The sequence below is a fragment of the Cornus florida genome, unplaced genomic scaffold, assembly GCF_030987335.1.
Source record: "Cornus florida cultivar Cherokee Brave unplaced genomic scaffold, ASM3098733v1 CherokeeBrave_3.0.0_Hap2_Chr09, whole genome shotgun sequence".
In the NCBI taxonomy this organism is placed as follows: Eukaryota; Viridiplantae; Streptophyta; class Magnoliopsida; order Cornales; family Cornaceae; genus Cornus; species Cornus florida.
The window spans coordinates 54,052,454-54,124,542 of record NW_026775579.1 but is presented as its reverse complement, the minus strand read 5'-3'; the positions used below and the strand labels follow the sequence as shown (position 1 = coordinate 54,124,542).

At 36.8% G+C, this 72,089-nt stretch overlaps 2 protein-coding genes across 2 annotated transcripts; both read left to right on the top strand.

The window, feature by feature from the left end:
- The first annotated feature begins 40,241 nt into the window (after window positions 1-40,241).
- Window positions 40,242-42,955, top strand: LOC132273968 (putative receptor protein kinase ZmPK1). The gene has a single exon (XM_059775097.1). The coding sequence runs from the start codon at window positions 40,293-40,295 to the stop codon at window positions 42,765-42,767; it is 2,475 nt and encodes an 824-aa protein (XP_059631080.1). The 5' UTR covers window positions 40,242-40,292; the 3' UTR covers window positions 42,768-42,955.
- Window positions 42,956-46,288: 3,333 nt separating this feature from the next.
- On the top strand, window positions 46,289-48,971 carry LOC132273967 (putative receptor protein kinase ZmPK1). Its single transcript, XM_059775096.1, has one exon. It carries the CDS (start codon window positions 46,407-46,409, stop codon window positions 48,849-48,851), a length of 2,445 nt encoding a protein of 814 aa, XP_059631079.1. The 5' UTR covers window positions 46,289-46,406; the 3' UTR covers window positions 48,852-48,971.
- The last annotated feature ends 23,118 nt before the right edge of the window (window positions 48,972-72,089 follow it).

Below are 72,089 nucleotides of genomic sequence, written 5' to 3'. Positions count from 1 at the left end.
GGAGATTTGTTGTCATTTCATGAAGTACTTCATTTTAGTTTTGCTATGGGACTAGCAAAATATAAGTTTGGGGGTGTGATAAATGCCGAATATTGCATATTCAAGTGCCTTTATTTGCATTAGTTAAGTCCATTATTTGATCTTTTTATAGAGATTATCTTTAGTTTTGTGTTTTTGTGTATTTTTTGGTTTGTCTCCCAAAAAGAAATAAAATGGAAGTCTTAAAGGCTTTTTGAAGATCAAATCATTCCAGGCTTTAGCACCCTATGATTTTTAAGAGGAATTTGCCAAATTTTGCTCATGGAGACTCTCTACAAAACAAAAGGGCAGAGGATGGACTCAATGACCCAAAACCAAGATCAAGGTGAAAGAGGATCAAAAGCTTGAAGAATTAAAAAAAGTGAAAGAAGTTCAAAGCAGGAGAAAAGAAAATAAATTCTAAGGCATGGACGAGCGCTCGTCCAAAGCCATACGAGCGCTTGTCCGGCATTCATCAACACCCGGCGCTCGCACCATGTCACACGAGCACTCGTCCCTCATACGAGCGCTCCAATTCGAGGCAGAGAGAAAAAATGTAATTACGAGCGCTCGTCCCTTGAATGGACGAGCGCTCGTCTGTGCAGCTCCAGACCAAAGAGAAAAAGGCTAATTATGAGCGCTCGTCCCTTCATTGGACGAGCACTCGTCCACGCACTGCAGACCCAGTTGGCATTTTGAACCTTTCAATTGGATTCCCTCCTTAATTGGGTTGTTGGTCAAATGCTTTGAAGGGACATGGACCTCGATTTTGAGGAGGTTTGGTAGACATTTTATCTATATGAGGAAGGGAGATGATTGTAAAACATTATGAAGTTGTTGGAGGATTATTCTAGAGAGAGAAATATTGGGTTCTTGAGAGTTCTTGTGAGCTTTTGTTATATTCTTGCTGAAGAGGGCGAAAATGGAAAGGATGAGTGCTTCAACCTCTTTCTCCCTTGGTACTATGGGTAACTAACTCCCTTTCTAGGGAAGTGATGAAGCTCTTCCTTGTAAGCATGCTCTAGTGGTTTTTTGATTTGGGGAATGAAGTATGTATATGATAGTTTTTTTTTCCTAAATATGTATATGATAGTTTCATAGTCTAGAGATTTACACAAGTTGTAATGGCTCTTCATTTCAATAAATGATTATGTTGAACTTATTATCTTGTCTTAGATTGTATTTTCTCTTGATTATATTGCTTACATCTTCATTGTGAGAATGGAGATAAGATTATGAAATGGTTTTTAATGGCATGTTGTATGGAAATTATGATAGTCCATAACTTAGGGCCTTCCTTCGATGGATTATTCTTGGTTTTTGACTTCATGTGCTCTCATCATATTTATTGAAGAATTTGTTAGTCCTTAGCTTAGTGAGCATGTCATAAGCTACACCCTAGTCTAGGTAGTTAAAGCATGTAAAACTTTGATGGATTATACTTAATTCATGATTTTATGTAATTCTTAAAGATAATGTAGTAATCATGTATTTCTCCATATCATTGTCACTTATACAATTTGTTCCCCATGTTAATCACAAGCAAGCATGTTTATATGGTTGGTGGTGGATTCATTTCCCTAGCTCTTTCTACATAAGTTTAATTCATCTTAAATTCATTCCATTTACTGTTTTATGCACATTTCAATTCTTAGTTTTAAGTGACAAACAAATCAAACCTTATACACCTCTTTCATCAAACGAAGTGATTTTACAACCTTAAATGCCATAAACTAGCAATCCTTGCGGTTCGACTTACCCTTATGATAGCCCTATTTTACAATGATTTATGCTATTGCAAGTGTTGATTATTATTGGTAAACATATTTTAACCCACCAGTGGTGGAGTGGGTCGTTACAGCGGGTAAGGCTACGGTGGCCCTTGCAGAGCCGCATATATCTCTCACACCACCTGTCAAGCTTTCCCAGGAAATTTATTCTTTTCCGAAACCAGGTACCTATGGTAACGTCCTCTTTAGTTCTCATAGAGGTACTAATAGTGGTGCCTTGATACTTAACTCCGGGGCCACCGACCATATGATATTTGACGCTACCGACTTCTCATAGACCTCCTCACTATGACGTATGAGTATTGCAAATGCCAATGGGGTTATTTCTTCTATTACAAGGGTTGGCACTATGACCTTATCACCTTCTCTCTCATTATCTAATACTTTACTTGTTCCTTCTCTTTCATATAAATTGATCTCTGTCAGTCAAGTTACTACGGGCCTGAACTATGGTGTACTCATTTATCCCACTTTTTGTCTTCTTCAGGATATTCTCACGAAGGAGATTATTGGGCGTGGTACTAAGAGGGGGGGATTGTACTACATGGATGATTCAGCATGGGCCGGGCACATCACATGCATCATCCAAATGGTATAAAGGAGAGACATATTTGGCTACGGCATCGTCGTTTAGGACACCCATCGTTTAGTTATATGAAACATTTATTTCCTGGTTTATTTTCACATGTACCAATCGTTGACTTTAAATGTGATACCTGCATTTTGCTAAAAGTCATAGAGCTACTTATCCCTTGAGCATGAATAAAAGTGATATTCCATTTGCGTTAATTCATTCTGATGTGTGGGGTCCTTCCCTAATTTCTATTACATCTCGTATTCGTTGGTTTGTGATCTTTGTTGATGATTGTACCCGCATGACTTAGATATACTTGCTGAAACATAAAGACGAAGTACTGAGTGTGTTTAAATCCTTCCATGTATTGGTTCAAACTTAATTTTCAGCTAAGATTTAGATTCTTAGATCTGATAATGGGGCGAGTATGTTAACCAATGGTGACATGAATATTTATAAAATCATGGACTTATTCATCAAACCCCTTGCCCACAAACTCCTCAGCAAAATGTTGTTATTGAGAAGAAGAACCGGTATATTCTTAGAACTGGCTGTGCTATTTTATTTAGAGCTCATGTGCCTAACCGGCATTGGGTCGATGCATTTGCCACTTCTGTGCATTTCCTCAATCATATACCTTCCAGAGTATTAAATTTGAAGACCCCATTATTGGTTCTTTCGACATATGTGTCCTTACCCTCAATTTTGATGATTCCTCCCCGGATTTTTGGATGTGTTGCATTTGTGCATCTTCATAAGAACCAACGAACTAAACTTGATCTATATGCCATCTGTTGCCTCTTCTTGGGATACGTCGTACATCAAAAAAGGTACCGCTGTTATGGTCCGACTACTAAATGCACCTATGTGACTATGGATGTTACTTTTATGAAATCTGACACTTTTTTTTCCCCTCTAGTATCCAATTTTTCTCTTTAGGGGGAGATACGAAATGACGAGCTGGATTGGTTGAGATATGACTGGTCGGGCTTTAATGACACAGGGGTGGATGTGTCTTAAGAAGTTGATGATGATATGACTTCAAGAGTGGCACATGCATCGTCTGAAGTTGATGTTGATATAACTTCAAGAGCGGCACCTACACCATCTAAAGCTGGAATAGAATCCCACCACTCCTCAGTACCTGAAGACTTGTCTCTTGAGAGTATTCCCGAGGTAAGCCCTTCAACTACACCTCCAAATACTAATGATATAGATACCTCAGTTGGCTATACTTTACCTTTCAGGCATATTCGTGCCACCAAATAAATATTCTCCGAACATTTGAGGAACGGAGGTCAAAGTATCTAATTACTAACTATGTGTCCATACAGAGGCTATTCGAACCCCTTAAGACATTTGTGTATGAACTTTCCTCGTGTCACGTTCCCACCGGTGTTCAAGAAGCCTTAACATATCCAAAGTGGATTCAAGCTATAAAGGAAGAAACGAAGGCATTGTTGAAGAATGAAACATGGACTCTTGTTCCATTACTCGAGGGAAAAAAGATAGTGGGTTGCAAATGGGTATTTTCCATCAAACACAAGGCAGATGGATCTATCAAACGATATAAAATGAGGCTTATGGCAAAGGGCTATACGTAGACATATGGTGTAAACTATTAGGAAACTTTCTCATTAGTGGCAAAGTTTAACACAGTGAGAGTTTTGTTATCTTTTGCAACATACCTCGATTGGCCGTTGCACCAGTTTGATGTAAAGTATGCCTTCCTCCATGGTAACCTCTGTAAAGCATGCCTTCCTCCATGGTGACCTCGAGGAAGAAGTCTATATGGATGTTCCACAAGGCTACACGACAACTTCAAAGACCTATGTTCTGTGCAAATTATAGCAAGCACTGTATGGATTAAAACAATCACCTTGAGCATGGTTTAGGCGATTTAGCTTGGCAATGAAGAAATATGGCTTCCAACAAAGCAACTCATATCATACACTATTCCTAAAGCATCAACTGGGTAAGGTAACAATGTTGCTAGTCTACGTAGATAACTTGATTAATACAGGGGATGATACAGAAGAAATATCGAGGCTCCAAAAGCAATTGGCAATTGAATTTGAGATAAAGAACCTAAGAGGACTTAAATATTTTTTGGGAATTGAAATTGCTAGATCAAAATAAGGTATATTTCTTTCCTAACGAAAATACGTACTAGATTTACTATCAGAGGTGAGATTGCTAGAGTGTAAGCCTGCAGACACTCTAATTGTTCAAAACCAGAAGCTCAGAGAATATCCAAACCAGGTGATAACGAATAAGGAGAGATACCAGAGATTGGTTGGTAAGCTCATTTATCTCTCACATACTTGCCCAGATATTTCTTATGGTATGAATGTAGTAAGTCAGTTCATGCATCGTCTTAATGAAGATCACATGGGTATCGTGATCTGGATTTTTTAATATCTAAAGTCCTCTCCAGGGAAAAAGGACTTATGTTTTCAAAAAATAATCATCTAAAGGTTGATGGCTATATAGATGCAGATTAGGTAGGGAACATCTCGAACAGAAAGTCCACTTTGGGGTACTTCATGTTTGTTGGCGGGAACCTTGTTACATGGAGAAGTAAGAAGCAAAAAGTAGCGGCTTTATCAAGTGCTGAAGCTGAATTCCGTGGAATGGCCAAGGGTCTCTATGAGCTTCTCTGGCTTAGAAGACTACTAACAAAAATTAGCTTTGCTTCTAGCTCTGAGATGAGTTTGTTCTGTGACAATAAAGCTGCTATTGATATCTCTCATAACCAGTCCAGCATAATCGAATGAAATACGTAAAGGTAGATCGACATTTCATCAAACAAAATCTTGAAACCAAGATAATTTGATTTCCTTTTGTTAAGTCCGAAGACCAGTTGGCAGACATACTTACGAAGGCTGTATCTGGTAAGAACTTCTACAACTTACTTGACAAGTTGCGCATCAAAAATCTATATGCACCAACTTGAAAGGGGGTGTTGGCTTGAGTTGTCATTAGGCTTACAAATTGGAGAGATTATAAGATGTCACTTGATTGTAATCCCTTGATACCTTAACTTTAGGATCAAGTATATTAATCCTTAACTTTAGGATCCAGTATATTAATTTTCCTTGTATAGCTTTCACAATTTAGTATAAAAGCCTTGTATACCATTGTACAAAGATATATAGAAAAAAGAGAAGTTTTCTCTACAATTTCTTCTTTCCCATCTCATATTTTTATAACTTGTTTTCATTACTTCCATTAATAGTGGTAGAACTATTACATCGATTATTCAAGTCAAAGTGAAAGCGAGGAATGTATTTGGTGAATTTAGATAGTGTTTTGGAGGGTAAAAAAAGGCTGGAGATTTTGGGATCATTGAATTATGGATGCTGGTGTTGTTAGGAGAGAGAAACGACCACTGGAGATGAGAAAGAGCTATAGCGCCGGTAGACGCTGAAAGATCTCTACCACCAGGTCCTCGTTCCTACCTTTACACAGTATTTATATAATAAAGAGTTCAAAAAAACATCAGAAACTTCAAACTTGTCAAAACTAAAGGATTCTATTAATGAATTTATCATAGTACTTGGTTTTCTAATTTTCAAAAAACATGCTGAAGAAAAAATTTATTGTCAAATCAACCTAAAGTTACTTTAAGTTGGCCAAACGTTGTTTGGTGAAACACGTTTGCCATCCTTAATTTAGACAATAGTGAAACATGAAATTGTTTAGGAGTTATCAACTCTTTTTATTAATCACTTTATTGCGATAATTTTTTAAATCTCTAAAATGTCGAATCAATATTTTAACAAATCTCTTATTCTAGTGATCGGTAATATAAAAAACTTATAATTGTTGTCATGAGAGACTCTCTTGATGGTCTCACTCTTGCTATAATTATGCGTTAGTCATGTCTATACAATAGTTCATGAATAAGTCCAAGGTAACATATAATAGGTATAAAATTAATTAGTATTTTTCAAGGATAAAATGAATTAAGTTGCATGGGAAACACATTATAAGAAAAAGTACCAATATAATGGGATTTAAAATATCTATCCAAAATCATGAATTAACGATGGCTTATATAATGAAAGTTATTACTTTTTATTGGAATCATTATCATGGAGCATATTCTCCATGTATTCACATTCCTTTCCCTTTCGGTCCATTTTTCGGATGGTTTGCCATTCCCTGATGTTCTTCCGGCCCATTTCCCGGCATATATTGTTCCGGTCTTTTCTAGACGGCTTAGTTTCGGCCTTTTCCCAGTGAGTTCCGGTTTATTTTCCTTAGCAAGAGCTGGTCATTTTCTCCGGCAAGATCTAGTCAAATCGTTTCTTTAGCAAGTTGGGCATTCATGATATTCATTCTCCAACTTGAGGGGGAGTGTTGAAATATATAAATATTTCTATATAATTGTGGAGCAAAATCCTCCACGAATAATGGTGGAGCAAAATCCTCCACGAATAATGGTGATCCGGTCAATTTCATTCCAATTATAAACATTCCATCCTCCACCAATCATGGTACCTTTTTCATATTTTCTTATCTTTACCTTACCAATATGTCGGCTCTTTGTACTCAAGCAAAACAGATTTGAATAATAAAAATGTAGCCCTTAGTGGCTCTTTGTCAATGGATGTAGGCCTTAGTGCCGAACCATGTATATGCCTATGTTTTCACTCTTTCTTTTTCCTATTTCCATTTCTTATTCATGTATCTAATTTTGACATAGTTCGGTATTAAGGCCTACATCCATGGACAAAGAGCCATTAAGGGCTACATTTTTATTTTTTAGATCTGTATATTGCTTGAGTACAAAGAGCCTATATATAGGCACGGTAAAGATAAGAAAATATAAAAGGTGTACAATAGTCAAAGGAGGCACCATGATTGGTGGAGGATTTGACTCCACTAATATATAGAAATGTTTATAATTTGAAGGAAATTGACTGAATCACCATGATTGGTAGAGGATTTTGGTCCACAATTACGTAGAAATATTTGTATATTTTCAACACTCTCCTTCAAGTTAGAGCATGAATATCATGAATGCCCAACTTTCTAAAGAAATGCTTTAAAAGATGATGAGAAGGTGTCTGGAATAAAGTCAGGAAATTGACCAGATCTTGCCATGCCAAGGAAAAGGACTGGAACTAATCCGGGAAAAGGCTGAAACTAAGCCATTGGGAAAAAACCGAAATAACTCCGTGAAAAGCCAGAACTAAGCCGAGAAATGGCCGGAACTAAGCCAAAAAATGGGCCGGAACAATATCGAGAAATGTTGAGGTGCTGAACCATCCAAAAAAATGGACCGGAAGAGAAAGGAATATGAAGACATGGAGAATATGCTACATAATAATAATTCCAATACTCCCCCTTAAATTCTAGATGGGATTACAAGAACAACTTGGCTCAGATACCATGTTAAAATTGGATGCAGAAAAACAAATGCTAATAGAAAAATGGAAGAGAGAAAACACAGACATATAAATAGTTCGGCACTAAGGCGAACATCCATGGACAAAAAGCCACTAAAGGCTACATTTTTATTATTTAGATCTGTTTTGCTTCAGTACAAAGAGCCTATATATAGGCACGTAAAGATGAGAAAATATGAAAGGTGTACAATAGTCAAATAAGACACCGTGATTGGTGGAGGATTTTACTCCACCGTCATATAGGAATGTTTATAATTGGAAGGAAATTGATCGGATCACCATGATTGGTGGAGAATTTTGCTCCACAATTATATAAAAATATTTACATATTTCAACACTTTTGTCCATCTTTTTGAAGGATTGTAGCATAAAAATCACTACAATAAATAAAGGTTTCACTATAATTGAAATATAGTCTCAATGAATTGAACCACCAAATGACTTATGGTTCAGGACTATTTAACAATTTGACAAAGACTAAACTTAGAGAAAAATACTTAAATGCCCCTACATGTTAGCATTAATTCTATGGACAAAAAGGGATGTTACTAACAATTAATAATTCTAGCACAAGTTGGGAGCATCTTTCAACTAAATTAACTATATACATATAGATGTATATATATTATATAGTAGTATGAGTATATATGTTAGCATCACATCAAGCTTCTTGTTAAGGGCATTTTAGAAAGACCATTATATGAGCCTTAATCTAAACAACAACTTGTGGAGGGCATGAAGTCAATTACAAGTTAAAATTTGGACGATAAGGGAAAATGAAGAAGAAAATAATGGAATAGGACTACAAAAAGGAAAATAAGGAAACATGACACCCACATATGAAGACATCATTTTGTTTTTGCAGTATTGTATTTACCTAACTTAAAAGTTTAGGCCTTTCCTTGCTTGTGTCACATGCTTTTAAAGCATTTTTCATAAAGCTCAACTATCCCCAAAAATAAAAGAAAAAAATAAATAAATAAAAAAGGAAGAAGAAGAAGAAGATAATTAAGTAAGCTTTATAAAACATTCTTCTCTGTCATTCCTGAGAAGGCTAGATTAATATTTGTACCTTGGCTACTGTTTGAAAAGACAATAATCGACTAGGAATACTTAATCCTTCAGATGGGGCTACCCACCCATGATTTTAGCATTCATTGTTAAATATAAAAGAGAGACTCTGTATATTGTATTAATGTATGAGATGTATACAAGAGGGATTTATATAAGAGGGGTTATGTGTAATGAATAAGAAAACCCTATATGTATATGGTAATTATATATTTGGTAATCCTATACATAGTCTACAATATATTCTAACAGCCTCCCTCAAAATCAAGGTGGATTAAATGAAACCATCTTGATTTTGGAAATGAGATCTTGAAAGTGGCATGGTGGAAGCGATTTGGTGAAGATTGGTTTTCATCCATAATGAAGATGGAGACACGATTAATAGCTAACGTGGCACTACTACTGGCACCGCTGCTGACTGTGCTTGACATGGCAACTGACGTGGCACTTCTGCTGGCTGTGTCTAGCATGGCAACTATCGTGGCAGGTGACGCATTATTGCTGGCACCGCTATTGATATGTCTTGGAGGTTGACTGTGCGGCCAAATAAAGCTTTTGCTAATTATGGAAGAATGGTCGGAGTATGAATGTGTGATGAATTTGTGAAGATTCACTATGTTGAGGGCACATGATGACCACATATGACACATGGTGGCATGGTGATGGAGCTAATCCGACACATTGAGCATCTCTAAACGAGGCATCTCGTTAAACAATGAGGCTTCCTTATACGGGGCATCCCTAAACGGGGCTTCTCTAAATGAGGAATCTTATTGGGTTTCCGAAGGAAGACTTGGATAACAAGGTTTCCCTGGACGGGACATTTGAAGATCTTTATGAAGATCTTGGAGTGCGAAAACATGTTGGTTGACTGACGCCGCCAAGGATGGGGTTAATGGTGCCATCCCCGACGGCGACTACGATAAACTGGTAGATTGTTTACTAGAGATCAAAAGGCTCTGATACCATGTTAAATATAAAAGAGAAAACTCTGTATATTGTATTGATGTATGATATGTATACAAGAGGGATTTATATAAGAAGGGTTATGCGTAATGAATAAGAAAACCTTATATGTATATGGTAACTATATATTTGGTAATCCTATACATGGTTAGAATATATTCTACAATATAGTAATAATATATTCTATAATATATTCTAACTACCATTGTCATGAACTACATTAATCCTTAAGAACTGCTTGAATCAATTTTTCTTCTTGTGTCACTGTCCCAGTCAGTGTGTCTGTGTAAGTGTCTCTCTTTAGAGATAGGAATCGACGCGGCACGGTCAAAGTATGTGACAGGATCAAAGGTGGATTGAATGAGAAGTAAACAGAGTTGTCTAGCTGCTAAAAAGATGCTATAATGCAGAATCATAGACGCCACACAAGCTACAAATGCCATGGCATAAATCAACATAATACACTCTTCTACTGACTAAATATTGGATGAGAAGTAGAAGAAACCAAACAAGAGAGAAATTTATTTCAACAATGCTAAGAAACACCAAAGGAAATAGATGTCCGAACAACAACTAGATTTGATATGACACACAAAATCAGCATCACAGTGAGAAAATTTAAAGTGAAGAATAAGATCATGGCTATATATATAGATACCTAATAATCATTGCCTGACACACAAAATGAGATAGCTTGAGCAAAATATAAAACCTGATAGGGTTTTTTAACATGATGCCTCAATTGAAAATTTGAATCGAAAAGGACTGCTAAATTAAGATAATGTATTCCAACTCATTTAAAATGAGACAGTTAACCGAAAAACCAATCCATGTTTTTTAGAGCAGTACACCATATAGATACAAATAAAAAATAAAAAAATAATAAAAAAGGTGAATATCTGCCTACCATGCTTGCTAGGCCATTCGTTTTTTCGAAAAATAATTCAGCCTCAATCTTAAAGTCATAAAGGGATGTCATGATCTTAAGCACATATTTCTCCTGTCAATGAGCGGAGCTTTTCTTAACCACAAAAATTCACCAACTTCATTTGAATACGGGGGTACATATTTATCTAAGAACTTCTTATCAGACAGCTTGAATACAGTAATCAAACTAGGCATTTTTAAAAGCAAATTACTCCTTTCCAAAACCTTAATAATTCTTTGTCGCGGTTTAAGCCTATTTTCAACATTTAAAACAACCAAGTCTGGGTTATTAACAACAAATGAGATATCAAGTTTGCCCGTGCTAAGGAAATGTTGTTTTATAGCCATAATTTTCCTCTCTGACACGACAAAAATCTAAGGCGATCTCCTAAAAACTAACAAAATGTCATCTTCTAAAAACCCCAAACTCTTAAAAACCTCCAATTTCAACTCCCAATTCTCTATAGTCATTGTACAAATAGCCCGAATCGCATGAAAAAACATCTTAGACTTCCTGTCAAAGCCCATCTCATCAACCCCTTGACCATTCTCTAATCCTAGTTGGTTTATGTAATAACAATCTTGGGAAGTTATAGACATTTCAAGTTATTTGCAACTAACTAATACCTAAACTCTTCATAAATTCAATATTGGGTATCATAGTTTTTTATGAAAATTTATGATGCAAATCCATCCTTGATGTAGTTTATTCCCCACATTTTTGGTGTCCTAGTTTAGTAGTGTTAGAGTTTGTTTGTTAAACTGCAAAATAAGAAGTGCTAGATAGTGGTTCCTGTTTTTATATTTATGTTTTAGTGGTTTCTATTTTTATGTTTATGCTTCAGCATGTTCCAAGAAAGTAAGGATACCAACTACGTATGTTTTATCTATAAATTAGCATATGCAGTATGTAGAGAAGAGTGTGGTGATTTAGAATCCCTGTTTCTTCAGAAGTAATATATATCAGTTTTAGTTTTTTGGCTTCCAAAAATAGAGCAATGTTTTTTGTTCTCCCTTAATTTTTAACATTTTTGGTATCACAGTGCCGGGTTCTTTCGTGTTGGGCGTGTTGGTGTTTTTGAAGAATTATTACAACAGAAAAATTCAAGGAGAGGTATTTTCTTATCTTGAGTAATTCAACATGTCAACTGGTATGAATACTTTTAATCTCTCACTGATGAGCACTAAAAAGTGCACATTTAAACCCTTTAAGCTTAAACGTTCTAGTACCTTATCCTATCTTATTTTCTCGTTTTAGTCTAATTTTATGTTATTTCCCTTTTTAGGCATTTATCCCCAAAATAAGTTAATCCAGTTGTAGAGCATAAAAGATGCAATCTCAAGCTCAATGGAAGAAATTAGCAAAGTGGAAGCAAGTTGGTGAAAGGAAGCCCCTTCAATCGATCGAACAAATCTCCGATCGATCTCACATTGATCGTTCCAATAATGCCAAGATGGATCGAGCCTTTTGTCCTTATTTTTAGTAAAATCCCTTCTTCGATCGATCCAACAATTCTTCGATCGATCGAACATCTTTGATCTTATCCGCACCTACCACTTTTGTCCTCTTCCCAAAAATATCTCAGCCTTATCTTTATTCCAAAAAGGCACCGCCATGGTTTGATCGATCAAACCAACCTTGAGATCGATTGAACTGCCTTGAGTTGCGTGAAATGTTGATTTTAAGCCAAATTAAATGTGTGCTCATGGTGCAATCATTGGGAGGTCTTAGGGCACGAGGTCTAACCATTGGGTGTGACATTTGAGTTACCTATATAAGGATTTTGGCTATTTTGAGTAAGGAGTTTGGTGAGATTAGAGAGACTTGGCTAAAGTTTAGAGAGAGAATACTCAAATTGGGAAAGTTCTTCATCTCTTCTAAGGTTTCCACCAAAGAGGAAGAAGAAGATTTCTAGCATGGAGATAGCCCTTGATGGTTGGATGACAACATCAATGAGTAGCTAAACATCTTTTTGGGGCTAGAGCTAGCCTTAAGCATGCCTCCTAGACTTTGATGCTTTGAAATTAATTGGGATTAGAGTTGTAATTCTTGTCTTGACCTTTAATATATATATAAATCTTATTTCTACTATGATTTATGTAGTTTAATACTTCCAATTGATCATTTAATTATATTCATATGTCTATGTATGCTAAAATAGATGTTCATGTATTTATCTATAGGTTTTGTGATATTGATGTATGTCTATGTGTGTTGATGCTATGAATCTAGTGATGGTCAAGGGATGATGCTTAAATGGAATACTTTTGTAATTTGTTGGATGGTTCATACTCATTTCCTGATGGATTGTGCCTGTTTCTTAGTTTAATTAGTTTAATTTTCATGTCCCTAGCTTAGTTGTAGTGTAGTTGCTTTACTTTCTTAGATGGGAAGACAATCCATACTTGTTGTTTGATGTTCCATACTTAAGAATGCAAGTAATATATTTCTCTAATTTAATGATGTGTGTTGATTGTAGACTTAAAGGATGGAATAATGTCTCAATTTGATATGTTGTGTTATTCACTAGTTTGTCTAGACAATATATACTCATCTAGTTATCCTTGCTTGTTGATTCAATCAATGACACATACACTAGTATTACAACACATATTTCCCCTCATCCATAAAACATTGAATGTCTAGGAAGGTGATATTTAGTGGTGACCTCTAAGTCCCAAGACCTCTCTCTCATTCTCTACCCTTTACTCAATTTAGTTGTTCTATATTGCATTTAGTTTAATTTGTAATTTAACTCAACTAACAACCCATCTTTTGATCACTCGACCTACTAATCCAACATTGTTTCTGCATAAATACTGCCCTCTTTCCCTTGGGACGATCCCTACTTACTCTAGCTATATTAGTAGTTAGAGGTAGTAGTGGCATTTTTTAAATTTAAACTTGGTCACACTACACACAATTGCGTGTAATTTGGTACATTAGCATGGCACACACCAAGTTTTGGCACCGTTGTTGGGGAATAGAGGCAACGCCGTACTTTAGAAAAAATTAGGAATTAGTACTCTTTTGATTGTCTCTTTATTTTATTTTGGTTACTTATTGTGTTTGTTCTTAATTAGCTAGGTGCATTGAGCCAAGGAAAGTGAAGCAAAGGAAAATTCTAAAGCAAGAAGCAAGCAAAGCTAAGTAAGAGCATAAAAAGCTCAAAAATCTAAAAAAAAATTGCAAAGCAAAGCAAAAATTGAAAAATAATTTGAAATTGTTTAAGGACCCTCTGTAAGCTTTTTTAACTCTATCTCTAGTTAAATCGTCGGCCCGCGTGGAGGCAAATCTTTATTTTCTTAGATAAATCGTGAGCCCACGTGGAGGCAATTTACTTTCTTTGCATATTGTTTAAAGCATGGGAGTATGGGATAGATATATATGGAGGTTATGTTGATTGATTTGTTGCGGAGGCGAAGTGATTGTTATTTGCTATGTGTTTGTTGTTAGTTGTTGCATTGTTTGTGCATGTATGGTCGTAGGTCGTTAAATCATACTCCACTTGATTTTCATCTCGAATCGGTTGTTCGTATTCCTAGGGGAAGGGGTAACTCTCATCACTCCATTTCATCATTAGTGGACATCAATGAGGACCATGTGGAGGACTTTGGTCACATAGACAAATAAGGTATCCTTCACCCCAATGTGCATCATGATAACATCCAAGTACCAATAGGCATGCCAAGGTCTTTCATTCCACAGAAACAACAAGGCTAAGTTCCATTGGGAATGCCTCGGCCAATTTTTGTTCCACTCCCACCTCCCATTGCTCAAGTGAATCATAGTGCTCGTGTAAAGCCACCAATTATGAATCCTCCTCTTGCTTTAAGAGATCAATATGTGCTGAATGAATATAATGCACCTACATGCATTTAATTGCCCCCATTTAGAGCACACCACTATGAAATTAAACCACAAACCATTTAAATGCTTCCCAACTATCATGAACTTCCAAGTGAAAAACCTTATAAGCATTTGGATGAGATTCTTAAAGTATGTTCCACCGTGAAATACACGGACATGCCAGAAGAAGTTTTGAGACTCAAACTTTTTCCTTTCACCCTTAAAGATAAGGCAAAATATTGGTTCAACAATCTTAGTCCTTTTTCGATAACTTCTTGGGCAGAAATGCAACAAGAGTTCTTGAAGAAGTACTATCTAGTTTCAAAGACCAATGTAATGAGAACTTCCATTAGAGAATTCTCTCAAGGGGAAGGGGAATTGTTCACAAGGCATGGGAGAGCCTCAATGACTTGCTTAGGAAATGTCCACATAACGACATTCCTAAATGGCAATTGGTGCAATTTTTCTTTAAAAGTTTGTCGGATAATTTTAAAGAAATGGTAGATGCTTCCATGGGTGGTTCATATCTTGATAGCCATAAGGATGATGTTTGGCGATTATATGAAAGCATGAGTGAGAATTCAATCCATAGATCTTTGTCATCTAAAAATGGTAGAAATCTAAGTGGAAGGAAGAATGTCGGCTTATATCAAGTTAACAATTCCAATGACATAGCCATCGAAGTTAAGTCTTTATCTCAAAGGTTTGATTAATTTTTGATTAACCAAAATTCTGTGAATCAAGTGTCTTCCTCCCCTAACCATTCTCATCATAATTCCAATGAAACTTGCATGACTTGTTCGAGTGTCTTACATTCTACTTCCAATTATCCCCATGGACATGTGCAAAGTGAGCACCATGAGCAAGTGAATGCCGTATTTATTAACTAAGGGAATAATCCTTATGGCACACATTACAATCCCTAGTGGAGAACCATCTAAACTTCTCTTGGAAAAGCCAAAGGGAAAGCTCAAACCTTCCCCAAGGTGGTTTTCAAGGCAAATATGTTCTGTCCCCAATGCAAAGCCAAGGTTCCCAAGGTTTTAGGCATCTTTTCAATCATCACATGGAAATCAATTCTCTAACTCTCATTTTCCTAATCAATCATCTTATTCTCAAGGAAATTCTAGGAGTCCTGCTTTTGAGGAAAAAGTGTTGACCGCTTTGGGTACTTTAGAGGCAAATACCCAATTGTTTCATTCTCATTCTCAATCATTGCAAAGCTAGAAACCCAAGTCGGGCAAATACCTAGCACGTTGAATGCTAGGGAAAAAGGAAAGATGCCTTTGAATCCACCAAAGCAACAATTCATTGTGGAGACCAATTCCTCATCAGAAGGTCACACGATTGAGCATGTCAATGCGGTGTCTACCTTAAGGAGTAGAAGAGTGATTGACAATCAAGTTGAAGTTCATAATGAAGAGAGTGAACCGGTGCAACCAAGAGTTGACACCCGTCCCTTTTCACATCTTATTCCTCCTTCATTGCATGTGCATGAACCATTTGTTGAGAAAGTTTTGAAAAATGATTTGAAAAATTCATGTGTAGAAAGTGATTCTCGAAAGGATTTTGAAAAAGATTTTGAGCCAAAAGCCCCATTTTCAGATGCCTTAATAGGATCCGTTTCTCTTGAAAAACAAAAGATTAATCTTCCTCTCTTGGATACAATTAAACAAATTCTGGCTTACGCCAAGTTCTTGAAAGATCTTTGCACCCAAAAGAGGAAGAACAAAAGCCACCAAAGAAAGTTGTCTTGACTGAGCAAGTGAGCTCAATATTGCAACATAACACTCTCCCAAAATTTAAAGACCCTGGCTCCATTAACTGGGCTCTTCTTGATTTAGGAGCAAGTGTTAACCTTCTTCCATATTCAGTATATGTCAAATTGGGCTTAGGTGATTTAAAACCAACGTCAGTAGTTTTGCAACTAGCTGACCGATCCATCAAAAAGCCCCGGGGTATTATTGAAAATGTGTTGATCAAAATTGACAAGTTCTTTTTCCCGATCGATTTCGTTATCATTGACACGGAATCGGTCGCTAATCCCAAGAGCCAAATTCCAGTTATCCTTGGTTGTCCCTTCTTGGCAACCACTAATGCCAACATAAATTGTAGGACGGGGATAATGAAAATTTCATTTGGGCATATGAAGGTGAAATTGAACATATTCAACCCAACCCCGAATTCAATGGACAAACATGAAGAGGTGTGTGTTATGGAAAAGTGTCTTGACAATGAAATTAAAAAATTTGAGTCTTTGCTTGAGGTTGAAAATTTCAATGATTCGCCTTCCAAAATGTTTTCAAAGAGAAAAGTTCTAAAACCAAGTGTCGAAAAGGTATGGAAGCCCGAAGATTTGTTTGATAAAGGACCATCAATCTCCTTTGAATCAAACCCAACAAGTTCTCTAGGGGTTCAAAAATCATTTCATCCCATCAAGGAGGGGATGTATAACAAGATATTTGATCTGGGCTAAAAGAGCCCAACATCTTGCTAGAGACATTAAACACTAGTGATTCGTAGGGTTTCCAACCCTATTCCTCCCTCATTTCTATTTTACTTTCATTTCTTACATCGTCTAAATATATTTTGGGATCATTGCGATACCCCTCAGATCCGAGACACGGGTTGATCAGGCCCAGGCCCAAACCCGAGGGAATATCAAACAATTAAAGTATTTTAAAATGAACACAGATGACAAAAAGAACAATAAAGATAGAATAAAACTGAAAGAAATAATAATAATAAAATCCTCCATGTGTAACTGAAAATTGAAACTCCAATCCTCCAAAACTTCAAAGTTACAACTTGGGAATCCACTGATGGACCCCTAACTAAAAATTCAACTGAGACTGAAACTGAAAATAGATAATACTAGAAACATCGGGGGAAGTCCTACGTAATTCGATGAAAGTGAGACTGTCCTCGACAAGCACGATCAAGCTCTAAGGCTAGAACCGTCCTGTACCTGAAAAGAATAATAAAGGAGTGGGTCAGACCCACGAGCAAGTTCTAATCTAACTACAATCCATACAGTGACCCGATACGCAGATACACCGTAGACACCTTACAATATCTATCTAGTCCATACGTATAAATATATCCACACTAAGGGACATTCACTAGTCTATAATAGGGGTCTCAACCTGAATAGAAGGCAACATGCGAATACGCACCCAAAGGTGGGCATGAGTACCTAAACCTAACAGGGTACACCTTAACCTATTATAACCAGCTACGCATCCACTGCATATACGCACCCTAACCAACGAGTCTGAGACTCAAGCTCAACTCGTGGTACCATAAACATATATATAAAGTCCGTCCAAATCTAGGGTAAGTAGTTCAACTATTTTTAAACTGACATACAATAAACCAACTAGTTAGTCACTCAACTTATTCAGTTGATACGACTTAACTACCATCCGTGAATCCAGGAAATCATCCAACTTGGTTACAGCTGATCTGACTTAGTCACAATTAGGATTCGATATATTCCAATCCATTCCATTAATCCATTAGGTTAGGTTTATGTGTTTTGAGCTAAACCGTCCCTAGTATGTCACCGTCCCATACCGGTACATACAATCCTCCATATCCAGGTAAATTACAACATATATAACAGTTCAATAATTTACAGACCCAAAAACCACCATCCAAATAATTGCAGAAAAATATTTAGAACTTCAGCAATTTAAATCCAAGCATTTAACCATATAGTTGCAGGAAACGATTTAATAATTCAGCAACTAGCCTCCTAAGCATGCATAGATCAAAATTAATAATTAAATGACCTTATCATGCACTTGAATGCATTCTAAAACAAGTTTTATAAACACATTATATTCCATCAAATTGCTGAAATTTAATTCAACAATTAATTCAACTTCCATTTGTTAACAACATAGGAAGTGCCTTAATTTTTACACTGTTTGTCCCGACAATTTAGAATTAAACTGTAATCAATTTAGGGTCTTAATAACACTCAAAATTCATTCCTTAATCCCTCTGTAAAGTTCCAAATTCACTTAAATAGTCTCCATGCTCCAACAGTGAACATAGTACGTAGAAAATTAAAAAAAAAAAAACTTAAAATAAATCAAAAATAAAAAGGGAGCCTGCTCCAAAATTTGGAGCAGGCTATTTTTCCAGCTTAGAGCCGGCTCTAGGACCCCCTAGAGCCGGCTCTACTTGTTGTGGGAGCCGGCTCCCACATCCATGAAGCCGGCTCTCACCTCCTTTGAGAGCCTCTGTCCCCGTTGCTTCTTTTCAGTCCGTCCGCTCCTTCTCTGATCAATTCCTACCACTCTGTTGGTCTCTAAAAACTAATCTTAGGACTCTTAATTTAGTCTAGAAGCATTCCCCAAGATTGTTTACAATAACTTTGAAAACAATTACAGAATTTAATCAAGCCATTTAAACTAGTATTGTTGAAGAATAACACTGAAACTAAATTGCGACATCAGTTTTATCCCAACCCCTCTGTTCTTCCTCCAATTTAAATTTGAAGTCTTAAATTACATCTAGTATCCAATCAGACCTTGGTTGATTTCAGTAAGATTCAAAATAAAAATTAGAACAGTGAGACATTATGCCAAAACAGAGTCAAGAAAACATACGTGCTATAATTGTTTTGTAAATAAATTTTTCACAGATAAAACGATCAAGTAAAACATATATAAAACATGCATGGTTCAGTTTAAGGCCAATTAATCTCCTAGAGATTGTCTAGGTGCACAGAACACAAGCCAAAGGGAAGGAGGAAGATAAGAACTTGCCTGTACAGTTCTATAACCAAAACCGTGTCGCCGTTGTTCTAAGCTTTCCGACGACCACTGCAATATCGTTTAGCCTCCTATGACTTCTGTTCCTCCCTTCTCCTAAGCCAAATCTTGAAGCCCCGGTTGGAAACCTCACAAACTTGCTCTGCTCTCTCAAAGCCTCACTGTGTAACTTTCTGTATCTATGTTACGTGAGTAGGGTTTTTCCAACCCTTAATATAGATTACAACTATGTATATATAGGCGTAAAAACCTAAACCCTAATCCTTGTTTAATTAAAGCCAGAACCCTAATGTAAAACTCTAGTCAATCGGCCCATATAGCAATCTAGGTTATCATAGTACGGCTTACCTATACGTGATTTGAACCCAAAGCTAACTGTAACTTAAACCATAATTAAATTAAAAATTCAATTAAATAATTAAATACACTTAACTAATTAATTCCAATTAAATAACCCAATTAAATAATTAAAAACACTTAAACAATAAATGCCAATTAAATAATAAAAGATAACTTAATTCAATTTAAAACACATGACACATAGGAAAACAATTAAATCAAAACAATAAAGAAAAATAATTAAACCAAATAAGCACGCAAAAATACAATAAAAACAATAAATAAATGCCGAGACTATCCTTTTAAAATTAGGGGTATTACAATCATAAACATCGTTTGGGGCTTTGATAGAGAATGCTTGCACTTTCATTTTCAAATTAGCCATTCAGTGCCTGTTTGATCGATCATAAAAAGAAGTTCGATCGATCGAACATCGTTTCTGCATACTTCCATCTCTCTATTCCATCGTGCAAAAATTTCCTACATGTTGCACCTCTCTGTGTATCGTACGAATTTTCCTCTTAGATCGATCTAAGCATTATTCGATCAATCCAACTTTCCCTTGGATCGATCTCAGTTCTATACTTAAAAAAAATTTGAAACTTTGAAAAATGCCTCTCTGCGTATCATTCAAAGATCCCGGCAGGTTTTTACCTATTGGATCGATCGAGGTTCAATCGATTAATGTTTGATCGATCTATATTCTCCTGTTTGACTAACTTTTTCAATTTCAAATTTCAAAAATCCAAAAATATTTTTCAAAAACAAAAACATTTTCTAAAAATAATAAAAAAAAAATCCAAAAACATTTTAAATATTTTTCAAACATACAAAAATATTTTCAATTTTCTAAAAAATTCAAAAATTCAAAAATATTTTGTCATCTTATAGGTTCGATCGATCCATTCATCTTCACAATCGATCTATTTTCGATCGATCGAATCACTCCTGAGATTGATCGAACATGTCAGGATCAGTTTTTCAAAATGACCCAAGGGTCATTTAGATCGATTTCTATATCGATTTAAGGCTCTCTCTCTCTCTCGGAGACCATTTCTTCTTATTTCCCATTTCCGGTGAATCTCCGGCGAGTTTTCAAAGCTTCAAAACTTCCATCTTTGCACTCGATCTCCCTAGGTCCACTTCTCTCCTTCATTTTTGGTAAGTTTTGGGTTTTATTTTCATTTTTGAGCTTCAATCTAGTGTTTTCCATGTTTCTATGTTTACATCTAGAGCTACCATGTTGATTTGTTACCATGTGTGAAGCTTCGAAGCATATGTATATATTTTTGTATATATTTTGTTTCCGAATTTGATTCTGGGGGTCACGTGCCGACTTAAGTGACTATTCTTGCTTTGTTGAGGTGTATAGGGGTTCACGAGACTGTTCGGATGCCCCCGTGTTGTCCACGTCACGGATCAGTGACTGTTCATGTTTTTCCACCTGTTCGATCAATCGAACCCAAGCTCAGATTAATCTGGGCGAAATCGATCTCAAACATGTCATGATTGATCCAACTTGGATTGATCCCATTTTTTTTTTCATGATCGATCGAACTTTACTGCTTTGCATATTGATGCACCTGCCCCCTTATTTATGTTCATGCTATTATAATTATACCCAATGCTTGTGTTTTCCACATTGGTTACATTCCATATTTCTCATGTCTAGCATGTTTCACATGCTTGATCATTCAATGCTTATACTTGGTTGCATTATCACTTTCATAAATAGGTTCATGTATATACCTTCTGAGTTGTCTATCTTCATCTGACAAGCATGTTTCTATCTATTGTGATTTTAATTCTATATCTCAAATATTTTTTCCTGTTACTGATTTTATTTGCAAGTGTTTCTTTCTTTTTGCAGACCATGGCTAGGTACAAGACCACGGCGAACCGAACATATGACAGTTGAGTCCGGCAGCAGGTAGAGGAGCCAGCTCCTATTCAGGAGGCCGAGCGTTCCTCCTCTTCTGCAGCTGCCTCTTCATCTTCATCAGCTCAGGAGGCTGAGCACATGCCACCTCATGTACCTATTCCAGCACCACTGGCATAGCCTGGCATGGCCCATGGCCAGGTTGAGCCCAGATTTCTATGACTTTTAGTGTCGCACGAGTCAGTGATCGATGAGACTTTCTCTGCCCAGTCGGCTACGACCAAGTAGGCCTACGATGAGATCTATCGGCAAAACATCTCTCCTATCTTGGCCCCGGTATCCAATCCAGTTTACCCGAGGCTCGTTCAGTTGTTCTACCAGAACCTCTGGCCGGCTCTGAGTAACCTGGCAAATTTGCGGACCACTATAGATGGCTATCCCATCCGCATTATAGTTGAGACTCTTGCTATGGCCTCTCAGTGCCCACACATCTGCCCTCCTGGCTTTGATTATCCAGTTCTCCGGCGGCCACCCTATTCAGCCATGGCTACAGCACTTAATGCCCTACTAGCGGCGGTGACACATTTGCCATCAGGACCTACCTGCTCAATGACCTATGGTTCTTTGATTCGGTATTATACTGAAATGTTTTTATGGCAGGGCATAAGATTCAGAGGCAGGCAGACTTTCTAGCAGCCCTCTATACTTTCTATACTGGTCATTGGTTCTCAGTCCCTACCTTCTATTGGACTGTCATGATGAAGTTCTATGACTCCTTTGTCAGCAAGAAAAAGCCCAAGCGGGCTAAGTTCCTTCCCTTTGTGCACTTGATCACTCAGATCCTCTGGAACCAGCATTATCCTTTTCACGCAGAGGAGTATCCTGAGATAGGGGCTTGCCACTACGATAAGAAGGACTGGAACAAGAGCTACAATGCTCTTATTCGGAGATTAAAGGAGGAGGTAGTCCTAGCGGCAGAGGAGGCAAAGGCAGAGGCGGCAGCAGCAGTAGCAACACCGGCGGTTGAGGGTGCTTTCATGAATATTGACCTGGAGCAGGAGCCTCCAAGAGAGTCACCACATCACCCTCCGGCAGGGTCACCATTTCATTCTCAAGAGCATAGTCAGGCCGAGCATCAATTCTCTGATCTTGCCATTCCTGACGCTCCAGCTCAAACACCCAGCCTAGGGGAGTGTATTCAGGTATTAGATGATGCGGTTCTCTCTCTACGAGTAGGTGTGACCTCTCTCCATACGGATGTGCTGACTGCACTGTAGAGCCTTTCCAGAGATATCCGATGTTCATGCCCTACCAGACCGACTTCATCTACCTAACCTCCCTCTCTTTTTATCATTTATTTATATTTGTGATCTTTGCCTGCTACTTTGACCCTTTGATACTGTTATTATATTTTTGCGGCCAGTTTGTTGGCCTAGATATTGAGATGTACCATATACTATTTTTATTTTCTTTATTTTACACATGGTATTTTTGGATGTCAAATTATTATATTGATTTATCTATTTGTGATTGACTCCATTATTAGGTGCATCCTAGTAACTTCAGTGAAAGAGTGCAGCCCATCCTTTTTTAGAACCACCCTGCTCCCTCTCTCTCTATTTTCATTTACTATCCTACTTACACTTGCATGTCCATTGTCCACTATTATTATCCCATTTGTTATCTGATGAGCTTTTATCCCAGTGCCATCTTTTCAGGACCATAATTAATCCCAAGTTTGGGGGGGTTGTACCACCTACTTCGGATACTTATGTCCCGCCCATTCTTTACCAAAGCTGCACTGGTATACTATTTCATTTGGCTCTCTTTACACATTGAGGATACTGTCCCATTTAAGTTTGGAGGGGTAGTGTATGTTCTTTCAATTCAACATTTTGAGCATGACTTGTGTATTTGAGGGATTTTCTATGATTGGTCCATGACTAGCTATGATTTTGATCTTTTGAGGATTATAATGTTTAAAATTTAAAAATTATTTTACTTGAGAGTCAAATACTCTTTGTATGCCTTGTGGATGCAATTTAAGAGTAAATTTTTCGAAAGATTTATATCTTGCTTACATTTGTGGTCCACATCATCCTGATTTTGTGATTGTTTTGAGATTCACTCTAGAATTCTTCACTAGCACAAGTGCACACTAGCATTCATTTGTGGGGTACATGCTTTGTTGATTATTGATTTGGTTATATCCCAATTGAGTTAGTAGTGCATTGAAAGCTTTTATCTTAACAAAAGTGGATAACAAACCCTTTTCACTAAGTAGCCGGGATTCTAGCCTCATCAAGCACTGAATTTCTCGCGCCGAAAGGTATAGGGCCCAAACTCTAGGTTAATAATAACTTGAAAAAAAAAAGAAAAAAAGAGTTGCAAAAGCAATAAAAAAGTGAGGACTTATCCCAAAAGGTGAGAAATGGGAAATGATTAGATGGAGGTTGTTTTGATTTGTAGCCTAGTTAATTTGAGCTTGTAAGTCCTTAGGGGTGTTTAAACACCTAGTGCCTTAAAACCGTCTAGTTTGGGAGTTATTTACCTAACGCTCAACCTCATGGATCGCTAGAAAGCTTAATAGATCAACACATTGCACTATGCTTCCATCTTTGATCCTTAGGGATAGAAAAAAAAAAATCGAGTGAAAAGAATAAGCACACCTAGATGAATAAAGCTTTAATAAAAGGTTCACTGTTTGTTTTGGATGATCGGTACTAGATTTGTGTGCTAGTTTGAGGGTAAGGATGTGATCATTTCTTTAATTGGCTTAGAAAGCAATATATTTGATATCGATTCACTCAACAAGGATTCTAGAGTTGTTTTGATTTATATGATCATTTTGTTGATGTGTGGAGGACCATACTTGTTTGCTTGATGTTGAGATTTTGGGAGATTGCTTGGAAATGGTTGAAAAATTGCATACTTGAGGTAGCTTTCTCCCAATACTTGTTTGCAATATTGGTGCCTCTTTTGTGAGAATGAGCTTAATGTTTGTGGGTATCATTTTTGGAAACCCTCACGAGACTTCACTCATCCACTAGGGGTAACCTATGGGTTTAAAAGGCTTGTTGCATGCGCTAAATGTAATCGTGTTTCCTACGAAAATGGCGTTATCCATTTATTATTTTCTAGATTCATAGTCGTATAGTTATTCATTTCATTCCTTTACTTTGTAATTCATTGCTAGGGACTAATAATATTTAAGTTTGGGGGTGTGATGAGCACTGAAAAGTGCGCATTTAAATCCCTTTAACTTGAACGTTATACTACCTTATCCTATCTTATTTTTCCGTTTTAGTCTAATTTCATGTTATTTCCCTTTTTAGGTACTTATCCCTAAAATAAGTTAATCCGGCTGAATTAGAGCACAAAAGAAGCAATCTCAAGCTCAATGGAAGAAAGGAGCAAAGTGGAAGCAAGTTGGTGAAAAGAAACCTCTTCGATCGATTGAATAGATCTTTGATTAATCTCACATTGATCATTCCAATAATGCCAAGATGGATCGAGCCTTTTGTCCTTATCCTCAGCAAAATGCCTTCTTCGATCGATCCAATAATTCTTCGATCGATCAAACATCTTTGATCTTATCCGCACTTATCATTTTTGTCTTCTTCCCAAAAATATCACAGCCTTGTCTTTATTCCAAAAAGGCGCCGCCATGGTTCAATCAATCGAACCAACCATGAGATCAATCGAACTGTCTCGAGTTGAGTGAAAAGTTGATTTGAAGCCAAATTAAATGTGTGCTCATGGTGCAATCATTGGGAGGTCCTAGTGCATGAGGTTTAACCATTGGGTGTGACATTTGAGCTACCTATATAAAGATTTTGGCTATTTTGAGTAAGGAGGTTGGTGAGATTAGAGAGACTTGGCTAAAGTTTAGAGAGAGAATACTCAAATTGGGAAAGTTCTTCATCTCTTCTAGGGTTTCCACTAAGGAGGAAGAAGAAGATTTCTAGCATGGAGATAGCCCTTGAGGGTTAGATAACAATATCAATGAGTGGCTAAACATCTTCTTGGGGCTAGAGCTAGCCCTAAACATGCCTCCTAGACTTTGATGTTTTGTAATTAATGGGGATTAGTGTTGTAATTCTTGTCTTGATCTTTGATATATATATATATAAATCTTGTTTCAACCATGACTTATGTAGGTTAATACTTCCAATTGATCATTTCATTCTATTCATATGTCTATGTATGCTAGAATAAATGTTCATGTATTTATCTCTAGGTTTTGTGATATTGATGCATGTCTATGTGTGTTGATGCTATGAATCTAGTGATGGACAAGGCACTGTAACACAGTGATATAGAGGAGAGAGGGAAGAAAGATTCGAGTTTTGTTAAGATGTAGAGAGTTCTTGAAAGAGAGAGAGATGACACCCTTGCAGATACATATAGTCATTTCTTGAAGAAACACAGTGAGATATATATATATATACGATTTCAATCAAAGCAAAGTGTGTAGAGATGAGTACTTACTTGTAAAGTGGGGAGCTTCATAGATTTGCAGTGACTCGATGTACTCTCTCTATCATTCTCTCTCTCTGCTTCTTTGAAAGTGTTTGAATGATGAATACTGTGTCCTAAACCTGAATGCTCTGAGAAGTTTAAGGCCTTAAACCTAAATCCACACCAGTAATTAAATGTTCGATTGAATGAAAGGCTTAGCCCAATAATTAGGTATTAGAGCCCTAGTCTACTTGTTACAATTGGGATCAGAGCCAGACCCAATCCTTGATCAGGTGCCACATGAAGCGCTAGGGTTGCCCGACTGTAACGAGGCATTGTGAGTTCGGTTGGGAGAATGTTACAAGGGGAGACTTGTCCCAAATCAGATTTAGATGGAAAGTGAAATAGATATAAATGGGTGAGTATGCAACAGTACTCAATAGTTTAAACTTTTGGATAAATGGGTAAGCGCCCACCTGTTACACTTGACCACCAGATAATGCCCTATTTTTGTTTATATCAATTGAATCATAAGATTTTGGAGAAGATTTACCATTCAAGGTTACATTTGGGACGCCTTTAATTTTCAATTCTCAAGACTATGATCTATTGTCAAGTTTTTAACATATACATGAAATCTTGGAGGACTTGTGACCAATAAAATGTCATCTATTAAATTAAAACTCAAAAAATTATTATGTATATTTTTTTTCTTTAGCAAGAAAAATACACACCACTCACAGTCACACACCTACTTTACTCCTTTGAGAATTCGAATCTTCACCAATCACTTTGAAAGATAAATGAGATACCGTTAGATTACTATTATTATGCATGAATTGCGTAGAATTTTATAATAGACAGATTTCAAGGGATAAATATGGCCATTTGGTTCAATTTTGGGGAGGGTATGGACAGACTTGGTTTGTAACTCTAAAAATCATTCTCAAGAATTTGGAGAACAGAAAATTGTTCTCAGATAATAATATTTTATAGTTCTTTGAAGACAGAAATTTTTATAACTGTGAAAACTGAACCAAGCAGAGATTTTTATACTGTTTTCTGTTTTTAGTTTTGTAATAACAGAAAACTGTTTTCATAATTACAAACTAAGCAGACCCTATGTTTTTCAAAATTTTCCCATGTAAAGTTTGTTCCACAGATCTCACATTATGTAATTTTACATAAATTAACACTTTTTTATTATTTTTGTTGCGGGTGAAATCCACGCGGTTCGATACGACACCGTTTTCCTGCAAAGAAAAGAGTAGAATATCGATGAATCTTGACGACACCGGTGTGGTCCCTGCCAAGAACTCTCCGATGATCAAGTCAGTCACTGGAGGTCTAAAAGAAAGGCAGGGATTTAATAATAGTTTTTTGACGTACATTTATTGACTGGTAGGATCTCATTCTTATAGTTGCTCTCCCTTAGTTCATTTATGGGATCAGAGGATATCCGTTTGTTACCAGATTTGTCAGGGATATAATTTAACCCTTTTAACTTCCTTAAATTGTGCCAAGGTTATCCTTACCCTGTTGTACCAAGTCATCTTTCATTATCCTTGATAATGAAATATTATCATTCTTATCCGATAGAAATATCATCGTTCGAAAGTCGAAGAGGTCTAGCGGCTGGTCAACACTTAGTTGCCTCTATCGTTAGGTCAAGGTAGGTTAGGTTTATTTTTCCCTACCAGTTGTCTCCCATTCCCAAGCTTGCTTGTCTAGCTTTGGGAATGTGAAATTTTTTTTTTTTTTTTGCCCTGGGGGGAATAGTGCCCACAGGTTACTGTTCACATAAATAGTAAAAAAATTATTTATTTATTTATTTGCCCTGGGCATTGTTCCCACTGGGTTACTGTTCACATGAACAGTAATTTTTTTTTTTTTTTGCCCTGGACACTATTCCCTCGGGAATAGTGCCCGCGGGGTTACTGTTCATGTGAACAGTAATTTATTTATTTATTATTATTTTTATTATTTTTAATTTTTACCCTTAAGAACTCTTTCCTTGGGTACTATCCCTTGGGTAATGTTCCTATGGGTACTCTGCCCTTGGGTAATCTTCCCTTGGGTATTATTCCCTTGGGTAATGTTGCCTTGGGTAATCTTTCCTTAGGTAATCTTCTCTTGGGTAATATTTCCTTGGGTAATGTTCCCGTGGGTACCCTTCCATTGGGTACTCTTCCCTTGGGTAATGTTCTCATGGGTACCCTTCCCTTAGATACTCTTTCCTTGGGTAATCTTCCCTTGGGTACTGTTCCCGTGGGTACTCTTCCCTTGGGTAATCTTCCCTTGGGTACTATTCTGTTGGGTAATGTTCCCTTGGGTACTCTTCCCAATGGTGGAATTAATATAGATACCAAATCAAGGTTCTGTTTTGGAAGGGTATGGATTCAAACCCATGGTCAATGACTCTTAGTAATGTAAAACTGGATTTTTCTTTTGAAAATCTAATATACTAGTTGTAAACTTCATGGGTTTCAGTCAGCCCATCCCTTTGGAAAGGAAATAAATTTTACGAGCTGCACTCAACTCGTCACTCCTTTAATAAGGGAATGAGCTTCACTCAGCTCATCCCTTTAGTAAGAGAATTAAATTATACGAGCTTCACTCAGCTCGTCCCTTTAGTAAGGGAATTAGGTTTTATGAGTTTCACTCAACTCGTCCCTTTAGTAAGAGAATTAGGTTTTACGAGCTTCACTCAGCTCGTCCCTTTAGTAAGGGAATTAGATTTTTGTCAAGTGTCGGGAATGCCAAGTTCTACTGAGCTAAGCATGCTTGATGATCACTTTCTTGCCCCTTTTAATAAGGGAAGTAAATTTGCTCGAGCGTTATGAGCTCACCCTTTAATAAGGGAGTAGTTAACCCTTCGTCTCTTTACTGAAGAAAGAAGATGAAGTTGACCCTTCATTCCTTTATAGGGGAAAGATGTGTAGTTTGAAGGAGGGTATCCCCTTTAGTACGAGAGGTAGTCATCTCATCTCTTTAGTAAATGAAGGAAGCTTTAATCATCTCACTCTTCTGTATAGAACAAGTAGTCGGCTTCTTGTCCCTTTAATGAGGGAAGAATGTGTTGTTGGCCCTTGGTCTCTTTATTGAGAAAACCTTTAATAAAGTGTAGTCAGCCTCTCATCCTTATCTGAGTCCTCCTCACGATATGTCTTATCGCTTTGGCTGAAGAATGATCTCTTATAGCTGGTATCCTTTTCATCCCTAGTGAGAGGGGCTGACCTCTTCTTGTCCTCTCATTCCTTTCCCTTCCGCGCATTCATGACGTCTTCAGCGTTTATGTGTTTTTGCGCTCTGATCAACAACTCTGCCATGCTGGTGGGAGGTTTTTTAGATAAGGCGAACAAGAATCTGGAGGTTTGGAGTCCTCCTATAAAGCGGTCAAAGCCACCTTGTCGTCCACCTCTTCTACCTGCAGCATCTCTGTGTTGAATCGGGTGATGTATTCCCGGATCGACTCTCTCTTCTGTTGTTTCATGGTAAGCAGGTAGGTGGTCGGCCTCCTATGCCTCTGACCTGCAATGAAGTGGCTCATAAATTGCTTACTCAGTTCTTCGAAGGTGTTGATGGTTCCTGGCTTCAGCTTGTTAAACCAAACTCTTGCCGATCCCTTAAGTGTAGTGGGAAAAGCTCGGCATATGATTTCATCTGGTACGGCGTGTAAATGCATAAGAGCTTGAAAGGTCCCCAGGTGATCGAGGGGATCTTTGGTCCCATCGAAGCTTTCGAACGAGGGCATCCTAAACTTGCTAGGCAGGGGGCATTTCATAACGGCGGGGCTGAATGGTAAGTTTGTCCTCTACACCAGGTCATCTATAGCGGTATGACCTTTCCCTTTCATAGCCTACATTACATCTTCCATTTTCGCCTTGAGATCCTCGATCTGTAGTTCAAAATAGGTAATTTTCTTTGTCTTTTCCTTAACACAGAAGGTTGTGCCTTTTTGAGACTGGGGATTCCACGGAGGCGGGGAAGTAGGTTCTCTGTGTTGGTTTCCGACTTGGCTTTGTTCTGGCCCAAACTTGTGAGAAGGATTGTTTTCTCGGTCCTCCTCGTGTTGTCCCCCATCATTCAGATTGGAAGGATATGGGTCGGATAATTCTTGTAGAGGTGGTGGTCCCGCTGGGATAAGATGTTGTAGGATCTCTGCATTTTGTAGGATTAACTGGTCCATACCCTGATTCAGAGTTTGGACTTATAGTTCTAACGCTGTAAACCGTTCCTGGTCATTCGGGATATCTGAGTGTTTACCTGACCCTTCTCTTTGACTGGATCCCTACAACGATGTTTCTGTTCCACTTACTATACTGGATTGCAAGTGCATACACCCAACCGAGCAATTGATTTAAGGGAATCGTCGTTTCCCACAGACGGCACCAACTGTTGTGGGTGAAATCCACGCGGTCCTACACGACATCGTTTTCCTGCAAAGAAGAAAGTAGAATATCGATGAATCTTGACCGCACCGGTATGGTGCCTGCTAAGAGCTCTCCGACGATCAAGTCAGTTACTGAAGGTCTAAAAGAAAGGCAAGGATTTAATAATAGTTTTTTGTCGTACTTTTATTAACCGGTAGGATCTCATTCTTATAGTCATTCTCCCTCAATTCATTTGCGAGATTAGAGGAGATCCGCTTGTACGAGATCAGAGGAGATTCGCTTGTTGCTAGATCCCCTTTTGACTTCCTCAAATTGTGCCAAGGTTATCCTTATCCTGTTGTACCACGTCATCTTTCATTATCCTTGATAATGAAATATTATCATTCTTATCCGATAGAAATATCATCGTTCGAAAGTCGAAGAGGTCTATTTTCCCTATCAATTTTCATTAACTTTTAATTTTAGATGATGTTATAATTGTGAGTCAAATGATAAATACACCTTTTTTATTTTTAATTAAATGACGTAAATGTCTCTAATATTTAATTTTCATTAATGAATTAAGGAAATATAGTGCAAAGCATTTCTTAGCAAAGTGTTGCTACTGAAAAAAACACCAAATCAATATTTATTGAAAAAAAAAGGCCAAATGTTATAATCCTAAGAAGAAATATATCAATTTCATTGGTTAAAATGTAATGACCCGGTCATTTTCCTTCTTTTCCTTTTTCTCAGATTTTTACGGATAAATTTGTTCCGTTGATTTTTCCTTTCTGAGTACGGTTACTCATCACTTAGTGTCATCTTGAGCCCTCCGAAATGGTTTCCGAGACTCTTTTCCTTGGATTGACAACTTCATTAAAAGACCGCGTCATTTTCACATTTTTCGTTTTTCGACACTATGCACTTTTCGTCATTTTCCCCGTTTGTCACTTTATTGGTATAACCTCACTTTTCGTGTTTGGAGTTGAGTCTTGACTTCATGAACCTTCATCTTAAGTGGTTCATACGAAATACGTATCTTTACTTTTATAGAAAAGTGCTCTGGTTGCTCCTGGTGTCCATAGGGGCATGGATGCAAAGTTCTTCAGAAATATTTTTGTTTCTTGGGGTGCTTTTCATAACTATCTTTTGAAGATATTTTATTTCGAGGGTTTTTAAGAAAATATCTTTTGGATAATATTTTTATTCTGGGCAATTTTGCAGTTATCCCTTTTTGTATGGGCCATTGTGCAATTAACGAAAGTTATTGCAAAATACCTCGTTTTGAGCTTGGATCCTCGTACGAGATTCATTTTAACATTTCGTCGAGTCGTGTACCTTAGAATTGTCTTGCGGTCGAACCTTACAGTTTTCGGATTTTCGGGTTTTCGGCCCTAGTTAGCGCCAAACTTGTTTGGGGCATATCTCTCTGCTCGGGACTCAATTTTTGACGTCGTTTCTTACGTTGTTCATCTTTTCTTATTTTGATTCTTTTTCATTCATGGAGTTTTACCGTTTGAGCGCGTCTGCTCAAATTCCACTTTTTCGGACCCGGCAGGACCCGTTCGGGGCACTTTTTGAGATTTTCTATAAGTAGGGGGTTTGAAAAATTAAAACATAATTTTCCTCTTCTTCTCCACACGTTCTAGACCAGATTCCACTGCCCTTCCATGGCTGCCACCCCTCTTTTCCAAAATTAACCTTCTTCCCTTAGGTAAAGTGTCGTAGTGTCTTAGCATTGAAGGCCTTGACGACGTGCACCTTTCCCCTTTATTAGAGCCCGTTTTTGGCCAATTTTTGAGTTCAGGTTTGAGGTCCAGTTAGGATTTTGGTAAGTCCTCTTTGGAGTTTAATGTTCATGGCATTGTCCTCGACAAAACCCCGAAGTATCGTCGGATTCGGAGCGTTTTCGTTTTGGTGGGGATTTGTGATTTCATCTCAAATTGAGGTAGGGATATTTTAGATTTAAATATGTGTTGTATTGATGGTTTTATAAGCATATACAACTTGTAAACATGCCTTTGTATTAATTTTAGAATTTAATTTAATTATTTTCTATGTTTAAGATTTAATTCTCATGGTTGTATGTAGATTGGAATTAAATTGTAGCATGCTATTAAATTAAGCCTTGATATGTTTGTTAACATATATTAAATTGGGAGAATTTGAATAAGTAATGCAACTTTTAATTAATCTTTCACTTGAATGAAAAATTAATTCACATGGTTGTAACTAGCATGGAATCAATTTGTAATGTGATATTAAATTAGGCTTTAGTATGTTTTTTAACATATAGGAATTTGAGGACATTTGGAATTGTTTTAAAATCTAGAGAAAATTAATTAAATAGATTAATTAATTTTACTCTAAGTGTTCTAATCACTTAATTGGATTTTTGACTTGATATTATTGACAAGCTTGGCATGTTCTATCATATATATTAAATTGAGAATATTTGAATGAGTTTTGAGAAATTTATTTAATTATTTTCTTGGCATTGATCTTAATTTACCTTGTTGTAACTAAGGTAGAATTGGTTTGTAACTTATAATTAATTTAGGCCTTGCTATGACCTTTGACATATATTATATTTAGGATTCTTGGAGTTGCTTTGTAATCTTGAGAATTTAATTATTTAATTTAATTAAATTCCATTTGTATGCTTTCATTGAGGTAATTAAGTATTGATGTTATATTCTTGCTTAATTTATAATTTGCAACTTGCTGTATGATTACAAGATGGTATTCCATGAGTAGAAGTTATGATTTAACTTGTTGCATACATATTATACTTGTATGACATTTAATATGTCATTGTAGCTTGAAGGCCTAGAGCATATCTTGTGTGTATTCCATGACTTAGTTGTGCATGGTAATTGACAATGTGCATTGTGTATATGTGATATACTTGTTGCACAACTTGATGATTTTTAGAAAGCTTATATGGATATTGTAATATGTTAAAGTTAGAGTATGTCTCTAGTAAAGGGGATGAGAGTTCCCTCTACAACATATAGTGCGCACTAGGTAGTTCCTTGCGGGCTAGTAACCCGAGATCACTTGTTTGGTCATTTAGACCATATGTCCTTTGTCTTTCCGCCATTTGTTGATTTGGCATTCAATTCCTATTTGTAATTGTAGATTACTTTTAACTTGTGCTTGGATGCATGGTACTTCATTTCTTGCTTAGTATACTTGGATTTGTATACTTGTATATCTTATATATCAAAAATGATTAGTATACTTGGATTTGTATACTTGTATGCCATGCATGTTAACATTGCTTAGTAGACTTAGAAATATAAACTTGAATTTATATGTTGCATTTCCATTTCAATATTACTTAGTGTACTTAGTGTGTACCCTTGTATATTGATGATCTACTTTCTAGATAACCTAGTATTCTTATATCTTCTATACTTGTGTTAAGTGCATTTCAATCTTGATTGTATACTTGCGTATGTATACTTGTATATTGAATGATTTGTTGCGTGTACCGCATGCTCCTATGTAGTTTAAATTGCATGAATTAAGTGGTTTATGCTATGAATACTTTAGGTAGGTTAGGATGCTCCTTGAGTCTCACCTTTGACATAGACGTTAGGTGGCATGACCATTTGACCTAAATTATAATAACTTAATAGGTTTGTAAAACGTTAGGTCTTTGCATGCTCATCTCCTACGAGTAGCTTTATGTTACTCACCCAAGTAGTGGAGACATTTTTCAGGTACCGGGATCAAGATTCGGGATTCATATCATGCTTGGATGATTTGTAAACTTGAAGTTTTCATTTCTTGTAAATGTTGGCTTGAAATGCCATTTATAACTTTATATGTCAAAATGTATAAATTTGATTCTATTTTTGTAATGTGTACATAAATACACTCTTTACAATGTATTTGACATGTATGAGATGAGGTCATAAGCCAATGACGTCTAATTTATATTCTATGTAACTTTTAACTCCATGAAATATTATGAAAATATTGAAAAATGCTAAGTCATTGTCTCACCATGGTTGCATCGGGTATGAAAATTCCATTTTTATTCTTCCATAGGGTCTTATTAATCATGTTTGAAGTGTGGCCAAGGGTCAAACGGTAATTTGACTCCATTTTATATTTTTGGATTTCAAATTTTCTATTTCAAGTCTATTTTTCTCATATTTGGCCGACAGGGGGTCGGATTTTGAGCCGGGGCTTCTTGTGAGTGGCGGACCATTCCCGCGCACTTAGAATCATTTATTACACTTGCGTGCACATTCGTTTCAACCTAGAAATGCATTTAGGGCCAAATGCATACTTGGTGCAAAGTTGCATTTTTTGAGTTTTTGACCTTATACTGATCTATGGGCATTTTGAGCATTTCACAGTGTGTTTTGCTCATTTTCTCACGTGTTGCCGAATAGAAAACTTGATTTCGGGAGGAGTTTCTTTTTCGTGTTTTTCTAGAAATATTCATTTGATAGCCCATTTTTGCTCTCAGTTGTGGACTGATCCTGAACAAAATCTTGTAGCAGCTTTTTGGACCCTCTTGACCTATGCTGATCTAGGGGGCATTTTAGGGATTTTACAGCGTGTTTTTTTTGTTTCCTTCCACTTTACCGGGTAGAAAACGTAATTTTAAGGGGGGGTTTTTCTTTGTGTTTTTCTAGAAAATTACGTTTAAGGATCCGTTTTTAGCCTCAGTTCTGGAAAAAAAAAATCAAAAGATGTTTTCTGTCAAAACACTATTCCTGCCCAGATTTCTAACCCGGAAAAGTTGGTTTTTTTTTTTGAAACTTTGAGACTTCATATCTTCATCATTCGGACTCCAAATCAAGTGATTTTTGAGTTTAAATTTATTAGTTTTTGCTTGTCTATCCAATGGTATGCATGGTTGCATCCAATTCTATCTGAAAAGACCATTTTACCCCTTGTAGAATACTCTTGCCGCACTGATTTTAAACCCAAAAGTTAATTTTTTTGAAACTTTGACATTTCATATCTTCTTCATCCGGATTCCGAATCAAGTGATTCTTGTATTTAGATTCATTAATTTTTCCTTGTCTATCTAATAGTATACTCAGTTGCATCTAGTTTTGTCTGAAAAGACCATTTTACCCCTTGTAAAGTACCCTTGCCGCACTGATTGCAAACTCAAAAGTTTGATTTTATGAAACTTTGGAGTTTCATATTTTTTTCATCCGGACTCCAAATCAAGTGATTCTTGGGTCTAACTTAATTTTTTTTTTTTTTTCCTATCTTTCCAGTGGTGTGCTCAGTAGCACCTGATTTTATATTTTCAGAAATGATCATTTTGCCCTTGGGGCTAAATTTGTCCGGTTTTCTTTTAATTTGTTTCCACTGCTTTCTTTAAGTCCCGTGACTTCCCATGAAGTCACAGATGTGTCTTAGGAATGATTTACATTCCCAAAGACATTCCTTCCATGTGAAAAGACTATTTTGCCCTTGGGGGCCTATTCGGTCTTTTTCTGATCATTCGTTTCCGCATTGTTCTCATTGAGATCCGTGGCCTCATGGAAGGTCACTCTGGCTTCTTAGAAATGCATTGCATCTCCAGGGTCTTGTTTTCTGTTTCCGCTTCCGCATTTGGATCCGCTATTGGGTCAATTTTCGGTTCTTCACAAGACGCACTGGCTTGAAAAATCAGGGCCGTCATATAAAAATTCATACGATTCACACTCTTTTGCCCTTATATGATACTAAATCATCAACTTTTTTAGAAAAAAAAAATGAGAAAGTTCAATTAAGTTATCGCGCTAGACCCATTAGTTAATAAATATATTAGTTATTTGACTACTCTTGAAAAATTTTAAAGTTAAGGAAGATTAGTTATGCAGTTTTAGAAATCCAAATATTAAACCAACCACGTAAGACAAGATAAGAGGAGAAAATAAGGAAAAGATGTGATTAAGTACTCCAAGTGAATATATTAAATATTATTACTCTAATGTTAAAGGTTGTGGTATTTTTGTTTGAACTTCTTTTTCTACTCCTGGTAATGAGAATTCAAGGGTTAAACTCGTGCAAAGGAAGAGATTTTACAATTTTTTATTTAGAATATATAATTGTTCAAGGCCATACTGAATATTCTTATAATGTATATAATATGGTAATGAGAATTCAAGGGTTAAACTCGTGCACAGGAAGAGATTTTACAATTTTTTATTTAGAATATATAATTGTTCAAGGCCATACTGAATATTCTTATAATGTATATTATATACATTATAAGAATATTCAGTATGGCCTTGAACAATTATATATTCTAAATAAAAAATTGTAAAATCCACAAATAACACACAAATTTTCTTTAGAACTTACACCTTTCTATTTTGTAAGGTTGAGTAAATACTACTCAATTGCAATTTCAATGATAATTACCATTGTCACGTTCCATTCTAGATTATTACAAAATATGAAAATTTTGGTTTGAGCCATTTTCTCGTACTTTCCTTCATCTCTATCTGTAGTTCTTGAATGGTTTTCTCAATCTTATGGCGAGGAGAAATAAGCTCCTATGAAGCTTGCTTTTGCCTCATTCACTTGGGGTCTTCACTTTCACATCATCCACTCACCTTTCACAAGTCACAACTCGAAGTTAAAAAACTCAACTTCTCCGCTTCCTATCTTCTTCCTCTCCCACCCTACATGTCCCCTCTGACAATAATTTTAGAAACAGGGCAACCAAATCCACTTAATTCATGCAGTAATATAGCCACATTCCCTTATAGAGTAATAATGTTACTATGAGACCTCCTCACGAAGGTTAGGAATAAAGTGGGTGTAAGAATTACTTCTCAAAACACAAAAATAAAAATAAAAATAAATAAATATAGAGTAATACTATTACGAGATCTCCTCATGAGATTTTTCACAAACTCTCCCTTTTTGTTTTTTATTTTTTATTTTTTTGTCATGTTTAAATTTTGAAGAACGAATATAACTATTTGAAAGAGGACTAAAAAATGATTTTATAGTTAAAAATTCATTTACAGTAAATTACATAATACAAATCGGTCAAAGTTAATAATACAATTTATAAAAAAAAAAAAAAATTGAAAATTTTTTACCAACTTGTATAATTTACTGTTAATAAATTTTAAATGAAATTTTATCAATATAATTCTCATTTAGTCCACTTCTAAATAGTCGTGTTGCAGTCCCAAATTTGTACACCACAAAATATATATATATATAACTCATGAAAAATCTCATACGAAAAACCTCATGATAATATTACTAAAAAATATATATATATTTCTTGCATCCCAACCTGGCTTGTTTGTTTCTTTTGTGGGGCCCTCGATAGTTATGAGTTTCATGTGTGAGATTTCATTACCCACAGACTTTTTGCAAACAGCTAATATAGTCCTATTTCAAAATATCTTTTGTAAAAAGACATTAATAAAGACTGGCACATTGAATCTGACACCCAGTATGCTCACCTACAATTTTTGACTCTTCATGATAAGAATCCGGAGAATCACGCCTCTTCAAAACATCGTTCACACGGTCACACCAGTCACATATTTTTGACTCTATATAAATAAGGTGGCTGAGTTCCGGTTATTATGTTCCCTCCTCCCTTATATACATATTCCAGTAAAATGGCACCTGCATTGTACGTGATTAAAATTTAATTTAAAATTTATATTTAACAAAGTAATTAAATAATTATTTTCTGAAATGATAATTAAAATAAAATTTTAAAATAATCACAGTGATGTATTAATTAAGATAAATAGATTACATAATTAAATAATGATAACAATTTATAAAATCTTTACAATAATATAATTATTGATTTTTTTTTTTTATCTATGTAATAATAAATAGGTAATTTGAGTTTTATAGAAATTCTTCTAAATACCTTATATTAATTGAAAAAAAATTGAAACTCATAATTAATAGGTAATTTGTGTTAGAATTTTATAAAAACTTTTTTTTATAATTCTTTTTATATATATTAATAAATATTTTTTATATTAATAAATAAATACTGAAACTCTTTGTACTTTTAATAATAATATAGATATATATGCATATCATTATAATTAGGGGTGCACACTTTTTGGATTGGACCAGTTTGAGAATATTTTGGAACAAAATTGTTCTTAGTGATTCCATAAAAATTAGAACCGAATCAAACCGTGAAACTAATGGTACCAAATTGAACCAAATCCTGATAAAACTGTTTGGTTCAGTTCAATTCCACGGTTCTAAGATTTTTTTATAATTCAATCTAATATATGTATATAATTAAAAATTTATATTATATGTAAAATATTTTTCTATTATAATATATATCTTTAGGGAGGCGATATCCATACTCTACTTTTCAACATTTGAATTATAATCTTCAATGAAATGACAATTTTATCATTAACTTTATAAGTAAATAATTATTACTTTTTAAATGACATAACTATTCTTTCAAATTTTGTCTCCTTATCTTTAATCTTTAATGTTTTAAGTATCTTTTGACGACACAAATAAAATAAAATAAAAATTGAATAATTTTTTTTTAAGGGACCAAAAATAAAATAAAATATTATTATGCTAAATAAATTGTCTCTTTTGATCAAATAAAAAAAATAAAAAGTAACCATTTAAAAAAAATTATCTCTTTTGACATGAAAAATAAAATCCCAAAAAAAATATATTTATTGAAGAAATTATCTTTGTTGTCAAGATCCCAGAAAATAGTAATAATAAAAAAAATGTACTAAAGGAAGATGATTAATATATATATATATATATATATATATTGAATAAATTATCTCTTTTGATAACACCCAACAAAAAAGAGGTTATTTTTTTGAATAAATTATTTCTTTTGACCGGACACATAAAAAATTACCAAAAAATAAAGTTATGTCTTTTGACATAATTAAAAAATAATAATTTTGTTGAATAAATATCTCTTTCGATTGTACCAAAAAAAAAAAAAAAAAAAAAAAAAAAAGGGTTCCTATGGAATAAATTATCCCTTTTGACTACTAAAAATAAAATTATTAATATGGAATAAATTACTTTCTTTGGGAGGACTTCCCAAAAAAACAAAAAGAAATGGTAAAAAAAAAAAAAATAGTAGTAAAGAAGGTAAAGAAGGTAAAAATAAAATAATAATAAAGTTATATAAAGGGTAATTATGACATTATAAATTAAGGAATTGTACATTAATGAATTGAAGGACTTTCTTATCATTTCTTTTAAAAAAAAATGATAAATGGAGTGCAATTAGAGAGTCGTATTTTTATTATATATTAATTATGAAATATAGTTGAGTTGTTCAAAGACTAATCTTATTATTCTATTATTTATATAAAACAAAATATATAAATATATATAAAATAATAAAACGATTCGGTTTGGTTTGGTCTTATAAAAACTCTAATTGTAACCTCTGTTCTATATTTTTGGAACGGGAACAAAATTTAACCATGAAAAAACTAAACAAAACTTATAGGTCCGGTTCGATTTATCAGATTAAAATTGTGACTTTATGTAATTTTCATCAACATTAATATTGCTATGTTACTCTTCATCTAAGGGTTCAAACTTACGCACTACCAATATTTTATAAAATGTTGGAAATGATAGAATTTAATAGAAATTTACTCCCTCAAAAAAAAAAAAAATTAATAAATAAATAAATTAACGACTTGGTCAACTGTACATATATGTCTAACAAGGTACAAGCCATATTAATGAGCAGAGTAGACTCTTCCACGTCCACGTGTATTGTCCGTATCTATTATATATATATGTTAACACATCCGCCTTCAACAGTTAATCATAACTTACATACAACACTGAGCAGCTAAAGCCATTATGTGTGCTCCATTTTTATTCATAGTCATTTCTCTGCTCCTATCTTCACCATTTTCATCTTCAACACTTCTTAGACTAACCAAAGGCTTATCCCTCTCCGTTGAAAAACCAAATAACGTTTTAATTTCAGCGAACGGCGTTTTCTCTTCGGGGTTCTATCAGGTGGGCAAGAACGCATATTGCTTCGCAATATGGTATAGTCAATCATTAGATGATGGAAATCACACAGTGGTTTGGATGGCCAATCGAGACACACCGGTTAATGGAAGACGCTCAAAGCTCTCCCTGCTAAAAACTGGTAATATTATCTTGACAGATGTTGATCAGCGTATTTGGGCCACCGAAACCACGACGACTTCTTTGGTGCAGCTGGAACTTTATGATACTGGTAATCTTGTTCTTCATACTTTGGAGGGTAAAATCCTTTGGCAAAGCTTTAATTCACCAACGGATACTCTTCTTCCTCTACAACCACTCACCCAAAACACAATGCTTGTTTCATCAAGAAGCCAAAGCAATTACTCTTCCGGTTTCTACAAGCTCTATTTCGATGATGACAATGTGCTCCGCCTCCAATTTGATGATCTTGAAAAATCCAGCTTTTATTGGCCTAGCCCGTGGGCGCAACCATGGGATCTTGGAAGGATCACGTACAACAACAGTAGAATTGCAGTACTGGATCCCTCCGGCCATTTCAAGTCATCTGATAATTTTAAGTTCTCGGCTGCAGATTTGGGCACAGGGCCTAAAAGAAGATTGACTGTTGATGTTGATGGCAACCTTAGATTGTATAGTCTAAATAAGGGAGCTTGGGTTGTTACATGGCAAGCAATGTCCAACCCATGCAGTGTTCATGGCATTTGTGGGCCCAACAGTGTGTGCAATTATCATCGTCAAGGAGGTAGGAGATGCAATTGCATACCGGGATTCAAGATGAAAAATCACACAGATTGGTCTTATGGTTGTGAACCATATTTCAATGTCTTGTGCGACGAGGAGGCTGTTTTCAAGAAACATCCTCATCTTGATTTCTATAGCCAGGAAATTGGGTACTCCCGAAATGTAACCTTCGAGAGTTGTAAAGAGATGTGTTCCCAGTCTTGCAATTGCATAGGGTTTCAATACAAATTTGAAATCAAGAGTGGTTACTATCTTTGTTACGCCAAGGCTCTGTTGCTCGATGGCACGGAGGGAATTGAACATACCATGTACATAAAATTGCCCAAATCTAAACTCTCCTCCTTTGATAAGCCCACTCGAGAATTCCGATTAGATTGCTCGCAACAAGTTACAACACCCCTTTACAGAAATTACAAGAAGAAGCAAGAAAACAGCATGGTGAAATTCATGCTTTGGTTCGCCTGTGGATGTGGAGGAGTTGAGATCATTGGCTTCTTGTTTGTGCTGTATGTCTTGTATAAGGACCGTCAAGGCTCTCGTGCAACTGAGAAAGGTTACCTTCAAGTAGGAACTGGATTCAGAAAATACACATATGCTGAGCTTAAGAAGGCCACGCGCAATTTCAGCATAGAGATTGGGAGAGGAGGCAGTGGTGTTGTATATAAAGGTACTTTGTCTGACAATAGAGTTGCAGCAATCAAGCGTCTTACGGAAGCCAATCAGGGCGAAGAAGAATTCTTAGCAGAAGTAAGCACCATTGGGAGGCTTAATCACATGAACCTGACAGAGACTTGGGGTTATTGTGTGGAGGGAAAGCACAGGCTTTTGGTGTATGAGTACATGGAGCATAGTTCTTTAGCAGAGAACATAACTTCCAACACACTTGATTGGAAGAAGAGGTTTGAAATTGCTTTGGGTACTGCAAAAGGCCTAGCTTATTTACATGAAGAATGCTTGGAGTGGGTTTTACACTGTGATGTAAAGCCTCACAACATACTCTTGGACTCCAATTACCAACCCAAAGTGGCCGATTTTGGGATGTCTAAACTCTTCAACAGAGGTGGGATTGGTAATTCTAGCTTCTCTAGGATGAGAGGAACTAGAGGTTACATGGCTCCGGAATGGGTTTACAATCTTCCCATCACATCCAAAGTTGATGTCTATAGCTATGGCGTTGTCATGTTGGAGATGATAACGGGAAGAAGCCCGACTGCTACTGTCCATGCCGTGGATGATAATGAGGGGATGGAGCAGAGAAGGTTGGTCACATGGGTGAGAAAGAAGATGCATGAAACTACAGGAAATGGATCATGGATCGAAGAAATCATAGACACTGCCATGGATGGTGAATATGACAAAAATAAGATGGAACTCCTGGTTAGAGTGGCTTTGCAATGTGCAGAGGAAGACAAAAATGCAAGACCCACCATGAGTAAGGTAGTTGAAATGCTTTTGGCTCATGAAAATGATGAGTTTGAAAAGTCATCCATTCCTTGTATTATAGATGCATGTGATAGTTTGATATTTGAGTACGATGTTGAGGAATGTGATTTGGAGGAATGTGCAGAGGAATGAGTAGATCGAAGAATTCTTAGGAAAATAAATGCAACTTATCTTACTCTAAATCCTACGATCCCACTGCCCCACCTTCTCCAAATAATTTTAGGTTATTTCTTGTTGTAATGTGCTTTACATTTGTATTTCTAAACTTTAAATCATCAATTTGAAATCTATTCTACTCCAAATTATTGACATTACAGAAATTCCATTGACAATGGGAGAGAAAATGGGAACCATATAAACCTATCTCAAGAATTGTTGAGATGGTACCATTCATTCTTGATATGCTTGAGCTTATGAACTCCCTTCTCCCTTTCATCAACTGGATATCTTGTTGCATCTCCACAACTTCATTTTCTATCTCATTTATGGAGAATTATGTGGTTTCTTAAAAAATGTTAAAGGGCATTAGACAGGGGGACCCAATATACCCTATCTATTTGTATTAGCCAGTGTCTCTTTTACATTATTAACCCAATACAACCCTATTGCAATTTCAGTGATAATTACCATTGTCACGTTCCATTCTATATTATTACAAAATTTGAAAATAATTGTTTGAGCCATTTTCTGGTACTTTACTTCCTCTCTATCTGTAGTTCTTGAATGGTTTTCTCAATCTGCTGGCAAGGAGAAATAAGCTCCTATAAGCTTGCATTTGCCTCATTCAATAAAAATGATTAAGCATGCTTGTAGCTAGAAAGAAATGTGGGAATATTTATACAACAAAAAGTTTAGAAAAACATCTAAATTTCAACTTTTATCAAATTTGAGAAAAAAAAATATTTTAATGCTCCTTCATTCCATCATTAAATATATGTGGCAGCCCGACATACCATGTTATTAATATGCCACTGCAATGAAAATATAACAAACAAACTAGTTTATTGAGGAAAATTTTGAGCAATGTGGACTCATTTCTCTTAATGGTTAATTTTCATTGGCCGAGCATACAAATATCCTAGGCGAATATGAGATCCAAAATTTTAAAACACCGTAGTAATACAAATTTTTGGGTCCTAGTAATACAAATTTTTTTGCCCAAATTGGAGGCCTTAGTCGACCGTCTGGGTGACGGTTGCCTCGGCCCAAGGCTGACCCTATGAGCATATCAATGACATGACACGCTCGGCTCATTCAATATATTCTCGACACTAAATTGATTTCATTTTTCATTTAAATTAATTAATTAATTATTATTATTTTTATGCAATAGTCTGAGTGTATATGATAGCATCAAATCATGTTTCTAGACAAGGACATTTTAGGAAGACCACTATATGAGACCTAACCTAAACAACTAGTTGGGGGCATAGAGTCAATTACACGTTAAAAATTGGTTGATAAGGAAGAATCTCTTGGGGTCTCCACTCTTCACATCATCCACTCACCTTTCACAAGTAACAAATCAAGTTCAAAAACTCAACTTCTCCACTTCCTAACATCTTCTCCCACCCTACATGTCCCCTGTGACAATAATACACCAAAGGAGCGTAATTCTTTGACTAGTCAATAATGGACCTTCTATAGTTCTGACCCATGATTTTAGGTGCCGCTGTTAAATTCTTTGGATGCAAAGAGATAATGACAATGACCAATTCCATTCCCGTGATTGATTAGACCAATTAGAAAGTTAGAATATGGTAAGTTTTAAATTAATTTTTTTTTAAATATCCATATAATATACCAATAATATTATCCGATTGACATATTCTTAAACTGAATAGAGACAGTTGGTCGATACTAAAAAAGACTCATGCCAAAGATGACTCGTCCTCGTCAACTATAGTATTGCGTGGATGTATATCCTCTTGAATTATGTGTTGATGGCTGCTTTGGATTTTTTTGATAAATTAAATGTTCTCTTGATACGTGGTACAATTTTCGTCTCTGGTATTAGTCAACCAAATTCAATCATCATACAAAAAAACTTTGGCTATTGAGTTTACACTGACTCATCTTTTTGGCTTTGGCTGGTTCAATTCATGATACTCAAAGTCAAAGAATTTTTATTTATTTATTTATTTATTTTTTCAACATCTAAGTTCCAACATTCTGAGAATTCTCACGAATTTTTGTTTTCCTGTTATGTCTTTCTTTTTACCATGTCATGTTGATAATTTTTGCTAAAATCTTTAGCATGGTGGTATCCTCCACCTTCTTAAAGGAAATATTGGGAGTTCAAGTTCTACTAAGAATGTGGGTTGATCGTTGAAGTAAAATTTTTCGTTTAGACTTTCAATTAATTTGTTTTCCTGTTATGTCTTCCTTTCTATTATGTCATGTTTATAATATTTGCTAAAATCTTTAGCATGGTGGTATCCTCCACCTTCTTAAAGAAAATATTGAGAGTTCAAGTTCTACTAAAGATGTGTGCTGATCGTTAAGGTAAAATTTTTCGTTTAGACTTCCAATTAACCAGCTCTATTTTTATAAAAATATAAAAGACACACAATTTCTATCTTATCACCAATAATTACAACCTAGTCACGTCCTCTCTACCTCACATGATTAACCCCTCAAGATTGAAGGTTTGATAACCTACATAAGAACAAAATGAGTGTATAAATTATTTGTCAAGACACAAAAATAAAAAATAAAAATAAAAATAGAGTAATATTACTCTTAGATCTCTCAAGATTGAAGGTTTGAATAACCTACATAAGAACAAAATGAGTATATAAATTATTTGTCAAGACACAAAAATAAAAAATAAAAATAAAAATAAAATAATACTACTCTTAGATCTCCCATATCAAAATATCTTTTATAAATAGAGTAATCATAATAATACTAATACGAGTCTTATTGGAAGATTGTGACCATCAATTTGAGCGAGAGTCCACTCAATGAATGGTCAACTACTACTTTTGACCGCCGCTAAAGACCGGTGCATTAAATCTGACACCCAGTAGGCCCACTCAATGAATGGCCACCTACGATTTTTGACCGGCACTAGAGACCCGGTGCATTGAATCTGACACCCAGTAGGCCCACTCAGTGAATGGTCACCAACTATTTTTGACTCTTCAAATGTCTTCTGAATTTGAATCATCGTTCACATTGGTCACATACTTTTGAGTTTGAATTTAGCAGTCACACGTTTTTTAAGTTTGAACTTGCAATCCTTTGTTACTCTGTAAATAAGGTGGCTGAGTTATAGTTACTAATATAAAATGGTACCGTAGTAAAATTTAATTTAAAATTAATATTCAATAAAGTAATTCAGACATTATTATATTTTTAAAGTGTTTTGTCCAAAAAACTCAATAACAAACTCTTTTGAAGACTTAAACGAACATACAACCATTAAAATGGTAACTTTATGCAATTTTCATCAACAGTAGTATTGCTTTGTTACTTTCATCAAAGGGTTCAACAAACTTACGCACTACCAATATTTATAAATTGATGGAAATGATAGAATTTAATAGAATGACCCCAATTTACTCCCATAAAAAAAAATAATAAATAAAAATAAATAAAAAGGGACTTGGTCAACAATACATAGATGTCTAAAAAGATACAAGGCATGTTAATGAGCAGTGTAAACTCTTCCACGTCCATGTGAGTAATTGTCGGTATCGATTTTATATATTAACACATCCGCCTTCAACGAGCTAATCATAACTTGCATACAACGAGCTAGTCATTATGCGTGCTCCATTTTTATTCATTGTCATTTCTCTGCTCCTATCTTCACCATTTTCATCTTCAACACTTCTTTCAATAACCAAAGGCTCATCCCTGTTTGTGGAGAAACCAAATAAGGTTCTAATTTCACCAAACGGTGTGTTCTCCTCTGGATTTTATCCGGTGGGCAACAACACGTATTGCTTTGCAATATGGTACAGTCAATCGTTGAATGATAGAAGTCACACGGTGGTTTGGATGGCCAATCGAGACCGACCAGTTAACGGAAGACACTCAAAGCTCTCTCTGCTAAAAACTGGTAATATAATCTTGACAGATGCTTATCGTCTTATTGTTTGGGCCACCGACACCACGACGACTTCTTTGGCGCAGCTGGAACTTTATGATACTGGTAATCTTGTTCTACATACTTTGGAGGGTGAAATTCTTTGGCAAAGCTTTAATTCACCAACGGATACTCTTCTCCCTCTACAACCACTCACAAAAAACACAATGCTTGTTTCATCAAGAAGCCAAAACAATTACTCTTCCGGTTTCTACAAGTTCTATTTCGATGGTGACAATGTGCTCCGCCTCCGATTTGATGGTCTTAAAGTCTCCAGCATGTATTGGCCTACCCCGTGGTTGCAACCATGGGAAAATGGAAGGTCCACGTACAACAACAGTAGAATTGCAATACTTGATCCCTCTGGCCATTTCAAGTCATCTGATAATTTTAAGTTCTCGGCTGCAGATATGGGCACAGGGCCTAAGAGAAGATTGACTCTTGATGTTGATGGCAACCTTAGATTGTATAGTCTAAATGAGAAATTGAGTGCTTGGGTTGTTACATGGCAAGCCAAGTCCAACCCGTGCACCATTCATGGCATTTGTGGACCCAACAGTCTGTGCAATTATCATCGTAAAGGAGGTAGGAGATGCAATTGCATACCGGGATTCAAGATGAAAAATCACACAGATTGGTCTTATGGTTGTGAACCATATTTCAATCTCTTGTGCGACGAGGAGGCTGGTTTCATCAAACTTCCTCATCTTGATTGCTATGGCCAGGATATTGCGTACTTCCCAAATCAAACCTTCGAGAGGTGTAAAGAGAAGTGTTCCAAGGATTGCAATTGCAAAGGGTTTCAATTCAAATATGACAGACCTAATGGTTACTATCTTTGTTACACCAAGGCTCTGTTGCTCGGTAGCTCGGAGGGAATTGAAGAAACAATGTACATAAAATTGCCCAAATCTAATCTCTCCTCCTATGATAAGCCCACTCAAGAATTACGATTAGATTGCTCGCAACAAGTTACAACACCCCTTTACAGAAATTACAAGAAGAAGAAAGAAAACAGCAAGGTGAAGTTCATGCTTTGGTTCGCCTGTGGATGTGGAGGAGTTGAGATCATTGGTTTCTTGTTTGTGCTGTATGTCTTGTATAGAGACCGTCAACGCTCTCGTGCAACTGAGAAAGGTTACCTTCAAGTAGGATCTGGATTCAGAAAATACACATATGCTGAGCTTAAGAAGGCGACGCTCAATTTCAGCATAGAGATTGGGAGAGGAGGCAGTGGTGTTGTATATGAAGGTACTTTGTCTGACAATAGAGTTGCAGCAATCAAGCGTCTTACGGAAGCCAATCAGGGCGAAGAGGAATTCTTAGCAGAAGTAAGCACCATTGGGAGGCTTAATCACATGAACCTAATAGAGACATGGGGTTATTGTGTTGAGGGAAAGCACAGGCTTTTGGTGTATGAGTACATGGAGCATGGTTCTTTAGCAGAAAACATAACTTCCAACACACTTGATTGGAAGAAGAGGTTTGAAATTGCTTTGGGTACTGCAAAAGGCCTAGCTTATTTACATGAAGAATGCTTGGAGTGGGTTTTACACTGTGATGTAAAGCCTCAGAACATACTCTTGGACTCCAATTACCAACCCAAAGTAGCAGATTTTGGGCTGTCTAAACTCTTCAACAGAGGTAACATTGGCAATTCTAGCTTCTCTAGGATGAGAGGAACTAGAGGTTACATGGCTCCGGAATGGGTTTTTAATCTTCCCATCACATCCAAAGTTGATGTCTATAGCTATGGTGTTGTCATGTTGGAGATGATAACCGGAAGAAGCCCGACTGGTACTGTCCATGCCATGGATGATAATGGGGGGATGGAGCAGAGAAGGTTGGTCACATGGGTGACAGAGAAGATGCATGAAACTACAGGAAATGGATCATGGATCGAAGAAATCGTAGACACTGCCATGGATGGTGAATATGACAAAAATAAGATGGAACTTCTTGTTAGAGTGGCTTTGCAATGTGCTGAGGAAGACAAAAATGCAAGACCCACCATGAGTAAGGTAGTTGAAATGCTTTTGGGTCATGAAAATGATGAGTTTGAAAAGTCATCCATTCCTTGTATTATAGATAGAGCTACTAATGAATCGAGCTGTTCATGAACAACTCGGGCTTGACTCGTTAAGGGTTTAACTTGGGCTCGTTCATTTAGTAAATGAACCGAGCTCGAGCTCATTTTTCAAGCTCATTTAATTAATAAGCCGAACTTGAACAACGTTAAACTCGGCTCGTTGGCCATATATATATTTTCATTTATATTTAAAAGGTTGGCCCATATAATATATATGTTTGGCCCACTTACATTCTTTCGTTAATTAGGCCCAAAAATTTATAATCATTGGCCCATACCCCATCCAAATAAGATTCAATCTCATTCATTATATTAAAATCCATCTCAACCATTGGTTTTGATAATCTTTAAGAGATAATAATAAAACCCTAAAATAAGAGGACTGCCGCACATAAGGCACATCGTCTTTAGCTTCGTTGCATATCGTCTTTCAGATCCATGATTACGCCAACATAACTCCACAAGCAATACAACTTGCCCACTTTCTCTCTCTTAAACGGATCAACTCCATTGCATAATCCACCGGCACATCTCAAAAAATCACACAACTCTCTCCCTCTCTCTCTTTTCTTAAACGGATGTGATGGTGAAGCTATGGTGGAATATATCTAGAGAGTCGAAATCCTTGTAAGGTCTAATTTTGTCTAGAAAAGTTGTTGGTTTTTTTTTTTTTTTGGCGATTGAGATGTTATCTCATAAAAGAGGGGATCTGATTTCTAAATCTGTACGTAACCGAGCTCGAGCTTCTTGAAACTATACCGAGCTCGAGCATGGATAAGTCAAGATTGCCCAAGCCCGAGCCCGAGCTCGAACACCACTCATGAAGAACCGAGCCCGAACAACCTAAAGCTCAATTCGGTTCATTTGCAGCCCTAATTATAGATGCATGTGGTAGTTTGAAATTTGAGTACGTTGTTGAGGAATGAGTAGAGGACCAAGATGCAAGGTCCACCATAAGTAATTAAGGTAGGAGAGGTACTTTTGGTAATGGCTTTTAAAAGAGTTGGTGTTGGTATGTATTTGGATCATATATGGTAGTTCAAAAAATCGAGTATATTAACTATTTATATATATATATATATATATATATTGGTTTCCAAGATATTATCTTCTTAATCGTAGCAACAAAGCTAGATGGAAGAATTCTTAGGAAAACAAATGCAACTTATCTTGCCCTAAATCCTAAAATCCCTCTACCCCACCTTCCCCAAATAATTTTAATTTATTTCTTACTATAATGTGCTTTACAAAAATATTTCTAAAGTTTTAACCATAAAATGTCTTTTACGAGGAGCTAAACACCACGTGGAAATGCATTCACGAAGGGTAAATAATCACTTTTTTTTACAAGAAATATTGATCCTCGTAGGAGACTAAAATATTAGCCATGGAAGATACTTTTGTCTATGCAGTGAACTTATTTACGATATGCATGTACCCTCATTAATAATTAATTTACGAGGTACTTGGCTAGTCGTTAATACATCTTAATATTTACAAGACACCATGCATGTTGTAAAAAAGAAAAAAAAATTATAACAAATATTTTTATTTACGAGTTTCAAGATCCCCATAGATAACACATTTAAAAAAAAAAAAAAGAAAAGAAAGAAGCACCCATAAATACTACATAATTATCTACACAACCTACAATTGATAAGAATTTCAACTAAACACACTATAAAATAATAACAATTCTTAGTTAATACCAATAAATAAAACAATCCATTCAAATATAACATTAGACATATCAAAAGATTAAACATTTTCACAATAAAAAAATTCGATCATTGTTTAATATGCCAAAATAGAAAAGAAAATCCCTTTTGTCAAAAACACCATGGATTCTATCAATTTCCTAGCACTTGATCTACATTATGCACTTGTCAAAAGTACCACCACATTATACATGGTACAAAATCTGAGCAAGTAGTTGCATCCTCCTAGCACTTGAGTTTTAGTCTGCACTTGTCAAAAATACTACCTCATTGTCCATGGTAAAAATTCAAGCAAGTAGCTGCATCACACGAGTCTCAATTTCTGTTTGCTAATAATCTTAAGAACTTTAAGTGAAAAACAAACAAACAAAAATAAAAATAAAACAAGAAACAAAAAACTTAAATATTATGTGATATAAATATTGAAGATTCATAATAGTATCCTCAACTAGAGATAAAATTAAAATTTAACTTAAGATACAAGAAAATCATGTTAAAAGATGAATTAGGTAGAAAATTGAATTCAAGACTACTTGGTTCCAGTGGTCAACTATTTGGTCCATATCCAAGTACAACCTAGATAATAGTACATAAGTCCCTTTGGAACATAAGGTCAAGAGGAGTGGCACATCTAGGTAAGATCACATTGATTTTACTAGATTGTATATTGTAATTAGTAGTTTTCACAAGGGCAATGTGCTCATTTCATTGTAATAGTAATTGTAACATAATAAACAACATGAGTGAGGGAAGAAACTTCTAAGTTCTCTTACACAAATTTCCAAATTAGTGTCTCAATCTTCTTCTCTAGAACCTAATCTTTACAGAATTAAAACTGAGGGGGAGAGATTTCCTAGTTATACAAAACTATTAAGAAAATTATAAAACTAAGAGTATGACACTTTCGGTCCAGCATGGAAAAACACTTTTTTTTTTTCTTTCCATGATAGCACCATCAATCCAAACAACACAATTACTACTTGTGTATGATTTGGTTGCTTGAGTATCTTACCTATAAAAAATAAATAAACAAAATAAAACATATACCAAAGGAATGAACAAAGCCTGTGGGGAAAATACTAAATTTTCCAATTATATCCTTAGCAAGTAAAAGGAAAGTAAGGTAGAAACCCGAAAAAAAAAAGAACAAATAATATTAACAACAAAGCAGTAGGTGCATTTTCTTACTCTAAAGCTACCCATTGCAATAGTTGAACAAAATCAATACTTGATAACTAACTATCCCTCATTTCTACTTCCATCATTTACATAAATCATATGATTGATCAGTTAGGTCACGTAAGTAGATTTCTCAAAGTTTAACTCATTCATTTGATTAAAGTAATTGTCTATTGGATTTTACTCATTTACAAACCTGTATTTATAGTACATATGAACACAATAAAAAAATCCCAATTGTAATTTTTTTTTTTTTTTTTTTTTTTTTCCCGAGGATGAAGAAATAGAACCTAAAAATCCCAATTACATTTTCTAGCAAAGAAGAATATTGTATAGAAATTAGTTGTAAAGATGGAAAGATAAAATAACGTGAAGTTACTATGGCGGAAAGCAGCAAACTTCTAGAATAAAAAGGCAGAACTCATGTTGTTCTTAGATAGTGAAGTATAGGATTGCATTTTTATATATGTATTATATATAAATGTCACCAAACCCGTAATTAGTCTAGGGCAAAGTGTTTACTCTATTATTTTTGGCCCAATGGAAAAACGACATGTGGTGAGTTCTAATGAGCTTGCCACACTACTTTGATGCTTTAAAATGTCCAAAAGAGAAAGCGTGATATTGAATTGCTAAAGTTTGATCTTGTGTCATCCACTAATAAAGAGGAAGCATGTGGCGAGTTCCAATGGAACTTACCACGCTGGATCGCAACTCTAATAAGTTATTATTAGAGTATTAAAGCTATTTAATTTTATACAGCAATCAAAGACAAGTGGGCCAGTACAATCCTACCATATAGAGTTTTCTATCCTAAAAGAAAAGAGGTGAGTCCTATTAGGACTTCCCATCTTTAAAGTGATGGCCTACAAATTCCTATTTGGAATGAATATAACCACACCTGGTGAGTTCCACTGAGCTTACCATAGTTCTGACCATGGTATATCAATTCTTTTTAAGAGTGATTATCATGGTTTCAATAAAATAGAAACTTACCAAGTTTGGTAAAATTAAGGTTGATTCAGCCAGATAAAGAAGAACGTGGGGTTAATAGTCTCCTTATTTTTAAGAGACTTCAACAACGGTTTAGCTAAGTCAGACAACTTTACTAAAAGAAATGAGACATGGAATTTAATTAGTTTATATATATATATATATTTATTAGACTTAACCCACGATGAAGTAACCACTGTGAAAAAGGAATCCATGACGCCATGAGTTCTAAAATCCAGATGAGGCAAGGTTGAAGGGAAGTTGCTAAAATTAAGGAAGTGTACTTCAACCACGACCCACGATGTCAAATTAATAGGAGAATAGAAGCTAACCACGATGTCGTGAAGGTCAGCCTAAAATGAAGGAGGTGTAGCCCATGGAAGGAAAGGGTGTGGGATGATTTTTATCAACGGCCGAACCTTTCTTTTGGTTCAGAATGACCGAATTTTTCCTTTGGTTCAGAATGGCCAAAGCTTTTTTTTTTTCCTTCAGAACGGCCGAACCTTTCCTTCAGAATGGCTGAACCTTTCCTTTGGCTCAGAAGGGCTAAACCTTTCCTTTGCTTCAGAACGGCCGAACCTTTCCTTTAGTTCAGAAGGGCCAAACCTTTTCTTCAGAATGGCTGAACCTTTCCTTTGGTTTAAAAAGGCCGAACCTTTCCTTCAGAACGGCCGAACCTTTCCTTTCCTTCAGAAGGGCCGAACCTTTCCTTCAGAAGGGATGAACCTTTCCTTCAGAACTATCGACCCTTCCTCACGAATTTGCACATTTGACTCTCTTTGTAAGGTTTCAGGGGGCCAAAGATCGTATATTCCTAAGTAAAAGGAAGATTAACCAAAGGTGGTAAGACCAAAGTTGACCAAGCAAGGTAATTGGGCTGCATTTTCTCCTAAATTATAGGAGGCTTCAACAGTTAATTTGGTTAAGTCAACTACGTGGCTAAGAGATGTGATCTACAGAAGAAAAGGAAGTGGGTTGGATAAATATATATATGTGTACAAATATATATATATATATATATATATATATATATATATATATTCTGGAAAACTACCCACGATGAAGAAGCTGCTAAAATCCAGGAGTTCATGGCGCCATGAATTCCAAAGCTTAGAAGGAAAGTCTTAAAATGGGAAATTACCAAAGTTCAAGGGACGTGGGTAATTATATATTTCTGGTGTGTGTGTGTGTGTGTGTGTGTGTATATATATATATATATATATATATACTGTTTACACCATAAATATTTTCTGGCTGGAAAGGTTTGTCGTGGCCAATCCCATTGGAAAGGTGATATGCAAAAGTGCAATCATGAGGTAACATGTAGTTTCATCAAATGAAGCCATTTGGTACAAGATCTACAGTTGGAAAGACGTGGACTTTACAAGGGGACACGTGGCAAACATCTGGAAAGCCATGTGTACCTTTAACTTAGTCATCAAGAATGATAACTCCCCCACTCCTATAATGTCACCTAGTTTGTAGGAGTCACTCCAAGAATAAGGCAACCACTTGCTTTATTTAGGTTAAGAGGTTGCTAAAAATTAGCAAAGTGGGCTAAAAACATCATGCATTTACCAAAGAAAGATGAGAAAAATGTGGGACGCGTGGTATGATCTGGACCTTCCAGATAGAATTTCTCAACTACTGGAACTGTTGTCTTTCCATTTAGGCATTACAAAATGTGGGATAAAGCCTACAAACATGTATTTAACCGCCAAAGTCCACTATCTATCAATTATAAATCATGGGAGAACATGTTCTTACATGTGTTAACACTATGAGAACACTAAGGAAGACATAGGACACATGGTAAGATCCGGACCTTCCAAGTGGAAGTTCTTAACTGCTGCTGTAACTGCTGGAACTGCTGCCTTTTCATCTGGGCAGTTACAAAGTGTGGGATAAGACCTACAAACATGCATTCAACTGCCAAAATCCACTATCTATCAGTTATAAGTCATGAGAGAATATGGTTTTACACTTGGCAACATTTAGAGAAGGTTGAAAGATCATGGGACACATGGCAGTTTGAGATTTGGCTACGTGGAAGCTGCTGAAGCTTCCACATCAAGCTGCTACATGCATGGGAAGCTCTATAAATAGAGCACTTATGCTTCACTTGCAAACCCTGTCAACACACACAACCAACAGCACTTCAATTACTTTACATTCATGTATCTTTACATTCATGTAATGCACTTTCAATATGTTTAATTTAAGTCTTGCACTTATTATTCCTACTTTTCAGCACTTTACTTTCAAGTCTAGCACTTTCAATATAGCTTTCCCTTCCACTAGCCATAGTTCAGTGTCCTTTTCCAAGGTAAAAAGAACCTTTGAAGGTGGTAATTCTAGTTTTCCATTCAATCGCCTGATCCCTACAATCTCCTACTGGATAGTTGTTCGGATATCCACTTTAGAATGACTGCAGTTCCTGGCACGCCCAACATTCACCCCTACTTTCCATTCACCTGGAAAGCGGAAACCACTCTTTTTTGTGAGCCGAACATATTGGCACGCCCGGCGAGACATTTTAGACAGACTGTTCAATGACCGATGGAAGAAGGTAAGGCAAGCCTGTCCAAGACCCTGCCGAACTAGAAGAGATGTAAGTCAGTGAACTTCCAGTGAAAAGTTCATGATTTGCACCTGATGAAAATGATATGGTGGAAAAATTTGCTCAAATAATGGCAAATGGACCCATCATGGACAACATCCGCATGATGGCAATGCAACAAGATAAGTTTGTGCAAGACCAAGCTAGAGTCGCTGAAGACTTAGCCAGAGTTACGCAAGACCAATCTAAGGCTAGTCAAGACCATGCAAAAGCCGCTCTTGCTAACGAGCGAAAGTTAGAAGAAATGGTAAACCGAATCTCTCAAAGGTTCGAGTCTATGTTGGAACGGACCCTTGGAAACTTTAACCAAGGTTTGGCCCCTCGGCCAAACAATTCTAAAGGGTCTCAACAGTCGGCCTTCCAAGTTAGCAGGCGGGCCACATTTGTTGAAGGAAGTTCCTCTCAGCAACATGCAGGGCCGTTCCCTCCAACTCAGTAGCAGGTATAATCCTTTCCAATGGCACAGACTTACATTCCAGCCGCACCTGTGACTGCTCCAGTGACACAGATGACTGTTCCACAAGCTGTGCCCATGCCAACCATCCAGCAAGCCTGTGACATTTTCACAATAGACTTGACATGATAAGCCTAGCCAACCATGGCCATACCACATCCTTCAAGCACAACAGAATATTCCACCTGTAAACATTTAGCCAGCTGCACCTGCTCCAGCAAGGCCACCTATGCTCATTCCTATGGCGGTTGGGGGGTAACCTTTTCCAAGGGAGCCACTTCTTGACCAAGGAGGAAGGAACCGTGGCAGGAATAACTATACAGATGCCAACCCCTTACTTATGGCGGGTGGGGGGTATCAAGTGGCCAATCAACCTCAAGGTTGGCCAGACAACAACCTTCCACAGCCTATGGCGCTTGATAGAGACCAATTTGCAGAATTCTTTCAACAGGAATTTGGCTTAACTCGAAGGGGTGGAAGACCAACTTACAGAAAGCCCTATCCAGAGTTTACTGATGAAGTTGAATTTCTAAGGAATTTCAGAATTCCAGAGTTTGTAACGTTTAATAGAGAGGGCGAACAGTCTACCTTGGAACATATCAGTCAGTTCACTGTCTAATGTGGAGAAGCAGTAGCCAATCCATGGCTGAAAATACACTTGTTTCCAAACACACTGACTGGATATGCTTTCAGGTGGTATTCCAACTTGCCAGCCAACTCCATCTAAAGTTGGCAGCAATTTGAGGACTCATTCTCTACTCAGTTTTATAGAGCTGAGCCCGAAGTGTCCATAGCAGACCTTTCCAGACTTCATCAACTACTTGGAGAGTCGGTGATGAGCTTCCTTTCCAGATTCAGGCGGGCCAAGTTCAAATGTAATTTGTCTTTGCCGCTAGAAGAGTATGTAAAGATGGCTGTGAACGGCCTAGAATTTGAACTTCGCAAGAAGTTTGAAGGTATACAATTTCATAACTTATTTGACTTAGCCGGTAGAGTAGCTAAGTATGAAGAGCTCCTTCGTGAGGAGCAAGATCGGAAGAGCTCTTCCAAGGGCACTTACTATCGTGATCCTAATTATGAGGTGTATACCACTAAAACTGAAGGGGAGTTTGAAGTAAATGTAGCCGAGCTCAACATAAAGAGGGCTTATACTTGTGAGGCCTTGACAAAACCAAAGTCAGCCACGGCCAACTTACAGGCCACCTCCGGTTCCAAGTGGAAGGGGGCAGACCCTTCCAGAAGTTACTCTTTTGACATCTCTAAAGCCGAGCAAATTTTTGATTTGCTCATGGCTGACAAGCAACTGATTTTCACAAAAGGCTACAAGATGCCATCGGCTTCAGAAATGGCCGAGAAAGAGTATTGCAAATTTCACAATTCATGGAGGCATTCCACTAATAATTGTGTGATTTTTCATAACATGGTGCAAGAGGCGATTGAAGATGGCAGGTTGAAGTTTTCAGAAAAAATAGAAGTCATGGGTGTTGATGAAAATCCTTTCCCCAAGGTTGTTACCACAAATGTTACTTCCCTTGCCGCAGAACACCCTAAGAAGAAGGTGGACTTGGCAAATTCAAGAGCTAGTGGAAAAATTGAAAGTCTTAAAGCTGCAGCATCCTTGGAGAAAATGGTGGCTGAGTTGGAAAAGCAACTCCGTGAGGCTCAAATAGCCTTAATCCAGCAAGGTTGTTGCCCCAAGTGTAAAATTCAGAATGAAGGCTATCATAGAGATGTTTCAAAGACGAAGCTATCTAATGATGACCGAGGCCAAAAAAGGAAGGTCCATGACTGGTTGACTTTCCAAAAGGTGGAAAACACAGATACTGTAACCATTCCAGAGAAAAAAGCCGGGTCTATCCATAAAGAAGGGCAGTAGAAAGGAGATCAGAATTCCTTCCAAGGAGTCTGGAAAGGAATATAATTTCCTATCAAATTTGATGTATGGTGGTCAACTTAAATTTCTTCCACCCGAACAAAGAATCACAAGGCTATATGTGATTCCATATTAGCTTCCTTTAAGCCCTTGTCTCCATATACAAATATATTTATTGTAAATTTTTCCTTTCCATCTTCCCTTCTTGAAATCTGTCAATCTTCTATATACTAAAAATTGATCTGATAAATTTTAGATGAAGAAGAAAAAGTACTCGATGAGAGTGAGGAAGATGAAGGTGGAAAGAAAACTACTGTAATGCCTAGCAAAATTGAAGGGGTAGCCGAAAGTGGTGATGTAAGCATTAAAAGTATTTCTTCAAGTGATGATGAAGAAGAAGAAAAACTCGAAGAAGAAAATATAGAACTACCAAAAGAAGGAGAAGATGCTTTATACAAAGCAAAGGGAAAAGAAAAGGCTTCTTAGGTATTTTCAATGTGGCTAGACCTAATTTTCATATTCTGGACCTCACGTATATTTCCTTTTGCAAGGACTAGCTATTGTCAAGAAGGAATTTCAACCCTAGTTCTCCTCTTCTGATGAAGATTCCTTTGATGAAGAAGTCGGTATTTCTAAAGGGCAAACTACTACTCAGCATTCTAGCAAAGCCCTTAAAATGCGTAGCCCTTCTGGAAAGATTGTTGGAAAAGCAAAAAGGAAAATCATGCCTGATCTAAAAAAAACAAAAGAATTTAAATAGCCGAGAGACTCTCCAAAACACAAAAAATCAAAGCCATCCAAAGAAATTGTTTTGGTAAGTCTCTGTTTTTGTTCCCTTCTAGTTTCATCACTCTAAAATGTTTATAACTCCCTTTAAACTTGACTAACAGGGCTCTTCTATGGGACTCAACTTCATGAATATCCATCTGGACTAACAAATTGCACAAGGAGAGGATCTGGCCCTTCAAGCTTCGATTATAGAAAGTTTGACCAGCAAAAATGAGAAAAGTTTGCCCATTCCAACTCCCACTATTGGAACATCCATTCCTTTCGGTACTGGTGGAACTTCTACAGGCCCTGCTCCTTCCATCCCAGAGGCAAGTCTTTACACTTTTAAACTTCGCCTCCTTTCTTTCTTTCTATCTAATAAAAACTTGTTCTCACTTCAGGCAACTCTTTCATTATCTACATTAACCTCCTTCATGGTGTAAAGAAAAACCCTTCTAGCTTTGGCCGATCTTTACAAAGTGATCAAGGCCACCAAGTCTTCCAGTGCTTCTACCTCAAGTGCCAGTGTCCTCATGCTTCCAAGGCCTTCAGATGATGCTATCATGGTAGCCAAAGAAAAACTATTGTCATATTTTGCTCATGATGTAGATGATGTTATATTTTTCCATCAGAGTCTGGCCAGCACTATAATGACCCTCAAAAAACATTCTGAATTTCCTAAGCACGTCCAAGCTTCTTTGACCAAACTATAACACCAACTCCAATTCATTGTTGCCCATGTGAGCTCTAGTTCTTCCACAATTTCTGAGTATGAAAAGAAGGCTAGGCTCAAAGATAAAGCTCTTGAGGATTTCCAACTCTCATTAGAGACCTACCTAGAAATCAAAGAGCAAGCTAAGAAGCTTATGGCCAAGAAAGAAGAATTGAATGAAGAGCTGGCTAAGATTCAAAGGGAATTGGAACAGGTGGAACATGAAGAATTTGAATTAGACCAAACAGCTAGTGCCTTTGTCAATGTATCTGAGCCTTTAAGGAAAGAATGGGAAAAGTGGGTCAATAAATTTCCACAATTTAAGGATGCTAAAGTTAAGGCATTGGCTACTCTTAAAGAATCAAGGAAGCTTTGGTTGGAAATTGGAGGTAGTCTTGCCTCTATTTGATCTCATGTGGTTCTTTTATGTGGTTGCTTTTGGAAAACTTATGGGTTAATGGATTGAAATAAGTAGATAACTTTTGAAATCACTTATATGCCCAGCTCTTAGGGTTAGCGGCTATTTTGGAATTTGTAATGAAATCAAGTATCTAATGGAATGATGTTTTATTTCTCAATTCTTTTACATGTCCCTCTTGTACAATTTATATGAAAAGTTTCTAAGTCATTGAAACTGGAAAACTCCTTCACATATATCAACAATAAGGAGTAGCCATAAAATGAATTTCCATAACAAAGGAAGCCACAATGGAAATGCACGTATATATAAGCAAGATGAACAATTTCCAATATGAACAGAACTTGGACCATGTAGTGTAGCCTCTTTCTTAATGAAATGTTCCATACTTAGGAAATTAGCTGATCTTGAAAATATAGCTAAGTCTGTTTCATGGCTCTAGCCAATGTACCTTTTCAAGTACTTAGCCTCTCCTTCTTGAAATGAATTCTTTATCCATTTTGACTTAGCTATCAGAATAGCCAAAGTATGGCCATTATGCTTCCTTTCCAACTTTTTGGTCTACTTAGAAAAGAAGGTACCAACCACATTATGTGGCCGGTTGAAAGACTTTGGCTTTTTAATCTTCATAGATGGAAGGGTTATACTCTTTTAAGTATACACCATTTATAGGATGCTTGTGGGATCCTCCATCTAGGTTTAACAATCTATAAGCTCCTTTTCCAAGGATCGTTCCACTAAGTAAGGACCATTCCAATTAGGGGTCCACTTTTCATATTCCTTGTCTTTGACTCCTGGTGGAAATCTGACTTGCCATACTAGGCCTCCTTCAACAAATGTCTTTGCCTTAACCTTCTTGTTGTATGCCCGCATGACTTTCTTCTTTTGAGCAATAATATGGTCTAAGGCATTAAGACGAACTTCATCAAGGTCTTCTAATTCCACCAACATGGCATGATTGTAATCTACTAGAGTTAGCTTATTTTGGAAAGCCACCCTTGTAAACCTAATAGTCATCTCCATTGGCAGGACGGCATCATGTCCATATATAGGTATATATGGTGTGACACCAGTACTTAATCTTTTTAAATTTCTGTAAGCCCAAAGAGCCTCAGAAAGTAGGTGATGCTACTCCCTTGGATGATTCTCAATCATCTTTTCATGGATGTTAAGAATTACTTTGTTTGAAGCTTCAGCCTGTCCATTTGATTGGGCAAAATATGGAGTGGAACTGATCATTTAGACACCACACTCAGCACAATAATCAAGAACTTTGTTTCCAACAAAGGAAAGGCCTCTGTCAGTGGTGATAGTCTATGGAATTCTAAACCTATGAATAATGTGTTTCTTGATAAAATTAATCACTGTTGACTGCTCACAGGTCTTTAATGGAATAACCTCCACCCACTTTGTAAAGTAATCTATTGCCACCACATTATGAGTATGGCCATCTGCAGATGGTGGTGTTAACTTTCCAATAAAGTCCAATGCCCACCCTCTGAATGGCCATATTTTCACTACCGGCTGCATGTTAATAGCTGGAACATTTTGGACCGAGCCATGTTCTTGACATGCAATGCAAGTTTTTGCAAACTCTATGCAATCCTTCAATATGCCTTTCCAATAATAACTATACCTTCTAAGAAGCCACCTCATCTTGATTCCAGCTTGATGCGCTCCGCATATCCCAAGGTGTGATTATGCCATCATTCTCATGGACTCATTCTTACCAAGGCATCTTAGCAAAAGTCCATCTTCTTTACTCCTTTTGTAGAGATCTCTATCAATTAAAATATAATAAGGTGCTAAAAGCTGAACTCTTTTGTCCACATTGGCACTAGGCACCTGTAAGAAATGATAATTGGTGTTCTCCAATCATTCAAGTCTAACCCATCTATATCAACATTGAAAATCTCCCATGTCTTCTTGGTAGGTTTGATTCTTTCTGGCTCGTCAGCTTGGAAATGACTTACCATCTCATGTCGTGACTCTATAGAAGGGAGAGTCCTTCTTTTGATCATGATCAAGGTCTCTTCTACACCCAGTAGGACTTTCACTCGAGAAGCTAGTTGTGCTAGATCATCAGCCTCCGTGTTCAAATGTCTTGGCAATATTTGAGTTGGAAATCATTAAACTGGCAAAGTAATTCCAAGGCCAAAGAGTGGAAAGGCCTCAAATGCCAGTTGAGACATCTATATTCTTCAGAAAGTTGGCTAAGTATCAAGTTGGAATCTCCAATAATCTGGACCTTATCCACCTTTAGCTCTAACAGGATTTCCAACCCAATAATTAGTGCCTCGTACTCAGCTTGGTTGTTTGTACACTTGAAATCCAAGAAGAAAGAAAATGTGGTTTTTCTTCCCATTGGTAAAATGATGACTATTCCAGCTCCTCCTCCATCATGAGTGCTTGACCCATCAAACGTAAGAGTCCAAGGTGTATAGTCAAGATAGAGATTATTTACCTCGTCATAAACTTCTGAATTTATCTTGGTAGAAGGATGATCTGCTAGAAATTCTGCCACCGCCCTTCCTTTGACCGTCCTTTATGGAATATATTTGAAAAAAAAACTCTATTAAAGCCAATGACCACTTTCCAATATGTCCAGTGCTTAAAGGCCTTGAGAGTATATACTTAATCAAATCTGTTTGAGAAATGATATACACGGCTACTGGCAACATATAAGTTCTCAACTTCATAGCCGCATAATATAAGGAAAGACACAACTTTTCAATGGAAGTATACCTATATTCCACTGAAGTGAGCACCCTACTTAGATAATAGATGGCTTGTTCCTTTCTTCATTCATTGTTCTGGCTAGAAGGGTTCCAATTGATTTATCAGCGGCCGATAAGTATAATCTTAAAAGCCGCTTCCTGATTGGAGGGATCATCACTGGAGGGTTGGCCAGGTAGCTTTTCAAACCTTCAAAGGCTTATTGGTGCTATTCTGTCCACTTGAATTCTTCAGCACCTTTCAATTTCAGCAATGGGGAGAAAGCATGAGTCTTTCCAGCATGGTTGGCAATGAACCTCCTTAAATATCCAACCTGGCCAAGAAATCTTTGTAGTTCTTTCTTAGTGGCCAGTGGCTTTGCTTCAATAATTGCCTTTACTTTATTTTGATCTATCTCAATACCTTTTTGTCGACCAAGAAACCCAGGAAGTTTCCAGCTGAAACCCCAAAAGCGCACTTCAAGGGATTCATCTTCAACTTATGCTGCCTCATTCTTTCAAAACCTATCTTCAAGTTATAGAGATGTTGAATCTTGGCCGAGGATTTGATGACTACATCATCAGTGTAGACTTCTAAGAAACGGCCGATCATATCATGGAAAATGGCATTCATGGCCCTTTGATATGTTGCTCTGGCATTCTTCAACCCAAATGGCATAACAACCCATTCAAAGGTTCTAATAGATCCTGGACATTTGAAAGCCGTCTAAGTAATATCTTCTTCTACAATATAAATCTCGTTGTACCCAAAATGTCTATCTATGAGTGAAAGAATTTCATTCTTGGCTGCAGAATCTACCAATTGGTCAGCAACAGGCATGGGGTATTCATCTTTTGGAGTTGCAAGATTTATATTTCGGAAATCCACACAAACCCTTAACTCGTTATTCTTCTTAATAACTGGAACTATGTTGGAAATCCAGTCAACATACCTATTGGTTCTTATAAAACCAATCTTGTGTAGCCTTTCTATCTCTTCCTTGACCTTTAGAACCACTTCTTGGGACATCCTTTTTGGAGGCTGCTTGAAAGGCTTGAAACCTTCCTTGATTGGCAGCTTATGCTCTACCAGCTCTATGGAAAGTCCTAGAATTTCCTCATACGTCCATGTAAAGCAATCTTTATATTCTTCAAGTAAGGAAATCAGTTCTTCTCTAAAGGTTGGTTCCAGAAGCTAACTGATGTTGGTAGGCTGAAGGTTTTGCTCCGTTCCAAGATTGATTTCTAAAAGTGGATCTTACAGTTCGGCCCTAAGATCATCAAGCTTTATTGGTGCTGCCTTCAAATTTGTCAGCTGGATAGCATCCAACTTATCTTCAGTATCTTCCATAATCTCCAAAACATTGGTAGAAAATGAGGTACTGGCAGCTGCAGTCCTTTCTAGCCTTAGTTCAACTAGATATGCTTTTAACCTAGCAAGGCAACAATTAACCGCTTGGCCAATTATTCTATCTTCTTTAGGTTTCTCTTCCATAAAACCTTTTGTTTAAAATGTAGTGTTGAATACCGGCCTTGGGTAGAATTATTGGCCTTGGTGTTTCTTGGAAAAGCTCCCTTACGTCCTCTTCTGTGAGAGTTCTCCTCATGGTGGCCTTCCTTAGACTACCCTTGCAATCATTTCCAATAAATCTTATTGGAACGAATTCTTCACTATATAGCTCGGCATCTGCATGGTAGATGATCGGTTGGTCAATTAAACATCAACCTTCGCAATAGCATGAATCATTGTAAAATAGGGCTATTGGTCGGGTAAGTCGAACCACTGGGACTACGCTAGTCTAAAGCAACCTAAATGTCTAGAATCATTCTTAGGATGATGAGGTGTAATAAAGAGTTGTTGATTGTTTGTCACTTATACTATGAATTGAAATATGCATTAATGAAAAACTTGTAAGAATTTAAGAGATGAAAGACGAGTAAAGAAGACTAAGGAAGTGAATCCGCCTCCTTCCCTATACACATGCTAGATTAGACCTAAATTAGGGGAAAAATAACATATGATGGTCAAGAACTACATAGCAACACATAGTTGCCATGTAAGTAATCAAGAGGTACATTAGGTCTCAAACAAGTATAATCCATCAAAAGGGTAAACATGTTTAGACTACCTAACTAAGGTGTAGCTTATACACGTTTACTTAAATGAAAGACTATCAAATTCTTGACAAAATGATGAAGCACATGGAGCTAGAGATTAAGCGTACACCATCAAAGGATTTCCTAAGCAATGGTCTATCAAAGTCACTTATCAACATGCCATTAAATCATTTCATAACTTGTTTCCATTCTCACCATGTAAACTCAAGCAAAAAGATTAATATAAGACATCACCTAACATAAGATAATGAGCTTGAAGAAATCATCCATACATATATAAACATTCATTACACCAAATGAAGTGCTCTTAGCTATGAAAAAAACCATAAATATACATTGCAATCCCCCAATATAAACTACCCTAGGACATGCTTACAAGGGAGGGACTTCATCACCTCCCTAGAGAAAGAGTTAGTTACCCATTGCTAAGCTAGAAGAAGGAAGAAGCTCCATCCAAGGCTCCATTTTCGTGCTCCTTCCTTTGCTTGAAGAACTCCTCTCTTTTTTCTCCTCTCTCTCCTCTATCTTGCTAGAATATCTCCCTTGATGCATGTGGCCCTTAGTTGCCTTATGTCTTACAACCAAGCTCTCTCTCCTCCAAAGACATTTCCAAACACTCCATAAAGAAGGAGGGTGGAAAATGTGGAAACCATTGCACAAGTGGGCTGAAGAGGAAGAGTCCCGAGCTGCATTCTGCCTGAATCTCAAGTGCTCGAAATAGGGCCTCGAGCACTTGAAATTGGAGCAGATTGCTCCATGCTTGCTTTGCTTCGCCCGGACCTACTTTGGTAAAATGGCTATAACTTTGTGCTCTGAACTCTGAATGACAAACTGTTTGAAGATTTGGAAATCTGATTTAGAGCTCTAAAAACTTTATGTTCTGGTGGAGATCCAATTCTCAAGTATGGTTGGTTGAAATTGAAGAGCAAGGCAGAAACTCATTACTGCTAGGCAGTTCTGAGCACCTCTGATAAGAAGATCATAACTCTCTGCTCCAAACTCCAAATGACAAACCACTTAAAGATTTAGGAAGCTGATTCAGATCTCTAAATATGTCATGTTATGAGGGAAGTCCAGTTCTCGAGTTTTCAAGGTCAAAATGGCGAGCAAAGTCCAGGTTCCACTGTTGCCAAAAATTCAGCATTGTGACCTTTGATGGTCAAAACTCCACAAAGCATCCTTCTTGCTTCTTTTTGGCCAACGAACCTGAAAATATGCAAAAACGTGCATATGAAGGTAATCTACATAAAATAATCAATTAATGGACTTAACTAATGTAATTTAGGGAGCTTGAATATACAGTATTCGGCGCTTATCACACCCCCAAACTTACATTTTGCTAGTCCCTTAGCAAAACTAAAATGCAAAACTCAATGGAATGAAAAACATGGGAATGCTATTACAAAAATATAAACCATGGCAAATTTAAATATAAACATAGCTCAAATACAACTTGAAACAGATAAAGAGCTGGAGACGGGGTCATTGGGAAGATTACCTTGCATATATGAAGCATTGATACAAAAATTGGCAAAAATCATTTCAACATGCATGCATCAACATCATAGTCCATATAAATAACTCAATTATCATCTCTTAAATGGAAATCAACTCTACTTTAGTGAAAGTGAATTGGATTCTCAACATGTGGCTTTTACTTTCTTTTCCAATTCCAAGGCATAAGTTTTCAAATCATTGAATTCCCCTTTAAATGAAGTCCCTGAGGCATGATTTTATTTACAAGACAACTTTTGTTGCCTGCTGACAATTTATTAAAGCTCAAAAATGAAACATAGAATGGTTGTGCAGTGCTGAAATCTATTAAGCTTTCTAACCAACCTATGTAGCAAGCGTTAGGCCAACAACTCCCAAACCAGATGGCTTTAGGGTGCTAAGTGTAGAAACACTCCATAGGGCTTAATAGCTCAAGTTGGAAAGGCTACGAATTCCAACAAACCATGTTTATTACGAATTTTTGAATGACCGTGCAATGTTTAAGTCCTTTAAGCTTTCTAACCAACCCATGTAGCAAGCGTTAGGCCAACAACTCCCAAACCAGACGGCTTTAGGGTGCTAAGTGTAGAGACACTCCATAGGGCTTAATAGCTCGAGTTGGAAAGGCTACGAACTTCAACTGGTCATTATTTTCTATCCTTCGCAATTTTTTTTTTTTTTTTTTTTTTTTTTTTTTTTTTTAAGAATCATGCCAAAGATATTCATCCATTAGGTTCATCAAATCAGATTAACTAGGCCAAGATCAAGGTCAATCAAGTTGCATGCCTCACAGTTAAGTTTCCAATGTGCATCTGTGCATTGTGAAGCTTAAGAGTGTAAATCAAGCAAGAATCTAATTGAAGCATTTCTACAAACTACATTGTATTTGCATGATCACTTCAAATTCAAATTTCTTTATTTTCAAAAATATCAGCTACTTCTATACACAAAGTTTTAAATATATGCTTTCATCTCCAACAGGTTTCAAATTCCATTATCATTGCTTAGCAAAAATTATGAACCCAAAAATACCCCCAAGCTTGAAATACACAGTGTCCTCAATGTGGGATATGGAGTAAAATTGATGACAAAAATGACATAGAATAAAAAGGAACAAAAATACCCAGGAGGAGGAAACGGCATGGTGAAACAAAACCCCCAAACTTGAAATGAACTGCGCCACCTGGATAGCATCATGAAAAACAAAAAGAGACAACTACAAAAAGCATTAATAGCACAAGTATAAATACAGAAAAATAATGTACATAAAGTTAACAGAAAAGAGAGAATTTGTATTTCAAAAAGAGTTTACATGATTACAAAAAGGGCTGTACAGGGATCATGTCTACTATAGCAACCTATACATAGCAAATTCTTACAGTGCAAAACTAAAACAATAGATACAAGAGAAATATGTACATATGAAACAAAAAGATAAGGTCCAACACTCGCAGCAGCTATGGTCCAGAGGGAAGACGGGCGAGGATGGAATGGAGGAGAGACTGAGTCTTACGCCGGTCGGCCTGAGCCAAATGACGTTTCTCAGCTGCGACACGGCGGTCTTCAGCAGCAAGACGACGATCTTCTTCGGCACGGGAAGAAGTCACACACATAGTCCGAGTGTACGCGGACAAAGAATTTTCAAAACGATCCATCCGCTCATGAATACCGGCAATGCTAGCCCGGATGAAAGCCTGGTCCGGTTGAGAGTCGAACGGAGGCTCTAACCTTGCAGCGGCTGCTGCCGTGGAAGCATCCTCAGAAGGAGGAGGAGGTGGAGCTTGGATGAACAGGGGGGCAGCAGGCTGAGGGGTGCTAGAATGGCTAAGAACATTGATCCACCGACGCTTGGTAAAATTTTTAATCTTTTTGCCTTTTGGTTCATGGGGAGGAACAATGAAACCCTTGTGCTGAAGGAGCCGAGTGATGAAAAACGGCAAAGGCAATTTTCGATTTTTAACTCGCGAAACCCGTGCATTATGAGCGTCATGCCAAAATTTCATAAATGTTATCCAAATGAGCTCCGGGATGGAGAACCATTGGCCTTGGTCCATGGCATATAAGGCTTACAAAAGGAGGCCCCTACGCTCGGTGCTATGCACCAAAGGGCAGACATTGTGCTTGAAAACAGTGTCAATGAACCAGAGGCGTTCCGGAAGATTGGTTTTGGGAATAAAAGACCGAGGCCTATTAGGATCGTCAACATTGCCAATGGCCGCCACTACCTGCTTGACAATCATATCATCAACCTGCTCATATAACGTATGGCCAGTAGGGTCTAAAAGGTCAGCGGGGCACTCAATGGGGCAACTAGAAACCTGAATGATGTCAGTCATAGTGAAAGCATATGTGGTGCCATCAATGGATGTAGTGAGAGAAATGGGTGGCTCTTCAGGGCATTGGAGATTCTGGTAGAAGAGGCGCACTACACGGGGGTAGGCAACCCTGGCAAGGGACGCGCAAATGTGCTGCAGACGCCGATTAGTTAATTCGGCTACAGCCCACGAAGTAGTGGGTAGAATGTCAAAGGCATCCGTGAGTGGAAAAGAAAGCTCGTAGTTGAGTTGTTTGCCAACCCAAGGATCACGTGGTCGCTCACGATTGACAGCACGGGCACTCGCAGAGGGTCTAGGAGGGCGAGAAGGACCGGCACGAGACATTTAGAAAGGTGGACTTGGTTGAGGAATTTCAGCGAACACCTGGCGTGCACCACAAAAAGGAGAAGGTAAGAGTGAGTGGGATGAAGGAGCAAACCCAAAAATTTTGGCAAGAAAACAAGCTCTAGGATAGAGCTATCATCAACAACAAGCAACACAAGCATCAACAAAGCCGACATGCAATCCCATCCTCCTTATGATGAAATAAAGATAAGGAAATGAGAATAATAGGAAGCTCACATACCTTGGGAAAGAATGGGAAATGGGAAATGCAGACATGCAAGGGTGGTGGCAATGTTGGTTGGTTGGTGGTGGATGAGAGTTGGATTGGTTGTTTTGGGTAGAGAGAGAAAGTGGGTTGCATGCATGTGGTTCATGGATGGGTTGGTTGGAGGTTGCCGAGAGAAAGGTGGTGTGATGGTATGAGGGTGTGGTGCATGCTTGGGTTGAGAGGGATATGGAGTGGGGAGGTTGGTTGGTTAGTTTGGGGAAAATGATAGTGAAAAGCCGAGAGAGAGGGAGTTGGTTGTGAGGTGTGAGATGGGTTTGTGGGTTTAAAAGAAAGAGAGGGAGGGAGCTTCGAGTGAGAGAGGGTGTTTTAAAAGAGAGAGGAAGTGGGTGTAATACCCCGTATTTTTGGAAGTGATTATTTAAATTAATGTTATAATGTGTAGGTTTATTCATCTTTTAATGTTAGATTATTAAATTACTTATTTGTGCGTGAAATGTTGATTATGTGCACTACGTATAATAATGCTAATTTTTTTTTATATATTTTAGTTATTTGTGTTTTATAATAATAGAAAGTAAGATTATTAAATAATAAAATAATATTATAATGTGCCTAATATAATATGTTTAGTATGTGCTCTACATATCCTAATGTTAGTAGTTATATTGTATGGATTATGTTGTATTAAATTATAATATAATAATAATAATAATAAGATTAATAAAATAATAATAATAATAATAAGATTAATAAAATAATAATAATGATAATAAGATAATAATGTAATTATATTATTATTAATTAAATGTCATGATGAAAACAATGACATTTGGATTGGGGTTTAATTCCTATAGTAGACATTTGGGTTTTGGGTGGACTTAGGAGGCATGACCATTAAGCCTTATAGGTAGGAATGTGAGGAATAGGTGAGAATTAAATGTAAATTTAGATATTTGTATTATATATATTATATAAGTTAGTATATATTTATTAGTTAGCCAACTTACCCTTAAGGCAACTCACCTAAGTAGAAAAGAAAGAATAACAGTGAGCAATTGTTGAAGAGTGAAAGGAAGAGAGAGAAAGAAGGGAGCCTGTACCGGTGTAGGCGATTTTACCCGACTACGCGCAACTGGCGGATTTATTTTAAATCCATAAGGCAAGTTATTATCTATTTTTCCCCTTTGAATCCATAAATTAGTTGTTTAAATTATTTAGATTATGATGGAGCATTGAGAGCATGCTTAGATTTTAATAAATGATTATTTTTTTTTAGTTAGTTTATTAAATTAATGAATTTTTAATTATTTAGGATGATAGACAATTAGTTATTATCCTATGAAGTTCAAAATAGCTAAAAATAATTCCTTAAGGCATTAGGGATTTTTTTAGAATTTTTAGGAATTTTCCGGGCATTTTCTGCAATTTCCGGCAACCTTCCGGCGAGTTTTCCGGTCGCCGGCAATGGGGGAGATGACCGGAGTGATCCGGTGTGATGTGGCGCACCATAGGAGAGTATGCGCGCACATCTGGGCCATTAAAGGGGTGATTGATCCGGTGTACCGCGGTCCATGTTACCGCGGTACACCCGGATCTATGAGCGTTGGATTGAGTGAAGATAGGGTGAGATGATTCAGTGTAGCGCGCCCATAGCAGGATGATGCATCCAATGAACCAGGACGAGCCACGTCATCAGGGGGGCTTAGTGCGCTCGTGGGAGCGCGTACGCGCGCGTGGAGGATGCCACACACGCGTGGCGGCGCGTATGAGTGCGTGCACGCGGGGGAAAGCTTGGCGGCGCGTGTGGGGAGCTCTGGGAGGCGCGTGGGGGCGCGTGAAGGGCCTCTGCAGCTGTTGAAAAAGTCCAGAATACCCCTAGGGACTGTTTTGTCATTACCAGGACCTTCACTATACATTTTGGGGCCTCGGGTTGGCATTTTTGGAATTAACGGGACATTATATTATTATTTTATTTCTCGTTAACTATTATAATTGTCCGATTAATATTTCTAAATATTAATTGTATCAGTTAAAGTGCGAATCGCTAGTAAACGTATGTAATTAATTTAACGACTATTAATGGTATTATTATTTTATTAAACTGTAATAACCATTAATGTTAAATTAATTGGTGCTTGGTTTTATTCATATAAATGATCCATTATATATTATGGAATATTTATACTGTTAATTGTATATAAACCATGATTATTATGCTGTGTACATTTCAGGGAATAAATGGACTGTTTATTATGTCGCATTTATATTATATGGATGTGTTGCCATATAGAACCATGTGTGCTGGCTAATAAGTTTAGACTCATTTATACCTTATGCATTCATTGCAATAGACAAATGTGTGGCTGTCGGGGTATGTGGTTTAATATTATTGGCATGTGTTGCCTAATTGATATACTTAGTATATTTATTCATATTATTGGCATGTGTTGCCTAATTAACATACTCAGTATATTTAGTATTATTATTGGCATGTATTGCCTAATTGTTATGCTCAGTAACTCATTAGTACATTGAGATGCGTTATTACTGTGTAGTCTTTACAGTTTGTGTTGTCAGTACTGTGCACCATGTATAATAGCTGATTTCCCGGGTAGGGAAAGGAGACACTTAACCACCTAGTGTGAGTCTAAGTGATCACCGTCTATTCTGGTTGAGGTCATGTTATACATTAGATAGTTCTATTAGGATGTATACAGATATAGTACTCATCCGGATATAAATGATTAATTTATTTGATTCTCTGATTTGGGTCATAATAGAGAGGACTTGCTCGTGGGGTTGACCCACCATTGTTGTTATTTCAGGATACGGTCAGTACCCGTTCCAAGGTTGAGGTTAGCAGTGTGGGACCACCATCCGAACTCATCTACTCTTACGATCCAGTTCAGGGTAGAAGTTTTATGCATTACTTCAGTTTCAATTTTTATTTACTTTTGACGCTGAACTCTCAGGTCTATTTAGGGATCCTTGACATAGGATTTCCAAGTTGTAATGGAAAACTATATTAAATAAAGGATGGATGGATGTTGTATTATTTAGGGTTTCTTTTCCTGTCTAAATTCTTTTATTATTATCATTTTGTATTCTATGCTTGTATATTGCCAATTGTTTTTGATATCCCTCGTTTTTCGTGTATAAAATTGATCAACTTATGCGTGGAAAATGTTAGGGGTGTTACAGTGGGTGTTTGGTCGAGTGCTCGAAGCTTCACTTCGAGCACTCGAAGTGGAGGCAGTAGGCTCGGGTGGTTGTTGTGTAAGAACTCAAGCAAGGGGCGAGCACTCGAAGCTTGGCTTCG

What these genes read in the sequence shown, in the direction of transcription:
- LOC132273968 (XM_059775097.1), top strand. Translation starts at nt 40,293, where the DNA reads ATGTGTGCTCCATTTTTATTCATAGTCATTTCTCTGCTCCTATCTTCA.
- LOC132273967 (XM_059775096.1), top strand. Translation starts at nt 46,407, where the DNA reads ATGCGTGCTCCATTTTTATTCATTGTCATTTCTCTGCTCCTATCTTCA.